Genomic DNA, 72,089 nt, shown 5'->3' with positions numbered 1-72,089 from the left:
GTCTATTCTGGTTCTTCTCAGACATGTCTATTTTGAAGTGATTGTTTATTTATAGGGGTTTCTGATGTTATCAATTTTACAAATTGAAAAAGTGTAGTGAAAATTTTCAAGCTGTCATTATTTGAGATATGGAAAAATAAAGAGGGTATTGAATGCTCAGCCAGATAATTTTGCAACAGGGCTGGTACTGTAGATCCTGAATAATTTTCCAAGATTTTTATGAAATAAGTCTCTTCCTAGTTTGATTTCCTACTATTTGTTACTTGAAATGTTTGTCTAAAAGACAAACAGTTTTGTCCTGGCTTTTCATCAGTGTATCAGTGCTCTAGGGGACAAATAATCAAAATGAACTGTAGCTTTTCTTAAAATATACTTTATTTATAGGCCAGTATAAAAGTAAGTCAAGGAGAGATACATGAAGATAATAATTATAAATAGCCACATTTTTCAAATAGTTAAATTACTATATTTAATTTCATTTAATATTAAAATAAATTCAAATTTCACATGTACATAGTCACAGTCACAAATAATTTACTAATGGCAGAAAAATATCTGTTATTCATAATAGTCAAGTGGTATTCTATCTTCACCCAGGATGCTGAAAACTGACAAATGCTGTTCTACCACAACAAAGAGGTAAAGAAGATAACTCTAACAAACAACTGTTCTTGTTTTCTTTTTTTTTAAACAAATAATCTGAGGCTTCAGGACAGCTAGGATTCCTAATATTCAAGAGGGGACAGATGTTGCTAAAGAGAGATGAAAGGTGGTAGGGCACTGAAACAGAAAAGGGAAGTCAAAAAAGACACTGTGTGGGAAAACAGCAATCAGGAGCAGACAGAGGATTTCAGCACAGAGACGGGAACTGTAAGAAAGCAGAAATAAAAGACAGCAAACTTAAAAAAATACACACATCAGATATGAAGAATCCCCTTAATGGACTCATCAACTGAGGAAATTTACATCCAAGGAGAAGATCAGTGAATGGAACCTCAGTAAGCAATTACCAAAATGAAAACTCATAAAGGAGAAACAAGCAAAACCAAAACAGAACATCTTAGGACTATGTGACAGACTTTACATACACACACACACACACACACACACACACACATCTATGTATACACACACATATATACATCTATACATCTATATATATATATAGTTGAAGCCTCAAAATATAAAAAAAAAGAATGAGGAAATTTATTTTAAAAGATGTTGGGTAATCAACAATTTTCTGAAAATGTAGAAAGACATTGGCCACAGACTGCCAAAATTTAAAGAACTCCAAATGAGACTAAAACAAATGCAAAAGCAAAGCAAAACACATGTATATAAACACACCTCCATACATCATGATCAAATGATCACATCAATTTAGAAAAACTGAAGATAAAGAGAAAATCTTAAAGGTAATCATGCAAGGGAGAGAATGCACATTACATGCAGAGAAAAAGAAACTGCAACAATTACTATGCAAGCAGGAAGGCAACAGAGGGTTATTATTAAAGTTTTAAATGGTAAAAACAAACAAACAAAAAAAGAGGAGGAATTTATACCCAGGGAATCTATTTTTCAAAAAATTACACAAAACAAAACATTTTTGCACAAATAAATGCTAAGTAAACTCATTGCCTGAAGAATTATGTCACAAAATTGATAAATGGAATTATTTAGGAAGATATCTGATATCCATCAGACAGAAACTTGGATTTACACAAAGAAATGAAGAGATTTGAATATAGTGAAAATGATTTAAATGTAATAGCCGCTTACTAAATCCACTGTCAGTAACTGAATTAAACTCATTCTTGGCAAATGAGATTAAAGCAATGGGAGAAACAGTATCAAAATAAAATCCACATTGATGGTTATGAGTTATTTAAAAATATAAATAGCTTTATTTTAGATCTCATGTTCAATTTTAATCTTGTGTTTTCTTAAACTTTTTTTCAGGTTTAAAAAGTTAATGTGGAATTTCATAAGATTAGATTGGTAAGTCTACATTAATGCTGTTGAATGTGTGCATGTGATCAGTAACGTCTGACTCTTTGTGACCCCATGAACTGTAGCCCACCAGGCTCCTCTGTCCATGGGATTTTTCAGTCATGAATACTGGAGTGGGTTGACATTTCCTTCACCAGGGAATCTTCCTGACTCAGAAATAGAACCAGTGTCTCCTATGTCTCCTGCATTGGCAGGATTATTCTTTACCACTGTGTCACTATATTGGAATTCAGTTCCATAAAGTTTGAAAACCAAAATTTTACTCAAAGTAAAATTAGAAAATATAAAAATATGCATTCAGTTTATAAACATATATAAACATCTTTGAGCTATAAAATACATCCTATTAAAATTGAAGTAGATTATACATTGCCTTAGATTAATTTATTATTCTTAATCATTAATGCACTGATTTTCAAAGCTCTATATTTTAGTTTTTCTTTCAAGAAAAATACAGTATGCAGAATTTTATTTGAAATTAAAAAAAAACAAATTAATTTGTTGGTAGGGAAGTTGTTTTGTTCCCCAATGCACTGTAACATTATATATTCAATAAACATGATATAGTTTTTAAAAGCTTTGGGAAACACTATAATATTCTTTGTTTCTTTTTTTTACATTACGCATTGTACTAGAACCTAAAGCAATAGGTTTGCTCTGAGTATTGAGAAATAAAAATATGTATTTTAATAAACTGTTCAAATGCACATAATTATGTAAGTATCACACTGTGTTTTTTAATTGATTGAGTTTGACTGTTGTTGAAATTATTTGATAATTCACAATGCTATCAACTACAAATAAAATATCTTTTGTTTTTATTTGTCAACAAGCATTGACTGACCTTTTCAATATCTCTGTCATTTCCACCCACAAAAGAATTTCAAAATTCCATCTTCTCTTCTCTTTTCTCAACTGATATCTACTTTAAAAGTGCTGGTTTAGAGCATTTTATTCAGCATGCTTCATTAAACCCTCAAATCCAAACATTACTTCCTACTTTAAAACTCTGAGTTTCTAATTTCAGGAAATTAGGAGAATACTCACATGAATAACATCTACAAAGTTTAAACTGATTCCAGGAATTCCTTTGACCAATCTGTCTTAATAACATCAACAACAAAATACGTGAAAAGGATGATAACAGAGGGTAGAGATGGCTGAGCAAATTCTAGCTGTCAGCTCAGGGCTGGGAGCTAATCTACACTGATTTTTATTGGGTCTGCACTTTGCTTGCCCAGAAGCTGATTTAGAGAAAGTAGTGGCCTTTCTGAATGTTTGTATTAAGACATCTGAAGATGAAGACTATACACGTCAGGATAGATTCTCTGATTTGGTCAAGGACTTCCCTGGTGGCTCAGATGGTAAAGCGTCTGCCTACAATGCAGGAATCCAGGTTCAATCCCTGGGTCAGGAAGATCCTCTGGAGAAGGAAATGGCAACCCACTCCAGTACTCTTGCCTGGAGAATCCCATGGATGGAGGAGGGTGGTAGGCTATAGCCCATGGAGTCGCAAACAGTCAGATATGACTGAGCGACTTCACTCACTCACTCACTCACTATATGGGAAGGGCCTCCCTGATAGCTCAATTGGTAAAGAATCTGCTTGCAAAGCAGGAGAGCCAGGTTTGATTCCTGGGTTGGGAAGATCCCCTGGAGAAGGGAAAGGCTACCCACTCCAGTATTCTAGCCTGGAGAATTCCATGGACTATGCAGTCCATGGGGTTGCAAAGAGTTGGACATGACTGGGTGACTTTCAATATATGTGAAAAGATATTTCAAATGATATTTCTTATAGCTTCTTATTGTGCAGACATTTAAAATATTTCAACATTATCAGATGAAAATATTTTAAAGAATAAAAGTTTAGTGCACAAACTTCTTCAATCAAATAATAAAATTATCCCAATATAAACAAAATTTATTGTAAGATATGTGAGAGGAGAAAAGCAAAACTATCAATCTAATTTTAAAGCCAAATCTTGACTTTCTTCATGCATAAGATATTTAAGTCAACCTTTAGAATTTAAAAGTGATTACACCTTAATTTATGTGAAATATTCTCCCTCCAAAAAAGTTCTTGGAGTGTAAACAACAGTTGAGAATACTGGATGCATTATAATGTGCAAAAACTTCATATTCTTTAACTGAAATCATAGTAATTAAATTATGATTTGAAACAGTAATAGCTAGACTTGTTTATTTATGATTAAAAAGTAACAACTGACCTCAAAGTAAGGTAACATATACCTCACTGACAGATTTTACTTAAGCTCATTTATATTTTTACTTGCAAATCAACCTACTATAAATGGGAACTCTCCAACAAAAGACTCTAGAATGAGTCAACTGGAATATGACAGGCACTCCCATTCGTGCCACACCTCCCCTCATCTCCCCCACACCCGCCCCCAAATTTCCTTCACTTTAGTTTCTGTAGAAGTTTTAGCAATCTTCTCTCATATCTCCCAGAGTCTCTGGACACCTCATGATGGCCTAAAGTTGGCCATAGACCACGTGATGCAGAAAACTGCTCTCTTCAGTCCCACGCTATATGCCATTAGACTGATAATTACAGTTTTAGAGTTCTCTGTTCTATGGCCTGCCTTTCCTTCTGTACAGAATATCTGATTTACTGTTCTGGATCTGGGAGTGGAGATACGGGCCTACTTCTTTCAAAAGTGATGCTTCTGTAAAAGTGAGACAAGGTGGTAGGCTCTTCTCTTCTTGGTTTCCCTCCTCTGGGGTGGAACCTCTGCCATGTGAGCAAGGTGGTGTGATGACAGTGAGGTCCCCGATATCCTTATCCTACCAAACCTAGGTAAAGACTTAGCTCAACAAGTAGGAACTGTCCGGTAGAGGGCATCCTACAAGCTTCTGACCACCCTCACCATACAATTATCTCCAGTGTTGAACTGGGTAAAATGAGAAATGTTAGCAGACTGCCCTTCGCATGGAGGTATCTTGCCTTCAACTGTAAGCTGGGTGGAGAAAGAGCTCTGTTCTTGGCTGCACCCACCTGGAGTGAAGTTTACATCCTGCTCGGTGGGAGAGGGAAGAAAGAGCATATTGAGTTTCAAATGGCACTCTTTTAGCTGAGTTTTAGTAAATGTTTTAAAAATAAAGTGGTTTTTTTTTTTTTAATGTATGTTCTTCAGTTCAGTTCAGTTGCTCAGTCCAACTCTTTGCCACCCATATGTTCTTCATTTCAATTCAGTTCAGTCTCTCAGTCGTGTCTGACTCTTTGCGACCCCATGAATCGCATATACTCTTAGGTCAAGTTAATTTCCAGAGATTTTCTATTATTGCATTTTAAAAATAATTTTCACTCATTATGCTCATTTCCCTATTCAGTTCAGTTCAGTTCAGTTGCTCAGTTGTGTCTGACTCTTTGCGACCCCATGGACTGCAGCACGCCAGGCTTCCTTGTCCATCACCAACTCCCAGAGCTTGCTCAAACTCATGTCCATCGATTCAGTGATGTCATTCAACCATTTCATCCTCTGTTGTGCAGTTCTCCTCCTGCCTTCAATCATTTCCCTATAGTTCACAAAACTTTCTTGAAAGCAAAAATTTCCCATGCAAACTTTTCATGATGACAAACTTATAATAAACATATAAAATCACATCATGCTTTCTTGATTAAAAAAATACACAGGTAAAAATGTTAAGTGCCTTTGAAAAATACTTTGCACATATCATTTTATTCAAATGTATTATTTTTAACTTGAGGTTTAAAATATTAATTTATTTCCTAGCCCAGTTTAATCCTTATTATTTCACTCCTTAACATACATCTGATTTTTTTTTTCCTTAATAAGTATCTTCAACTCAGGAAAATGAGGAAATATTCCCAAGTTCACAGATCATATGAGTGTCACAGCCAAGGCTCAATTCCCATGCTGTTAAGAGCTGAAATTGATTGTTCTTTGCTGTTATGCTCTAATGAGTTTATAAATCAAGTTGATGAAATTAGTAAGAAGTAACCAAACTAGTAATTCAAATGTGTGTTTGCCAGTATCCAATACAGATCATTTTCTCAATAAGTATGAGACGACACCTGTGATAGGACTGATTTGGACTCACTGATATGGTATGAAGTTCATTTTTTAAGGTGAAAAGATCAGAACAAACAGAAGCTACAAAAATGACACAAAACCAAAACAGAACACACTCACACACAAAGCCTCATCTGAATTTCTTTTGCTGACTTACGCAAAAGTGAAAGTGTTAATTGCTCAGTCTTTTCTGACTCTTTGAGACTCCATGATAGCCCACCAGCTCCTCTGTCCAAGGAATTTTCCAGGCAAGAATACTGGAGTGGGTTGTTTTCCCCTCTCCAGGTGATCTTCGCAGTTGGGGATTGAAGCTGGGTCTCCTGCATTGCAGGCAGATTCTTTATTGTCTGAGCCAGCAGGGAACTCCAAAGCCACCCAAACAAAGCCAGCACAATTTCCCTTTCCTGGTGGTTTACAGCCAAGAGAGACCATTCATACTTGGATGAGAATTTATATTAAGAAAAAAATACTTATCAAAAGTATCCTTACTTCCACTAGTTTCCAAGACTTGTTTCTCATTAGTTTCCTAGCATTTCCTTCTGGAGGTTCTAACTCCCTTTTTTCTTTTTTTTTTCCTTTTTATTTATTTATTTATTTTTATTAGTTGGAGGCTAATTACTTCACAATATTGTAGTGGTTTTTGTCATACATTGACATGAATCAGTCATGGATATACATGTATTCCCCATTCCGATCCCCCTTCCCACCTCCCTCTCCACCCAATCCCTTTGGGTCTTCCCAGTGCACCAGGCCCGAGCACTTGTCTCATGCATCCAACCTGGGCTGGTGATCTGTTTCACCCTAGATAATATACATGTTTTGATGCTGTTCTCTTGAAACATCCCACCCTCACCTTCTCCCACAGAGTCCACAAGTCTGTTCTATACATCTGAGTCTCTTTTTCTGTTTTGCATATAGGGTTATCATTACCATCTTTCTAAATCCCATATATATGTGTTGGTATACTGTAATGGTCTTTATCTTTCTGGCTTACTGCACTCTGTATAATGGGCTCCAGTTTCATCCATCTCATTAGAACTGATTCAAATGAATTTTTTTTTCCATTTATTTTTATTAGTTGGAGGCTAGTTACTTTACAACATTGCAGTGGTTTGTCATAAATTGACATGACTCACCCATGGATTTACATGTATTCCCCATCCCGGTCCCCCCTCCCACCTCCCTCTCCACCCTGATCCCTCTGGGTCTTCCCAGTGCACCAGGCCTGAGCACTTGTCTCATGCACCCAACCTGGGCTGGTGATCTGTTTCACCCTAGATAATATAGATGTTTCGATGCTGTTCTCTTGAAACATCCCACCCTCGCCTTCTCCCAGAGTCCACAAGTCTGTTCTATACATCTGAGTCTCTTTTTCTGTTTTGCATATAGGGTTATCATTACCATCTTTCTAAATCCCATATATATGTGTCAGTATGCTGTAATGGCCTTTATCTTTCTGGCTTACTGCACTCTGTATAATGGGCTCCAGTTTCATCCATCTCATTAGAACTGATTCAAATGAATTCTTTTTAATGGCTGAGTAATATTCCATTGTGTATATGTACCACAGCTTCCTCATCCATTCGTCTGCTGATGGGCATCTAGGTTGCTTCCATGTCCTGGCTATTATAAACAGTGCTGTGATGAACATTGGGGTGCATATGTCTCTTTCAGATCTGGTTTCTTCAATGTGTTTGCCCAGAAGTGGGATTGCTGGGTCATATGGCAGTTCTATTTCCAGCTTTTTAAGAAATCTCCACACTGTTCTCCATAACGGCTGTACTAGTTTGCATTCCCACCAACAGTGTAAGAGGGTTCCCTTTTCTCCACACCCTCTCCAGCATTTATTGCTTGTAGACTTTTGGATAGCAGCCATCCTGACTGGCATGGAATGGTACCTCATTGTGGTTTTGATTTGCATTTCTCTGATAATGAGTGATGTTGAGCATCTTTTCATGTGTTTTTTAGCCATCTGTATGTCTTCCTTGGAGAAATGTCTGTTTAGTTCTTTGGCCCATTTTTTGATTGGGTCATTTATTTTTCTGGAGTTGAGCTGGAGGAGTTGCTTGTATATTTTTGAGATTAATCCTTTGTCTGTTGCTTCATTTGCTATTATTTTCTCCCAATCTGAGGGCTGTCTTTTCACCTTGCTTATAGTTTCCTTTGTTGTGCAAAAGCTTTTAAGTTTCATTAGGTCCCATTTGTTTATTTTTGCTTTTGTTTCTAATATTCTGGGATGTGGGTCATAGAGGATCCTGCTGTGATTTATGTTAGAGAGTGTTTTGCCTATGTTCTCCTCTAGGAGTTTTACAGTTTCTGGTCTTATATGTAGATCTTTAATCCATTTTGAGTTTATTTTTGTGTATGGTGTGAACATAGATGCAAAAATCCTTAACAAAATTCTAGCAAACAGAATCCAACAACATATTCAAAAAATCATACACCATGACCAAGTGGGCTTTATCCCAGGAATGCAAGGATTCTTTAATATCCGCAAATCAATCAATGTAATACACCACATTAACAAATTGAAAGATAAAAACCATATGATTATCTCAATAGACACAGAAAAAGCCTTTGACAAAACTCAACATCCATTTATGATTAAAACTCTCCAGAAAGCAGGAATAGAAGGAACATACCTCAATATAATAAAAGCTATATATGACAAACCCACAGCAAGCATCACCCTCAATGGTGAAAAATTGAAAGCATTTCCCCTGAAATCAGGAACAAGACCAGGGTGCCCACTCTCACCACTACTATTCAACATAGTTTTGGAAGTGTTGGCCACAGCAATCAGGGCAGAAAAAGAAGTAAAAGGAATCCAGATAGGAAAAGAAGAAGTGAGACTCTCACTGTTTGCAGTTGACATGATCCTCTACATAGAAAACCCTAAAGACTCTACCAGAAAATTACTAGAGCTAATCAACGAATATAGTAAAGTTGCAGGGTATAAAATTAACACACAGAAATCTCTTGCATTCCTATACAGTAACAATGAGAAAACAGAAAGAGAAATTAAGGAAACAATACCATTCACCATTGCAACAAAAAGAATAAAATACTTAGGAGTATATCTACCTAAAGAAACAAAAGACTTATACATAGAAAACTATAAATCACTGATGAAAGAAATCAAAGAGGACACAAACAGATGGAGAAAAATATACTGTGTTCATGGATTGGAAGAATCAATATTGTCAAAATGGCTATACTACCCAAAGCAATCTATAGATTCAATGCAATCCCTACCAAGCTACCAACGGTATTTTTCACAGAACTAGAACAAATAATTTCACAATTTGTATGGAAATACAAAAAACCTCAAATAGCCAAAGCAATCTTGAGAAAGAAGAATGGAACTGGAGGAATCAACCTGCCTGACTTCAGACTCTACTACAAAGCCACAGTCATCAAGACAGTATGGTACTGGCACAAAGACAGAAATACAGATCAATGGAACAGAATAGAAAGCCCAGAGATAAATCCACGAACCTATGGTCACCTTATCTTCAACAAAGGAGGCAAGGATATACAATGGAAAAAAGACAACCTTTTCAACAAGTGGTGCTGGGAAAACTGGTCAACCACTTGTAAAAGAATGAAACTAACTCCCTTTTTTCTTATGAGGGTATATAAACCCTCAGATCCAGCTCTTCTGAAAGCCACTTCTTTATATGCTCCCAAGAATATAAATAAGCTCTGCCTTTTCTCCTATAAATCTATCTTTTGATTATTTGCAAGCCCTGAACCACTTAATCTATGCTGGTATAGTGTGCGTGTGTGTGTGTGTGTGTGTGTGCGTGTGTGCTGGCAGTGTGTGTGTGCATGTGTATGTGTGTGCACACTGATAGAGGGATAAGTTACTTTTCCTTCCAGCACTTGTTCTGAAAGCTAGGTAGCTAGACCAGTGGGATCATATTTCAATTTAGACTCTCTAGGTATAGGTTATCAAAATCTATTAGACAGCAATTGTTCAGACTGGAGAACTATGAGAAAAATAATTTGACCTGGGACTGAAAATTAGTCACTGAGAATAAGACCCTGATTTTATAGCAGTCAAATACACTTAGAGATGTCTCAGGATGCATTAAAAAAAAGAAAAAGAGTAAGAATAAAAAAGTAAACCCAAGTGCTAAGGAACAGACTAACGCTTTGAAAGGAAGCAAAACAGTGAAAAAACAAAAAGATAAAAGTTGTACTTCAAATGAAAGCTAAGTTAACCAAATGATGAAAAACAGAACCTCATTAAAATTTTATCAACGAAAATATAATGCACTTTTTTAAAATGCGGTAAATGAGTAGCTAAAGCTCCACTGAAAAATTTAGGGAATATTGCTGTCTTCCCCAGATTTCTGTGAATTCCCAGGATTTGGCAGTTTATGCTCTCATGAAAGAACTCTTTCTTGTGTTAGTTCAGTTTACAGATTATTATACAATTTCTTACATGCTGCCTCTATACTGTAACAAGGTCTAACAGGTACTGAATTCCTCTGTCTAACTTGAAACAATCACAAAATAACATCATGAGAGGAGCCATGAATGTGACATAAAATACAGCTTTCAAATGACAGAAGTTTATATTGCAATATTTCAAACAGTTTAAAGATGTATTAAGATTGCATGTGTGGGGAAAAAAAAAAAAAGATCATGTGTATGCCTGAAAGTCACCTAAAGAACCCATTCCTCCATTACCTGACATTTTCACAAGCCATTACACCATATATTATGCATCAATCTTTCACGGATTTATTATCTCTTTCTCCTCTCTCCACAAAAACAAAGTCCTCCCCAGTGGAAATAATACACATTTTACCATTATAATATGCAAAGAATTTGTTGTTGTTCAGTCGTTAAGTCATATCCGGCTCTTTGGGATCTCATGGCATGATAGGCTCCTCTTTTCTTCACTATCACCCAGAACTTGCTCAAATTCAGGTCCATTAAGTTGCTGATGCTATCTAACCATCTCATCCTCTACTGCCCCCTTCTTTTGCCTTCAATTTTTCCCAGCATCAGTCTTTTCCAGTGAGTTGGCTCTTCACATCAGGCGGCCAAAGTATTGGAGCTTCAGCTTCAGCGGTATTTCCATTAGGATTGACTGGTTTGATCTCCTTGCACTCCAAGGGACTCTCAAGAGTCTTCTGTATGTCCTTTATTTAACCTCTATAGCATATCACAGTATTGTTCTAAACCAAAATAAATTCTAATATTTTAAGAATAGTGTAATAAATGATCAGCTGTGTATGTCTGTGTGTGTATACATAGGTTTATATACTGAAAACATTTTTGTACAAAGTTAAAATAGATTAAGATTTTAAACTAACTCTGCATACACAACCTTCAAAGGTATTGGCTTTCTGATATGGCCAATACCTAGTTTACTGTATTATATCCTTGTTTATATATGTATTCCTCTTGTGCTCATCCTTCTTTATTATTGTACCAATTGCCTGAAAATAGTTCACCTAAAATACTTCACCATAAATCATTGTTTTCTGAGCTACAATATTTTTAACCCAATTCTATTTTTATCAAAATCAGCCTTATCTTTGACACCATGTTAAAAGGCCTAATAATTGAGTGCATCCTTGCTTTGTGTAATGCTTTTTTCAAAAGAAGGAATATCCTAGCAAAAAAGCCCTTATAAGTTGAAACAGTTTCTCTGGATCTAAAGATAAAATGAAGTGTTAGAAATCATTTCACTTTGAACTGATAAGGAAATAAAAGTTAAAACAATAGCCTTGATAGTCTAGTTAATCAAACTGAAGATAAGTGCATAGGGCCAGTTTTTGTTTTTGTTTTTTTTAACTACACTCGATCTGTATCACAGATGGCAGGCAGATTTCTGCTTTGAGACTCTCTCCTATTTGATTAAAGAAATAAGAATGATTAAAATATTAAATTATGTTTGGTTTGTCTAAAGTACTTGCAATGAAATAATATATTTGTTCATAAAATAACATTACTTTTTCAATTTTACTTCTGGTTTAAAAATACATATGAACATATATCTTGTTTCATAAAACTGTTTATATACTATGAACATTTTGAGAGAAATCAGTTTTACTTAATTTTATTCCATAAAAAATGGTTGATCCAATAAAGAAAGAACTCTGCTTTCTTTCTGGTCAAAACACAGTTTAAGTTTAGTCTCTCTACAACATTTTATTAGAAAGAGACATTTTCCTCTATCTAATGACCTGCTTCGGAGAAGGCAATGGCACCCCACTCCAGTTCTCTTGCCTGGAAAATCCTATGGATGGAGGAGCCTGGTAGGCTGTGGTCCAAGGGGTTGCTAAGAGTCGGACATGACTGAGCAACTTCACTTTCACTTTTCACTTTCACACATTGGAGAAGGAAATGGCAACCCACTCCAGTGTTCTTGCCTGGAGAATCCCAGGGATGGGGGAGCCTGGTGGGCTGCTGTCTATGGGATCACACGGAGTCGGACACGACTGAAGTGACTTAGCAGCAGCAGCAATCACTTGTATTAAAAGAACTATTCATGGTAACAATGCAGTTGTCAGTTTTTATCCCTTACCATGTGTCATTCAATATAAGTGAAATGCAACATCTGTTTAAAATTTTAAGTCAGGACTGGAGTTGAAAGGAAACATAAAAAGAAATTTTAAAAAATTTGAGGATTTGATGGTAGATATTTTCTTCTTAGAGCCTAAATAGGCTCCCTTTAAATTTTAATGAAGATCTGACCAGTATAGTTTTATATTTGTGTATAACAGAAATGTCAGTGATGAATTATTTGATTCCTAACAACTTTTCAATCTGAAGTTCTGATTAACTTTACAAATAGTTACCTATACATTTTATATTGTTTAAGCTTTATTTATTTTCTTTCCCAGTAAAACTGAAACACTTCAACAAAAAAAACTTTTTATTTTATAATCTTCTATATTTTATTAAAATAAATTCAACAATTTAACTCCTTGTGATTCGTGTAACACATACTAAAACAAAAAAAAAAAATCTGCCTTAATATCACCAAGACTTAAGTGAGTAAGCAAATTTTGTAGCTCAAGCTATCTTGGTAATGTTGTAAGCATAAATTAAGATAGCCAATATCAAAGGAAGAGTCCATAATATTTCACATCAAAGGGTTATATATAAATGAGAGAAAATATAAATTATTTTTTTGTGATCATAATGTGGTAATATATTATTGCCCTGGCACATACAAACACAGGTGTGAATATTATGTTTTTATATATTGTGAACCTATTTACTCATATTCCTTGCATTGATTAATTCATAACTCATTATTATTTTGAAGGTTCACCTTAACTCTCACTTTAATCTAAATCAGCCAGCCCATTAATCTCTAAATAAATCATCTATTTTCCTTAATATTTTATCAGAATTTTTTTCCTCAGGTATAGTTTGTTTTCCAACCAATATTTTAAGTTTCATGAAGCAGTGATTATATATATATGTCACCATGTTATAGAATCTCAAATATAGATGAATTGATATATATTGATCCTATGTAGGTGCTACACATTGATCCTATATAGATAAATAGGATGAATATTTAAATAACTGTATTTCTCAAATATTTAGTTTTCTTTTTTAATACAATATTCTTAAATTTAGGGTTTTCAGGGTTTAATATTTTCTCTTAGTCTTATGCAAGAGCTTATGAAATAAATGAAATTTTGCATTGCTTATTTGTTTTGTTTTACTTGTTTTCTCATTTGCTAAGTGTTACACATGTGTTTGTTTTGTGGCACTAAATTAATTTCCATAAAGTCGCTATATAAAATTGCATTCACATGCTATAATAAAAACTGTAATTAACTTTATTCTTTATTTATAAATCTAAAGAAAATATTAGTTATGAATAAAGCAGAAATTTGTTTACTCATTAATACATAAGGAAGAAACTTTGACTATTTAAGGTTACTATGTCATTGTAAACAACACATTTAGTGAAACATGTCCATTTCTTTCTCTTTTAAAAATTGTTTTCTATGCCCATTTTCCTCAAATTGCTTAAGATTTTAGTTTGCTCTATCTTAAAAATATAAACTCTGGGTACCATCTTAGGCCTATCAAATACAATTTCCACAGAAATGATCTGTGAAGCTAAATATATACACTTACATAAGGCAAATTTAATACAAAGTCTAACTTGTAACATTTTAAGTGCTTCCCCCAACACACACACACTCACATAGAAACATACATATGACAAATGTAAATAAAATCTAAAGGAGAAAATCAAACTAATTGTACATCCAACGACATCAGCACTATTTAATCTTTATCTATCACTGTACCTGAAAATATTTAATACTATTTTAGCTTAACTCTGTGAACTCCATTAAAGTCAAGTACAGAAGATGAAAGGAAAAGGAAGAAAGGAAGGGAGAGAAAAAGTAAGGGAGAGGAAAGGAGTACAGAGAGAGGGAGATAGAGAGGGAGAAAGAGAGAGAAGAAAAGTAAGTAAAGCTGAGGAAGACAATGTGTCTGCTCAGTTGCAAAAACACTGCAGTGGGTTGCCATTTCCCCCTTCAGGGCATCTTCCAAACCCCGACCCAGGGATCGAATTCACATCTCCTAATTTTCCTCCATTCTTTGCCAGATTCTTTGCCCTGGGAAACCAACACTGAGAGATGATTCTTTATGGATGCCTGAGATTTCCTGACATTTTGCAAAGACATTGACTGCCTTTGTTCTAGACTATGTTTTCAAAGGTATCCGTTTAACAATCAGCCAAAGAAGATAGATAAAGTGCCTTCATTTGGAGCAGACATGCTTAACTCCCTTCATAAAAAACTTCCGTTTCCTGAGGTTGGAATGTCTTTCCATAAAAGACAAATCATTGCATTTTCAGGCATCTATTTGGATCCAGTTGGGTAATTCCCATTGGCCTTAGTGGAAAAGTGGACTGAGGAAACATTCTGGTGTCCATGCTATTTGCACTGCCATTAGCCATAAAGTTTTATGTCTATGACTCATGTCTCCTGCATTCCGTCAGCATCTCTAAAATTGTGGCAAATTACTTGCCAGCTTTTAAGTAGAACATAGTCACAGAAACCTCACAGTTCTTGACAATTTTAGCAATAAGGATAGCAAACTGACATAGATCTACTTCTGGAAAAGGAAGAGTATAGGCTTTCTGTATGTTGATTAATGGGATCTGAAGAAATTTCAAGGGAACTGATAGTGAATATGTTGTCCAAAATATTATGCTCTACCCGGTAATAAATGATCTGCTTTATTTTGTGTTAATGTGGAAGAATTTGGGATAATGCTGCATGCTGTATGCCAGATAATACTTTCAAAGACAGGTGACCAAATGGTGTCCTGATTGTTTTCAACATTTTTCAAGGATTAGTTTTTGCCTATTTGGCAGTGAGCCTCAGGTCTGACTCATTGTAACAAGCAGTATTAATTTCCATTCTGAGTAGCCACAAGATTCCAACCCATTTCAGACATCAATTATACACTCACCCATAGCATGGCACTGCTGAGTGATAACTGTGGGAACGGGTGTGGGAGGGGATCTGGAAGCTTTCACAGGTGATTTCCATGAGAGATGCAGGAGTTGGGAGGGCCATCCCCTGCTGTTTTTAATAGCTATAATTAAGGTTATATAAAATGACAATGAAATCCTGGTCTAAATTGCCTCATGGCATGTCAGATGATAGATCCTACATTTAAATATGTTTCTTGCAAACTTTTGAAGAATTGTGACACATCATTTTGTTTTGAGAGAGAAGATATAGGAGTTTCTCTGTCTGCCTTCCCTCTCCAGTACTGAATGGTCTCTTTCATACTTGTAATTTTATACCCATTGAAAAGGCAATCTGTGGACTGAAAGAAGATATTTACAAACGATGTATCTGATAAGGGCTTAATTTCCAAAATACAATGAACTTCTAGAACTCAATAGAAAAACAAACCCAAATAACCCAAGTAAGAAAAAGGTAAAAGTCTTGAACAGACATTTCTCTAAAGACATATAAATGGCCAGCAGGTAAAAGGTAAAGGGAACTTCACTAATCATCGGGGAAATGCAAATCAAAACTACAATCTCACATTGTAATAGGATGAGTATTATCCTAGAAACAAACAAAAAATAACAAGCGTTGGTGAGGATGTGGAGAAATTGGAATCCTTGTATGCTGTTGGCAGAAATTTTTCATTTATATTATTCTAAAATTAAATTATATTAAAAGAATTTCTACCATCCTGATAGAAACTAGTTCATTTAATGTTTACCCCTTTCCCACTATCTATTATTATTAAAGTAAAGTCACTCAGTTTTGTACAACTCTTTGTGGCCCTCTGGACTGTAGCCTACTAGGCTCCTCCATCCATGGGATTTTCCAGTAAGAGTACTATAGTGGGTTTCCATTTCCTTCTCCACTGGATTTTCCCAACCCAGGGATCAAACCTGGGTCTTTGGCACTGTAGGCAGATGCTTTACCGTCTGAGCCACCAGGGAACTTCAAAATTGTAATGTGCTCAGTCGTCTCCAACTCTTTGCGAACCCCATGAACTGTAGCCAGCCAGGCTCCTCTGTCCACAGAACTTTCCAGGCAATAATACTGGAGTGGGTTGCCATTTCCTTCTCCAGGGAATCTTCCCGACCCAGGGATTGAACCTACATCCCTTACATCTCCTGCATTGGTAGGCAGGTTCTTTACCACTAGCCTCTGTCCTCCACACTACTTATAATTATGGAGTTCCCAAAAGGACACCTTATCTGTCCAAAGAAAACTGTCCATTAACAGAAGTTGCTCTACAAGGTCACTGCTCATTATCTGCAAATGCGCAGTTCAGTTCAGTCTCACAGTCATGTCCGACTCTTTGCGACCCCATGGACTACAGCATGCCAGGCCTCGCTATCCATCACCAACTCCCGGAGTTTACTCAAACTCATGTCCATTGAGTTGGTGATGCCATCAAACCATTTCATCCTCTGTCGACCCCTTTTCCTCCTGCCTTCAATCTTTCCCAGCATCAGGGTCTTTTCTAAAGAGTCAGTCTTCGCATCGAGTGGCCAAAGGATTGGCAGTTCAGCTTCAACATCAGTCCTTCCAAGGAACATTCAGGACTGATTTCCTTTAGGATGGACTGGTTGGATTTCCTTTGCAGTCCAAGGGACTCTCAAGAGTCTTCTCTAACACCACAGTTCAAAAGCATCAATTCTTTGGTGCTCATTTTTCTTTATAGACCAACTCTCTCACATCCATACATGACTACTAGAAAAACCATAGCCTTGACTAGATGAACCTTTGTTGGCAAAGTAATGTCTCTGCTTTTTAATATGCTGTCTAGGTTGGTCATAACATTCCTTCCAAGAAGCAAGCATCTTTTTATTTCATGGCTGCAGTCACCATCTGCAGTGGTCTTAGAACCCAAGAAAATAAAGTCAGCCACTGTTTCCCCATCTATTTGCCATGAAGTGATGGGACCGGATGCCATGATCTTTGTTTTCTGAATGTTGAGTTTTAAGCTGACTTTTTCACTCTCCTCTTTCTTGTTCATCAAGAGGCTCTTTAGTTCTTCTTCACTTTCTGCCATAAGGGTGGTATCATCTGCATAACTGAGGTTATTGATATTTCTCCCAGCAATCTTGATTCCAGCTTGTGCTTCATCAAGCCCAGCATTTCTCATGATGTACTATGCATATAAGTTAAATAAGCAGGGTGATAATATACAGTCTTTATGTACTCCTTTTTCTATTTGCAGCAGTCTGTTGTTCTATGTCCAGTTCTAACTGTGGCTTCCTGACCTGCATACACAGGGAAGGCAATGGCTACCCACTCCGGTACTCTTGCCTGGAAAATCCCATGGATGGAGGAGCCTGGTAGGCTGCAGTCCATGGGGTCGCTAAGAGTGGGACACAACTGAGCAACCTCACACTTTTCACTTTCACACATTGGAAAAGGAAATGGCAACTCACTCCAGTGTTCTTGCCTAGAGAAACACAGGGATGAGGGAGGCTGGCGGGCTGCCATCTATGGGGTTGCAGAGAGTCGGACACAACTGAAGCATCTTAGCAGCAGCAGGAGCAGTCCTGCATACAGATTTCTCAAGAGCCAGGTTAGGTGGTCTGGTATTCTCATCTCTTTCAGAATTTTTCACAGTTTATTGTGATCCACATAGTTAAAGGCTTTGACATAGCCAATAAGGCAGAAAGATGTTTTTCTGGAACTCTCTTGCTTTTTCAATGATCCAATGGATGTTGGCAAATTTGATCTCTGTTTCCTCTGCATTTTCTAAACCAGTTTGAATATCTGGAAGCTCACAGTTCGCGTACTGTTGAAGCCTGGCTTGGAGGATTTTGAGCATTACTTTGCTAGCATGTGAAATGAGTGCAATTGTGCAGAAGTTTGAGCATTCTTTGGCATTTCCTTTCTTAGGGACTGGAGTGAAAACTGACCTTTTCCAGTCCTGTGGCTACTGCTGTGTTTTCCAAATTTGCTGATATGTTGAGTGCAGCACTTTCACAGCATTATCTTTTAGGATTTGAAATAGCTCAACTGGAATTTTATCACTTCCACTAGCTTTGCACAGTGCCTGCCAAACTGCTGATGAACACCACAGTCATCTTCCACAACATGAAAATGCTGCATGGCTGCCTGCTAAGTCACTTTAGTCAAGTCCGACTCTCTGTGACCCCATGGACTGTAGCTTGCCAGGCTCCTCTGTCCATGGGATTCTCCAGGCAAGAATACAAGAGTGGGTTGCCATGCTCTTTTCCAATGAAATTGTGACATTCACCTAAAAACAGACATCTTACCCCTGGATATTCTCATCATGTGAAGTAGTAATTGCCGGACTGTTTTTGCAAGAGAGAAGGATTTTCTTTTTAAAATATAAACTATGAATTGGTAATGCCTGAATCAAAGTTTTATATCCCAAAGTCCTCCTTTCATCTATTTTAGAAAATTCCAAAACTTCTCCATCTACTAATTAGGAAAGTAAATTAAATTGTAAGACCTAACACTGATAGATGTCATATTATATGCAACCTTCTTGCCTATTCTCCCCCCATATATTCTATTTCATAACTTAAAGTCCCTTTACCATCAGTACAAAATTACATATGTCATGAATGTTAATTGATACAAACAGACGAAGTTGAAGTTGCAACAAGAGCAAAGGAAGTATATATACTAATCATCTGCTTCATATAATATGCTCAACCTCTCACAATGGAGAGCTTAAAGAGAAACATAAGGTACAATTTTATCATGTTACCACTTTAATTAGATTGACAGATACTACACTAAGAGGAGTGCTTTCCTGCTGGCTCACTGGTACAGAATTTGCTTGCCAGTGCAGGAGATGTGAGTGCGGTCTCTGGGTTAGGAAGATCCCCTGGAGAAGGCAATGGCAACCCACTCCAGTATTCTTGCCTGGAACATCCCATGGACAAAGAAGTCTGACGTGCTATAGTCCATGGAGTCACAAGAGTCAGCCACAAGATAGGAACAAAACCACCACCACCACCAGACTAAGAGGAAAAGCAAAGGAGAAATAGAGGTGTGATTACGGTGTGATTACTGTGATCCCTGCCACATGTAATTCTGGCTCCCACCGTAGTCAAGGATAGTTTTTCTTAATAATAAGTGATGTGAAAGATATGAACATAAAGGTGTTTTCTTTGCTTTGGCAAAAGCCCTTCTCTTTTAACTTTGATACAGAGCCAATTATTACTTCAATGTATAAAGTATAAAGACATATATTTACAATGTAGCTCCCATCATTAAGGCAGCAGTGATCAGGCCAAAAATGTGATCTATTTCAAAAAATAAATTAAACAGTGGCTGCTTTAAAATACTTTAGAGATGTTTTGAATGCAGTGTTTTTTCCTAAGAATTCCCAAGAAATTTAAATAATGGTCACTGTTGGTGCTGGTTTTGCATTTCACCAAATAATAGACAACTCAACTGCCCAAAATCAGATGAGAAATAAACTTAACTAAGAAAGAAAACAACTTTTATACCAAAAGTTATAAAATATTGATAAAATAAATTAGTCAAGACACACAAAAATGGAAACATATTTATATTCACAGCCTGGAAGACCGTATTGCTAAAATATCAATACTGCCCAAAGAAATCTATAAATTCAATGCTGCAGGCATCACGCTATCTGGTCTCAAAATGTAATACAAAGCTATAGTAATCAAAATGGTACAGTACCAGCATAAGAATAGATACATGAAACGTTGGAACTGGCCCATTCTCTAATGACAAACAGAAACACACCAAAAAATTTAAAACATGATTAAAGTCTTCAATGTAGACCTGAAACTGTAAAACAACTAGAAGAAAACAAAGCCAGCAGTGTATAAAAATAATTATACAATAAGACATTGTTGGATTCATCCAAGGTATATAATGCATCATATCAACCCACTGGAAAGAAAAATCATATGATAATATCAGAAGATACAGATCAGCATTTGACAAAATCTAATACTCATTAGTGATGAAAACTTTCAGTAAAACAGCAATAGAGAAAAATTTCCTCAACTTAATGAAAAATATCAACAAAGACATTACAATTTAATGGATCAAAGTTACTCTTCAACAAATATGTTGGGAAAACTCCACATGCACACATTGGTGTGCATTGGTGTGAATGCAACATGATAGAGCTTCTACAGAAAACATTAAAAATATTATGAAAAAGTTAAAAATAGAATTTAGTTCAGTTCAGTCACTCATTCATGTCTGACTCTTTGTGACCCCATGAATCGCAGCATGCCAGGCCTCCCTGTCCCTCACAAACTCCCGGAGGTTACTCAAACTCATGCCCATCGAGTCGGTGATGCCATCCAGCCATCTCAGCCTCTGTCGTCCCCTTCTCCTTCTGCCCCCAATCCCTCCCAGCATCAGGGTCTTTTCCAATGAGTCAGCTCTTCACATGAGGTGGCCAAAGTATTGGAGTTTGAGCTTCAGCATCAGTCCTTCCAGTGAACACCCAGGACTGATCTCCTTTAGGATGGACTGGCTGGATCTCCTTGCAGTCCAAGGGACTCTCAAGAGTCTTCTCTAACAACACAGTTCAAAAGCATCAATTCTTTGGCACTCAATTATCTTCACAGTCCAACTCTCACATCCATACATGACCACCGGAAAAACCATAGCCTTGACTAGACAGACCTTTGTTGGCAAAGTAATGTCTCTGCTTTTTAATATGCTGTCTAGGTTGGTCATAACTTTCCTTCCAAGGAGTAAGTGTCTTTTAATTTCATGTCTGCAGTCACCATCTGCACTGATCTTGGAGCCCAAAAAAGTAAAGTGTGACACTGTTTTCACTATTTCCCCATCTATTTCCCATGAAGTGATGGGACCAGATGCCATGATCTTAGTTTTCTGAATGCTGAGCTTTAAGCCAACTTTTTCACTCTCCTCTTTCACTTTCCTCAAGAGGCTTTTTAGTTTCTCTTCACTTTCTGCTAAGAGGGTGGTGTCATCTGCATATCTGAGGTTATTGATATTTCTCCCGGCAATCTTGATTCCAGCTTGTGCTTCTTCCAGCCCAGCGTTTCTCATGATGTACTCTATATATAAGTTAAATAAGCAGGGTGACAATATACAGCCTTGTCATATTCCTTTTCCTATTTGGAACCAGTCTGTTGAATTACTACTATGTAATCCAGTAATTACACATCTGGGTAATTTAAATCAGCTTCTCAAAGAGATATTAGCACTCTCATGTTCAGTGCAGTACTGTTAACAATTTTCAAGGTAAGAAAGAAACTTCAATGCTCACCAGTAGATGAATGAATAATGAAAATATAATATAAATATTCACACACACACACACAATGCAATATTATTTGGCTTTAAAAACAAAAGACCTTCTGTGACACATAACGTGTATGAAATTTGAAGGTACTATTGTAAGTGAAATAAACTACACACAGTAAGACAAAAACTGCATGATTCCACATATATGAGGTATCTCAAATAGTCAAATTCAAAGAATCAAAGAATGTTATGGTGATTGCTGGGGGTTGGAGAAAGGAAGAAACGAGGAGTTACTAATCAATGTGCAGAAAGTTTCAGATGATTAAATTCTAGAGATGAAAAAATTTCATCTATTTTACGACATTATACCAGTAGTCCACAACACTGTATTGTACACTTAAACATTTGTAAAGACAGCAGATGTGAGTCTAACTGTCCTACTCTAGGACACTTCTCATGGTCACCAGAGAAGTACTGCTTCACACTTGGAGGATTTGGTGGAACAAGACTTATAAAGCACTGTTCTAAGGTCAGTTGTGATTATCAGTGATTTTTGTAAACATTAATTCAGATGAGTACTTCTCATCATTTACTAGGATTCAGATCATTTGGGGATCCTGATAAAATGCACATTCAGATTAAGAATGAGTGGGTACTGAAATTCTACATTTACAATGAGCTCTTAGGGGACTAACGTGGACCACACTGTGAGAAGCAAGGTTTTATATCATTTAATTCAAATCTCCTTTGTTTCACATAAACACTGTAACATATATTTTGGGCCACCCCCATATATCAGTAAATACAATAAATTGTACTTTTACTCAAGTTACCTTCATACTTACTGTTTCTTAAGCACACTAAGAACTGAATATGGTGGTAAGGCAGCCAGGTTTGTATGTACTGGCAATCATTAGAGAACATTGCCTGTAATAAAAAGAAAGTTCTAGATAGTATCTAAAAAGAAGATTATTAATGGTCAACAAAAAACGTGCTGTAATAATCACACAGTTTATTTCTATGAGAATGAACTTAAATACTGACTTGTATTACTAATTTCAGAAAAAAAAAAAAGATACCCTGAGTCCATATTAAGTATTTCCCATCAACTGATGCATGTTGAAACTATGGTACTGCCACCTCTTGGTAAGAGGTATAGTAGCAAGACAAGTGCTGTCTAAATGATTACATTTTTTAAAAGTAATATAGTTTCACAGTTTTATGTACTCATAACTGATGGCATCAAATTTATGTCATTCCTCTAAAGATAAACCAAGTACGCAGACTCATTTGTGAATATCTTTCCTTGTATTGATGTATTTGGTAAGAAGTTCCTTAGTGTAAAATACTATTTTACTAATCTGTTCCTCTTTATTCTGGTGACACTAACACAAAAGATAATGGTAACTAATTTATTCAGTAAACAGTAGCATCAGTACTCATATTCACTATGAGCAAATTGAGACTTTTTCCTTCTATTCCCTCCACGTAAAACTGAGTCATATGGTGTCAATCTGGATAGCAACTGAAAGAAGGAAAAAGGAACCAGTCACATTTCTTGAAGGAAATTTTACTACTTGGCAACATCCCAGTACTGAATAATCTTTTAATACTACATATGACTTTATAGACTAATTCATCAATTTAGTTAGACAAAACAAAAATCAGTTTTTTGTTTGTTTGTTTTAGAACATGAATTGCAAATAAAATTGTCTACCAAAGTTGGAGAAGGCAGAGAATTGGACAATGTAGGAATGATGAGTGCATCATACTCAATAAAAAATTTGTTCAAATAGTGAATGAGAAAGAAAATGGAAAGATTTTACCCTTAATATAAACAGATACCATATGCAAATTTAGGGAGAAGTTGTTAGATTTTATTTCTTTGAGAAAAATACAGCCATTTAATTTTTATGTAAAACTTTGTTTTATAAATGATGCATTTCTAATTTTTTAAATACACAGGCTACAGATTTGCTACCTATCATATAGAATACAGAATCATAAAACAAGATGTTTTGTTAGAGATCATGTATTTTCTTCTAAAAATTTTACAAATGAACATCCTCAGATCAAATTTATTTGACCATGGTTTCGGTCAAAGCTCCTGGATTAGAGAGTAAATTTAACAGTTTTTAATCTGATATCAATTGATAAAATATACTTAAAAATACTTCAAAACTACCCTTACTGTACAAACTTTGAAATAAAATCTAACTAGGTTGTATCAGTTTTCGTCCTTTATCATATTTCATAATATTGTACCTACTTTAGCTTATAGAACACAAGGTATGTACACATCTATTCATGAATTATTCAAAAGATTTTACAGATTGTTTTTCTTCTTTTCCTTAGATGGTGTTCATTATTTATGTCATATAGTGGATGATATGGCCTCCACTGAATATATTAAAATATTATAACATATTGATAATGTTAACATTTTGATCATTTGTTTATTTCTTATAAGGAACTCAATGTGTATTATGAAACCAGCACTGTAATTCTGCATTACCATTTTTAAGGAATGGAAAGCAAGTGGTATTTGGCACATAACTTGACTTACAGATAAAAGAGAGAATCAAGCATATTTTCCAAATAACAAATAGGAATTACTGATTAAAAAAAGTGATTACACTGGACGACAGTTAATGTAGAAACTTCACTAGACCATGAGTTGTCCAAATATTTGGTCAAATATCATTTTGCTGTTTCTGTGATTGTGTTTTGGGATGTGATTAATGTTTAATTAGGTAGACTGAGTAAAACAGATTGCTATCTTTAATGTGAATGGGCTTCATCCAGTCAGGTGTAGGCCACACTAGAAAAGTCAGTTGACTCTCCCCCAAGTAAGAGTCAAGTATGCCTCAATGGTTTTATTCTATTGGTTATATTTCTCTGGAAAACTCTGAACAAGACCTACTTCTTACACACTGCACCTTTTAACTGAATGAGTGATTTCAATTATATTTTTATATAATTATAAAAATTATATATCCTGTGATTTTAATTATGTTTTTTTAAATAGATAGTTGTTAATACCACCTCGACCATTTATCCTTCCAATGAAAGTATGGTGAGTGGTTATGATCACAGATAATATAAGATAATGTTACCTGACTAATACACTTCAACTTTCAATTAAATATCAATGAACAATCAAAGGGTGTCTAAAATTCAAATAATTATAGGAAATTTGGAGTATGACAAGAAACACTGAGAAATTTCTACCTTTCTTAGACCTCAGCAAATTCTCTGGTAAAACACTGGACCACGATGGGAAAGACAGTAGATTATCATCTAATCACTTGAGCTTATTTCAACTATACTTCAAGTATACTTTAAACTTCTTAAGGAATTTAAACAATTGTTTCTCAATACAACCCCCTTACCTCTCTACATTTGACTATCGATTTTACAGAATTAAACCAGGTACTTTAACCAGGTACTTCAACTCATAACCAGGTATTTTAAAAATAATGTCATTTATTAAAAAAACAAAAAGATATATTCATCTGATGTCACAAACTTGGAAGGCAAAGAGGAAGTGCTTGAATCATCAGCTGGCCACCTACTCTATACCACAAAACATTTACAATCGGAGATTTTTCCCACTGGACATATTTGGCCAGTGACAGATAAAATGGTAGTGACTTCAGCTGTTTATTCTTAGGTGGGCAGTAATTATAACTGAATAGGGCCACAAAAGACCATACATACAGGAAACAAGCATTTTTCCAACATTTTAAAATCCTTGCTAGATTTTAGTCATGTCCATATCATCGGACACAAAATGTATTATTGAATAATGTTTCTATATGTTAAATCAAAACATATTTAGTATTTGTGCTATAGTTTGTCTTATTTCCTATGAAGCATTAATCATAATTATATTGAAAAGGGTCTCTAGAAAATTTTCCATATGTGTGATTGCTTTCCCTTTATCTCTAAGGTAAATATAACAAGAATTCACATACAATAGGCCCTATGTATGAATTGTATATCTCCTCAGAAGTGTCAGAGGAGGTTACCACTTCACTATTACTCTACTTTCACACTTTTAGCCCTGAGCTTCTTTCTAAAATAGCTAGAATCACTTCACTTCCATATTTATTCTGGAGCTGTTTCCACTGCACATTCATTACAGATTACTATGGATGACATGATATGGTGGGAGAGAGAAATGGAAAGCAGTGGTTCCTTACAAATGAACAGGTGCATCTATTACAAGAAAGTTAATAAACTCAATGTACTCTGAATGATGTTTTATATATATATATATATATATATATATATATATATTTTTTTTTTTTTTTTTTTTCATTCTCAGGAGAGAGAGAACCACTAATACCATTAGAATATTTAAAATAAGCTACATGCTTCTGTGTAAGATCACATACTGGGATCAAAGATCCTTACAGACACATGCACAGCTACAGATATATATTAGCAAATATTCAAATTTAAGATAAAGCTTGTGTACATCAATCAAAATGTCCTACAACTTAAGTTTTAAAAGGAGGAATTAATATTAAACAGAAAACGTGAGGAAGCAAAAGAAATTTGTAAATGTTCACAAGATAAAATACATTTCAAATCATTCAAAAACATATCAACAACAGTCTATGAAAAATGTATTCAACTTCAAAGATGCCAGTTTAACGTGTAAGACAGAAGATAAGGACTTTTCAAAAAATCCCGACTACGGACTTTGATTCAATAGCAAACTTAACTTAGATAACACTTATCCCATTCAAAAAGCCAATTTTAAACATTCAATTCAATAATAAAAATACTAAAGCAGTCTAATGACACACACATTGCAGAGTTGTCATTTGCATACCCAGTCATTTGAGGAAAAGTTTTGACAAACTGTGGAAAATTCTGAAAGAGATGGGAATACAAGACCACCTGACCTGCCTCCTGAGAAACCTGTATGAAGGTCAGGAAGCAACAGTTAGAACTGGACATGGAACAACAGACTGGTTCTAAATAGGAAAAGGAGTATGTCAAGGCTGTATATTGTCACCCTGCTTATTTAACTTATATGCAGAGTACATCATGAGAAACACTGGGCTAAATGAAGCACAAGCTGGATTCAAGATTGCCAGGAGAAATATCAATAACCTCAGATATGTAGACGACACAACTTTTATGGCAGAAAGTGAAGAATAACTAAAGAGCCTCTTGATGAAAGCGAAAGAGGAGAGTGAAAAAGTTGGCTTAAACCTCAACATCCAGAAAACTGAGATCATAGCATCCGGTCCCATTACATCATGGCAAATAGATGGGGAAACATTGGCTGACTTTATTTTTCTGGGCTCCAAAATCACTGCAGATGGTGATTGTAGCCATGAAATTAAAAGACGCTTACTCCTTGGAAGGAAGGTTATGACCAACCTAGACAGCATATTAAAAACCAGAGACATTACTTTGTCAACAAAGGTCTGTCTAGTCAAGGCTATGGTTTTCCCAGTGGTCATGTATGGATGTGAGATTTGGACTGTGAAGATAATTGAGTGCCGAAGAATTGATGCTTTTGAACTGTGTTGTTAGAGAAGACTCTTGAGAGTCCCTTGGACTGCAAGGAGATCCAGCCAGTCCATCCTAAAGGAGATCAGTCCTGGGTGTTCACTGGATGGACTGATGCTGAAGCTGAAACTCCAATGCTTTGGCCACCTCATGCGAAGAGCTGACTCATTGGAAAAGACCCTGATGCTGGGAGGGATTGGGGGCAGGAGGAGAAGGGGACAACAGAGGATGAAATGGTTGGATGGTATCACCGACTAAATGGACATGGGTTCTGGTGGACTCCGGGAGTTGGTGATGGACAGGGAGGCCTGGCGTGCTGCGATTCATGGGGTCGCAAAGAGTCAGACACGAATCAGCGACTGAACTGAAGTCACAAAAGTTAAGAATAAAAACAAACTAATAAAATAGGGAAAGAGAAGCCCAAAGGGAAGAAAAAGACTCAAAGAGCAACAAATGGAAAGCTGTAGGTTTCCCCCGAAGCTAAATTAATACGAAATAGAAGAAAAGATGGGTTGTTGGTGTTAAAAGCACATCTCAATCCTATGTGAGTGCAGTGGTGATTGGCCACAGTACATCCCAGGGTATTCTGCAGTAACAAGCTTAAAATCTCATGGATTAGCACTGCAAAAGCTTATTTCTCACACTAGGAATATACAATGTTGGTAGAATTTTTAGCTTATTATGGTTATTCTTGGATTTTAGCTGATAGTAGCTTTGTCTTAACATTTGCTTCTAAGATCACCTTGGCAGAAGAAAGAGAATATTAGGAACTATTCTTAGGCTTTGAAAAACTCCAGTGGAAGTGCCACATATCACTTGTGCTAACATTTATTGAACAAAATAATCATACTATTGTGCTCTATTTTATATCCTATGCTATTCTTTTTTTTTCCTTTCTGTATTCCACCTTAGTTTGGCATTAAGTTTCCCAACACACTTGTAGAACAGACCCTACAGTAGGGGTCAGAGTGCTTGCTGAGCATAAAAATTGTCTCAGAGTATTTTAAGACATCTTTCAAAACCTGTTTGAAAAAGTCTGAGTATTGCCTGCAGTCTGTTTGTTGCTGAGTTGTGTCAACTCTTTGCGACCCCACGGACTGTAGCCCACCAGGCTCCTCAGGCAAGAATCCTGGAGAGAGTAGCCATTCCCTTCTCCAGGGGATCTTCCCGACCCAGGGATCAAACCTGAGTTTTCTGCATTGCAGGTGGATTCTTTACTGGTTGCCTGCCAACTGCACTTCTAAAAAGCATCACCTGTGGTATTTATATAGGTGGTCTGGGTATCTAAATTTGAGCAGACTGAAAAACAAACAACTAATCTTTAATGGTATCTCAAAGAGCCAATCTCCTTTGTCTCTCTTCCCTTGCTCCACTCCCTGGGAGAAAACCAGATCAGAATCAAGGCAGAAAATCTCTATGTGGTAATGTCAGTTGAAGCTTTTAAGCAAAGGGGCTAAGAGAGAAAACATTCTGTTAATGGACTTCTAAAACTTCTGTGAGTATTGCTAGATGACTTCTTCTCTTTCTAGAAATTATTTTCTCTCTTTACTCTAAAAAGCTTTCAAGAAAATGGAATGCTATCCATCAAAAGTAGTCTTCTCTTCCACATGTGAAGACTAAATGTTAACAGGATGGAACATAAGATGTAGTTCCTACTAGGAAGATCAGTTAGCATGATTCCAGTATAGGCAAAATATGTTTTTAAAACTTTTTGATGTTCTACATTATTTCACAAGACATCTTTCAGGGATGAGGCTCAAACTGCAAGCTCAGTATATTAAATAGCATTGGCTCACCGATTATATTTTTTTCTTCATAACAAATCCAAATAACCTCAGAAAAGTCTAAACTGGTATTTTAGTCTGTTCAGGTTGGTATAACAAACACAGCAGACTGGATAGGCTGTAAATAACAGAAGTTTATTTCTCACAGTTCCAGAGCCTGGAAGTCCAAGATCAAGGCACTGGCAGATTTACTGCTGTGATTCCTAGTTCATAGACTGCTCTATTTTCACAATATCTTCACAAGTGAGGAAGAGATGAGTGAGCTCTCTGTGATCTCTTTATAAGGGCACTAATCTCACTCTTAAAAGAGATCCACTCTCATGACCTATCACCTTCCAAAGGCCTGACCTCTTGATACCATCCCATTGGGTTTAGGATTAACATGGATTTGAGGGGAACAGAAACATTCCATTCACAGCACCTGGTAGGGGTCTGACCCTACCAGATTCCTGAATGAAAATTCTTGGCTCTGAGACTATAGTTATACTCATCTTAACTAACATGCCTTCTTGCATGCATGTATGCTCAACCACTCAGTTGTGTCCAGCTCTTTGTGACCCCATGGACTGTAGCCCTCCAAGCTCCTCCATCCATGGGATTATTCAGGCAAGAATACTGGAATTGGTTGTCATTTCCTTTTTCAGTGTATCTTCCCAACCCACAGATCGAATCCACGGCTCCTGTGGCGCCTGCATTGGCAGGCAAATTCTTTTACCACTGAGCCACCTGGGAAGTTCCAAAATGACCTTCTTGCTGATTTATAATTTAAGAGGTTCCAGTATATTTTGATTCTTGTTTCCTTCACTTCTTAAAAAATCACCTATTTTAAATTCTCTGCAAGAGAGTGATATTTCTGTCCATTCTCCAGCTTTCTATAATGTTCTCTAGCTTTCCACATTATTAAATCAACTGTCTTTACATATTTTATTTCCATTTCTCCATATAGCAATCTATATGGAGTAGTTCTACATCTCCTAGACTTATCAAGCTCTCTGTCCTTAGCTGGTTAATTGTTTTCCTACTGAACTGTTAATTTTTCTTTTTTTCTTTTTTTAAGCATTTAAAGCATTCTCATTGTACTGCTATCTTAATGAGTGATTTTGAATTTTTACATATGCATATTTTATACCAAACTTATATAAAATTATATTTACATGAGCATCCCGTTCTGTACTGAATAAATCTACGATGCATATTTTACTCTGCAATAATGTATGAAATTAGTCATCTCCAAATATCAAGTATGAGTGAGTGTTCTTCACACAACTGAATGAAAAGAAACTGCTGGTCTGTTTGTTCCTTCATTCATTCTTCTCTAACCCGCTTTATTCATACATATATTTGCTTGTCTAACAATCATTCATTGACCATTCATAATGCTAGGTGATAAATAAAAGTAAAATAATATGAGTTATGCAAGCATTTCAGAATTACTAAAGTTTAGCTTTCTCTTGTAAACTTTTTTTTTAATAGAAGTGTATTTGATTTACAACATCACAGTTTCAGGTGTCCAACATATTTATAGGCTATCCTCCATTTAAAATCATCACAAAATAATGGTGATTTTAAATAAAATAATAATGGTTATTATATTTCACTATAATATACAATATATACTGACAGCCAATGCATTTTATATATAGTAGTTTGTACCTCTGATTAAATTTAAATATTGTACAGTACTGTTTAAATATGAATAGCACACAGAGTTTTGGAGATGAAATGAAAAGTGACTGAAAAGTAGTTGAGCCTAGAAAAGAAACATTCTTAACTTCTCAGTAATGAGCTTGATTATTATCCCCAAAGTATTTTAACATTGAACTATTTCCAACAAAGGGACACCATGATCATATCTGAATTTTAATAAAAATCACCCTAGTAGCTAAATGAAAAAATGGCTTTAAGGGGATTAAATCAAGATAGAAAATAATCTGAGAAAAATATTAATTAACCATGATAGAAATTATGAGTTCCTGAACAAAGAAGTAGAAATTATTCAAGTACATTTATAAATATGAAGGGAGTAAGAAAGGACCCAAATTGAATGAGGAATGAAGAAAGAATAAAGATTCTTACTGACATGCCTCTCAATCTCTACTTCTCTAGACTCCATAACTTGTTAAGTCATCATGTGACAAGGCAAGAAGAAAGAGAACTGAATATACATATTTCAGCCTGTGTGAGATAATGTACTAGGAACCCTGCGTGTACATGCAGGCAGGTATATGTATGTTATCATATCTATTGCCCGCAGAGTTGTGACTGCTATCTGAAGAGCCTTTCTTCCTCCCCTGACCACAGATGGCGTGGGGTGGGGAAGGTGAGGGCATGTTTATGGCTCACTATATGGTGAAAAGTGGCACTACTGAAAATAGATTCTCCATGGTGTTGGGGGAAACCACCCACAGAGAGGATGGTCACCTCAGGATGCACAACAGTCGCCTAAGAGAGAGCCAGGTGAGGAGCCTCGCGTGCGGCGACCTTTTGTGGAGCCATCAGAGGAAGTGTTGGGGGCAGTGCAGAAATTCAAGTGGTTCTGGAACTATGAGCTGGCAAAACCATCTTTTGTCAACAGCTGGGACTGGAAGCCGCCATATCCTACTGCAGTCCAGCACTGAAGAAACCTCAACCAGCAGGAATTAGCACAGAATTCACTCTACTATGGTGCAGTCCAGCACTGGAGAAAGTTTTGCCCTTGGGGAGACTTGTGACTGAGACAAAATGGACAGAACTGTATCGCACTAGTTGCACATTTAGCTGTAGACCATGCTTACCCAACAAGACACTGCTTTGATTTGCAGTAATTAGAGAAACGTTGACCCACTAGAAACTATTCTGTGCTCCATCTAAATGTTAATAATATATATTCTTACTTCTACACCCTTCCCAGATATCACAGTACACTGTCTTCCCAACTGAATGTCTGGAGAAATTCAGTAACTATGAAACATGTTCTTTCATATTATAGAATAATACATAGTGTACACTGGCTGAAGCTAATTGCTGGCAGGACATATATGAGGGAAAGTCATTACTTGTTCATGAAACTGAAATCAAAACATCACTTTTAGATTTTTTTTTTCTGTAGGTCACAGTTGTTAAAGAGCGGATGGTCAACCAGTCCTTGAGATGATAAAGGACACTGGATAGCAACTGAAGATATTAGCAGGGGCTTTTGTCTGCTAACTCTACTCTGGGCCACCTTCACTGACATAATCTATTGAAACTGGATCACCCACCATAAACCAGCTTAATGAGAGATTCTACATATTCCATTGATTTAGGTGGCTTTCCCATATACATTTAACATTCATCAAGCTAAACTGGAATCTTGAGTTTGCAGTTAACTAATTTAACCCATGTGAAATATTACTGTAGCCTATTTTTGTAGCCCATTTAAAGTTCGGCCTACAACCCAGGTTTCTCCGATTCCAAAGTCTAAACTCTTTCTGCTATATTTCATATGTAAATTAAGATTTGAAAGTAAAACAGTGCGGGTGGAATTAAAAAATGCATAAAAGTCTTTACCCAGGAAGGGGCAGAAAAGAGGAAAGAGAGTACACAGATGAGGTGGAAGTAGAGAGATGTGTATGGAGAGGTTCTAACACTTGTATGTGTAAAGTGCATTCAGTCCTTGAAAGCTCAAGATTGAATCAGACATATTCAGAATGCACAAGATTCTCTAGCCATGGGATCTAGAGAATGTTATTTGACTTCTTTAAATAGAATTAGTAAACTTATTTCAGCTCAAATTTATGTAAAGCAAGGATAATTACAATACATATTTAATATGACCATTGTAAGAATTATACCACTGCTTTCTAACTTTCACTTTACTGTACACAGAGAAGATGATATGTTTATGTCCCAATGAGTCAAACACGGAACTCTGCTCAGGCTCCTTCAGATTGCTACCTGACACATCAACAGCCGAAAGTATCATTAACATAGAATATCTGGAACTTTCCGTGACACCTTAATTGTGAAGGCATTATTTAGATAAAGAATGCATAAGGCATATTACTTGAAACACAGTAGGTTATCAGTGAATAGTAGCTATTATTATAGAAGATTTTTCCTGTGATTAAATGGGTCAAATTTTTCTGCTTCATGTTATTATTTAGGGTACCATAAAGTATATTTATCTTTCCTCATAGATCAGTCGTTAAGGAATCTGCCTGCAATGCGGGAGAACTGGATTTGATTCCTGGGTCAGGAAGATCCCCTGGAGAAGGAAATGGCAACCCACTCCAGTATTCTTGCCTGGAGAAACCCATGGACGGAGGAGCCTGGCAAGTTACAGTTTATGGGGGTGCCAGAGTTGGACACGACTTAGTGACTAAACCACCAAAGTATATTTAATAAAATGAAAAATCCCTCTCTATTTGGAAGATCACATCAAACCCCATATTTATTGTTAGGAATAAACACATCCCTCAGGTACATTCATTTTTCAATCATAATATGTCCCAATTATTAGGAATTGGCATGTTACCTGAATTCATCTTTAGGACATCTGGCCCTAGAAAAATTTTTTACTATAAACATTTTCTTATCTTATTCCTTCATGTTGCCTCCTATAATGATTTTTGATGATGAAACAACCAGAGCAACAATACCTGTCTTCTTTCTTACTTAAACTTCTTAAAAATATTTTTTCTTTATGCTTTTTTTTATTCCTAGAGGAGTTCAAGATTTCTTCATGTTTTTAAAGAATTTTGTCCCTCCCTTATGCAACTGATGAAAGCTGTGAGTATGTGTGTTTGTATGTGTTTATTCTCTTCACTTTCTCAAATTTTCTTCTTTATAAAATGTTGACTACATTAAGTAGACACCATGGTAACATAGTTGTCTGAAACTTCTTGTTCTTAAAATTTAACAAGCTATAATATTTCCCTCAGTAAATCTTCTCTTCATCTTTATGTTCACCATTTAAAGTGATATTAAATATGATTCTATGATTCTCACACATTACACACGGGATGATTATGGTTTACAAAATTTATAAGGCATGTAAGAAAACTGAGGGACATATAAGTAATATGCTTTTCCTTAGATCACTAAATGTTGACTATAACATACAAGATTAATCCTTGGATGAATAACCTTTCAATTCACGTATGGTCTCCCAAAATAAATATTCTACTTAGTTCAAGCTCATCTCAAAACTGCATTGAGATGAATATTATAATTCTCATGCGATTCTCACAACTACTTTATATAGTTTGAATTTATCTCATATGTTTCTTGTCTGTTCATTGCAACATAAATTTAATATTCTCTTTCTTCCAAAAATGACACTTAAATAACGCCAGTAGAGCGAAGTAAGCCAGAAAGATAAAGACCATTACAGTATACTAACACATATATATGGAATTTAGAAAGATGGTAACGATAACCTTATATGCAAAAAAAAGAAAAAGAGACTCAGATGTATAGAACAGACTTGTGGACTCTGTGGGAGAAGGCGAGGGCGGGATGTTTCAAGAGAACAGCATCGAAACATGTATATCTAGGGTGAAACAGATCACCAGCCCAGGTTGGATGCTTGAGACAAGTGCTCAGGCCTGGTGCACTGGGAAGGCCCAGAGGGATGGGGTGGAGAGGGAGGTGGGAGGGGGGACCGGGATGGGGAATACATGTAAATCCATGGCTAATTCATTTCAATGTATGACAAAAACCACTGCAATGTTGTAAAGTAATTAGCCTCCAACAAATAAAAATAAATGGAAGAAAAAAAAAATAAAAAAATAAAATACCATCACTCAATGTATTATAACACCTATAGTAATTCACATTTCATTTATCTTCAACTATAATGACTAATGAATCTGTGAATTTCTTTTCTTTCCTCAATAAGAACAAGAAATTCTTAATGTTTGAGACTGCTATTTATTAATTTTTTCAATAGTGTCAGGCTCCCTCTTGGGCATTTTGGTAAATCACCTTTGTGAAATAAAAAAATCTTCATCATGAAAAAAATGTATAGAGATATATATTATCAGCATTTTAAAATTAATCTAATAATAGCCACTAGTAATTTCTGTTTTAAAAAAGATTGAATACAGTAAATCAAAATATTGATTACAAAGTAAATCTCTATATTGGAGAAATTAGTAGAGCAAATGCTTAAACTTGCTTTCAAAAGAAGATAAGGAAATGGAATGCTGGCACATGAATACAGACTTTTGCAACAAGGTAAATCTTTTTTTTTCTTTCCCCAATCTAATTGGTGTATCTTGAAAGCATCAGAAAACAGAAAACTCTACAAGTTAGAACTACTGACTAAAAAATGCTTCCAGTTCTTTTTCTTTTTCTTCAGTGTGAAGTTGTTATATATGAATAATTTCTACAAGGAAATCTCTACAAAATTATTATCTGAGTGTTAATTTTTTTCTTAAATGAATGTTTACATATTTTCTTCAAAAAGGTATATGTACTTGCCTTAGTAAAAATCAAATAATTTGAAACTTGTAAAAATCTAGAAGTATTGACTTTTTCTTCATGATTGTAATTCAGTTGTAAATATAAATATCAAATCCTCCTAAATTAATACTAAATGCCTTTTTGTAGGCATTGACTGTTGTGAAACCTGGAGAGAATAGACCTTATCTAGGGAATGTCTGAAAAAGCTACCTTTGCAATTGATGTGCACTTTGGTTTAGCAGATGTCCTTTGCTGATTTAGTCACAAGTGACTTAAATCCTAGCACTGCCTTTCATTCTTCTTTCTTTTAGTCACTCTTTTCACAACCTGGGTCAATCTACTAATGGTTGCTTCAGAAGAAGCAAATAGATGGATGGACACTGATTAATATTTAAAAATAGGAATGCATGAGGCCCTCATTATTTTATGTACAAACTAAAACATACTAGCAAATGTATATAAAATAAACTATGAATCCAAATAGTTTAAGTTAAAAATTCAAAATAAATTAATCCAAGTCAGTTTTTATTAGATATGAGAGACTTTAGTTATACAATTTTTGACCACCAAGTGATAAGGAGGTGTTAAGTCATTTCCAAAGGACACAGTTATAAAATTATATTCAAAATAGAGAAAGAAAAAATAGCAACAATATATGTAAACTTTATATAGAATAAACATATGGTAGGGGCCATGATATTACAACTACTCAATAATAACTACTATGAACTTAATTCTGTCTCCTCAGATTCATATGTTGAAATCCTACCTATCAGCCCATGTTACTGTACCTGGAGACAGGACTTTTGGAAGTAATTACATAAGATTAAATGAGGTCCTAAGGTTGGATCCCTAGCTTGATAGGAGTGTGTCCTTTTATAAGAAGAGGACAAGAGTCAGCTCTCCCGCTCTGTGCCATGAGAAGCCACAGCGAGAAGTTAGTCTTCGGCAAACCAGGAACAGAGGTCCTAGCAGAATCTGACTATGCTGCCTCCATAGTTTAGACTTACAGCCTCTGTAACTGAGAAAAAACAAATTTCCACTGGTTAAGGCACCTCGTCTATAGTCTTTTCTTATGGCATTCAGAGCTAATATAATGACAAATAAATTATGTAAATATTAATCAAGTGCAGCACATATTAAAATCTTATGTAAAATAAATATCACATTAAGGTTGATATTTTTAATACACCACATCATGTGAAAAATAAAAGAAATATTACCTTTTGAAAATAATTCCTGCATATTATCTACAAAGATGTATTTAAATTATGGTTTTTCTGAAATATATATAAAGGTGCTATTTAACTACAAGTATTAAAAAAAAGTTGCTTCTTACAACGTGAATTTTTTTTTTTCATTAAATATGGGGAAGGAGTAAAGGAAGTTGAATTTCCCTAAATAATAAAAGAAGAAAATCTGAATCCCCAGGAAGCAAATTAAACAAAGATTCACTATGGAATGAACCTGAGATGCCAAGGGAGACCAAAGTATTAGCAAAATAAATGGCAGATATATGTTCTCTGTATAGTTGTCAAGGAATTACCTAAGGTTTTTGTTTGATTTTAAATAAAGTGAGGAATATAATGGTAGGTCAAGAAGAAATACTAACAAACTCACCAATAACAGTACTACTGGGGAACATGAGAAATTAAGTTCCTATGAATATTTAAGAAGAAAAAATCATGGAAGACAGTCAACTTTCATAATCCTCAGAGTTTGAGATGTGATACAAAATTATATTTATCTCCAAAACATAGGAAAGCCCAAATGCTATCTAAGACACATGTTAAGTTATCCATTAAACATTCAAGGTATACATATATTTTTGCATCCAATAAAAAATCCTGTCTTTGTTGGCTGAGTAAATAAAGCATGTGCACTCACAGACACACATTGAATCATAAGGTTTTGACTGTCAACAGAACTTACATTTTCTCAATAGTATGCCTTGAATAATTTATACAACTTAAGAAGATCAGAGAAATCACCTAAATAAATAAATTATACGGTTCTCTCCTATAGTGGTTAAGGGGATTGCGAGAAGATTAATACCGTGGCTGTGGTAGTTCATGTCAGTCAGTAAGCAGAAAATTCTCATTTGAATATCACCTCTATTACCTCTCATTTAGTAAAACCCCAGCAGTGAACATGGAAAAAAATCATAGTAATATATGCTGGGAGGCTAAGATTCAATTGGGAAGCATTAAACAGAATAGCAAAGTCATGAATATGTTCTATAAGTCATAAACTAAGCAGTCAAAATTTGATAGTTGGAGTGTTTTAAACATAATACTATAATAAATTAACACATTTTTCACTGAGAATACTCACTTCATAATCTACACTAAAATATGTATATTTTATATTTGCATAAACAATTAATCTAGGAAATAGTGATAAAGCATTAATTATAACATTGTTTTTGATCCAAAAAGTTAACACTTATTAAACTAATTTAATCTATCATACCCATGATAGCAAGGAAGCAATGAAGTTGCATGAACCATCCTTCCCTACAGACAGCAATTATAAAAACTGAGTACAATATGAAAAATAATTAAATACAAAGTAGAGTAAATAAGACAGTAACTGGAGCTTCTCATAAAACTGCTCAATCTACATAGAGTTTAATATTTAATATATACTTCACATTTAATTTTTTAAATTTTTTATTGGAGTATAGTTGATTAACAATGTTGTATTAGTTTCAGGTATATAGCAGTGATTCAGATATACATATATATATTCAGATATACATATATAAGCTTCCCTAGTGGCCGCAATGGTAAAGAGTCTGCCTGCAATGTGGGGGACCTGGATTGGATCCCTGGGTTGGGAAGATCCCCTGGAGAAGGAAATGGCAACCCACGCCAGTATTCTTGCCTAGAAAAATTCGGTGGATGGAGGAGCCGGGCAGGCTACAGTCCACGGGGTAGCAAAGAGTCAGACACGACTGAGCGACTAACCACACCACAACAGTTAATATGAAATGAAAAAGTTACTGGGAAGTTGCAAATTAGTGAAAAGTGACAAAATAAAATGTAGAGACCGTTAGAAGAAGAGGCCAGATAGCATGCTCTTTTTCTGCCATATAAGGACACATAGAGAAGGCTGCCTTCTACAAACCAGAAAGAGGGCCCTCATCAAGAACCGACCCCAGGGGCCAGATCTTGGACTTCCCTCCTGCCTCTACAACTTTGATAAATATTTCTTGTTTAAGCTACACAGTTCAATTCAGTTCAGTTCAGTCGCTAAGTCGTGTCCAACTCTTTATGATCCCATGAATCGCAGCACGCCAGGCTTCCCTGTCCATCACAAACTCCCGGAGTTTACTCAAACTCATGCCCATCGAGTCGGTGATGCCATCTGGCCATCTCATCCTCTGTCGTCCCCGTCTCCTCCTGTCCCAATCCCTCCCAGCATCAGGGTCTTTTCCAATGAGTCAACACTTCGCATGAGGTGGCCGAAGTATTGGAGTTTCAGCTTCAGCATCAGTCCTTCCAATGAACACCCAAGATTGATTAAGCTACACAGTCTGTGTTAATTTGCTATGGCTGCCTAGACTACAATACTTACATTTCCATTATGATTGTTTAAACTTGTGGCTTCAGGGACTTGAAGTGTGGAGAGTAAGAGAACTGATTATTTTTAGCACTGTAGCTCCTTTCCATTTAAAATTAAACTCTATCAGGCATTACTGAGGTATACGGTTACAGGTGGAGTCTTTCAGCTGTGGCCCTTCTGCTGCAAGGCTCCAGAAGTGAGAGGTCCCTTCTGGCTCAAATTCCTCCATAGCTGCCAAGGTTTCCTCCAACTTAGAAGCCCTTTTTGGTAGGGTAACTACAAAACTGTTCAGGTCTCGCTAGCATTTTCTTCTTAACCTAAAATAAACTCACAGAAAATATGCCCTAGACTTGAAAACGGAAATGCAAGCTGCCACATTTGTATCTCTCTTCAAATCTATCTACCTACCTACCTATGTATCTGCCTATCTTTCTCTCTATGTACTGCTGAGGTAGACAGGGGAAAAGCCTGTGTGTTCAGTCACTCAGTTGTGCTGACTCTTTGCAACATCATGGACTTTAGCCTGCCAGGCTCCTTGTCCATGGAATTCTCCAGGCAAGAATACTGGGGTGGGTTGTCATGCCCTTCTCCAGGGGATCCTCCCAATCCAGGAATCGAACGCAGGTCTCCTGCATTGAAGGTAGATACTTTATCATCTGAACCACCATGGAGCAACCTAGCTATTCACTGTTCCAGCCATCATCCTCTCAGGGCCCTGGATGATCTTTTCCCATCTACGCAGGCATCTTCAAACCCACTCAGATTTCTGCAGACCATTTCATTTAACTTCGCTAAGCAACAGGGGTTGGGTAGACCATGCTGGATGTACACCATCCCTCTTCCTATGGCCTGAGGGCGAAATGATTTCATACCATGGCTACTAAACTTCCACCAGGTAGAAAAATTCTACTACTTCTGTGGCTTGTCTCTTGGGTAGAGAATAAGCTCAAGAAATAATAACTCATCCTCTTGTACCAATTCAATATTATTCTACAATTTATACATATATGGATATACTTGTTCATCTTTTTCCGATTATAGTAAACAAAATATGCATCAAGTTGCAGAGTCTAAAGTGTGTAAATACATGAGTATCACGTTATAATGTTTTTGCTTTGTGTTTTTTCATATTTTCATTTCCAGAATTTTATAAATTCTCATTGTCACATAACCTGGGCTTCTCAGGTGGCATGGTGGTAAAGAATCCACTTGTCAATTCAGCAGATGCAGGAGTTTGATCCCTGGGCCAGGAAGATCCCCTGGAAGAGGAAACGGCAACCCACTCCAGTATTCTTGCCTGGAAAATTCCGTGGACAGAGGAGCCTGGCGGGCTACAGTCCAGGGAGTCAGAAGAGAGTCAGAGACGACTGAGCACACACATGCGTTACATAATACCTTTCAGAATCAGAAAAACAAAAGTAAAATGCAAGCAAAGCTTATTACTCATTGTTAAATAAATGATGCAGTATATTGCCTCCCAATTATGATTTCAGTATCTTAGAATTATATAATAAAATTTATATAATAATTATATATAATTAATTATAACATATACTTTTTATTTTCCAAATGGAGACAAATAATGCTGGTGGTTTCACATCATTTAATTAAAAAGAATATGTCCACTAGTTTTATCAGAAAGAATTTCACAGTCTAAGTGGCTTTTACAGTAATTTATAGATGAAATTTTTACTTTAAAAGAAATAAATTTCACAGTTTAATGATAGATTAATACTTAGCAAATGTTTTATGTACACACCATATTAAACTATAACAATAATGAAATTTGACTTATTAGAAAATGAAGTACCTGTATACATACGGAAGAAAAAAACTAATGTTTAGGGTAATTTGAGACCAGAGATATAACCACCAACAAATTCTTAACTTTATTTTGCTGAAAGTCTTGTCATACCACATATTTCTCCTACACATTCAACATCCTAAGACACATATGACAGATAGGATTTTTGTTGATGTGTTTTGTTTAGGGAAATGGAGAAATTTAGTATCTCCATGGCTCTGGAAAGTGAAAACAGTTGTAAAAGAGTTCAAGCTGAGATAGGTTATTTAAAGAAAAGAGGAAATTAGAGCTAGATGTGACAGATTACAATATTCTTAAGAGATTTTGGTGTGCAGGAGACATATATATTTTACAACACAAGTGGAATTTAAGTTGAAGTCAAGATATTCAAGAGAAACTGAGGCTATCTGTGCTGCAGACTCAAAAACTCAGTGGCCCTAAAATAAGTAAAAAAGAATAAAGGTAATGAAATGATAATAATAAACTAGAATACAGATGCATGCATTCAGAGTGAACAATTTCAATATATGTGGAAAACAAACATAAAAGCATATGGTCTCAAATGAGTCAGACACGACTTAGAGACTTAAAAAAAAAAATACACACGGTGACAAGCACTCAGACAAGTGTGAGTTCATGCACACACACACACCCCCTTTTCCCTTTTTTAGTAATAGTACAACATGTCAAAAACACTAGCTTAATAATGTTCTGTTTCTTTAAAATTTTAATTTGGCTGTTGCCCAAACTGCTCTTCTCAAGGACAACTGGTCTATGCACATTTAATTTGACAGAGTACCATTTAGATTCAAGACCAAAACATCTTTCTGAGAGACTATTAAGTATATTTTTAATACTTCTAATCAATACTAGCCAAGAGAGATCCAGACACCATCCATCATTTAGTAAATGCAAAAGAACAGTTTTGAGTGACCCCTAAATATTCATTGTCCAGGTTACACAGCCAACAATGGTACTGAAATGAGAAATAATGCTTCTTTTGGTTCAGAATTGCTTATATTTCAAGTTTAATTCAATACCAAGTTGAGGGAAGTTATGACAAAAGTCTCTTCTACTTGGGGCCATATGCTTCATTGTCATTTTCCATAAATTTTTAAGTCACATTGATCTTATTCAGTGTATAAGAAGAGACTGTCCAAGAGGCATCTTTGAATAGCTTTCTCTTCTTGCAGTTTGTCTTCAGTGTTGCTTATTAGGTTTTAGAAAACTCTTCTCATATGCAAATATCCTTGCCTTTAATTTGTGGATAATTCTTTAAATCTGCTTTATTCTCCTCTATCTGGTATTATGTGTTAGTGTGTAGTCAAAAAACTGAGTGATTAACTTTCATCAGAAAATAAAGTAAGCTTTGACACGAAGTTCCACACGTGAACTGAAAAATATCTCCGGTGTGCTTGAACAAATAATAAGCCTTATGCCCACAATATACCTTGAATGATTTGTTTTCTGAAGTAGCTGTGAACATTTTATTTGCGTAGCTAAGCTTTTCTGGCTCTACTGTAAATTGTCGTTTCTATTTTATTATTTATATTGGAAATACTTTTGATTTAGTTCATAATCTTCCTGCAAAAGAAACACTGTACATTGGTGCTTCTTCATACATTATACATAACAATAAGCAAAACTTACAGCTGTGTAAGCAAAAGAATAGTTAGCTCTACTGCAGTATACAAGATTCAGCCAATTCAGCAAAAGCCTTAAAATTCTAGTAGAAACATTTTCACAGGCTGCACATGTGTTAAAATAAGATCTTCAAATACGTGTGCATATACTTTTTTTTTTTCCCTTCAGAGAAAATTGAATAGTACAATAAATCGAAAGCGGCAAGTAGAAACACGAAGTGCTTGTATTTTGCAGTCATGGTGTTTAGCATGGCAGATCCAAGTCTAAGCTTCCACAGAGCTTTTTTTTTTTTTTTTTCCTTTAAAGGAAAGCACTACTAATTTCAGAGTTCCATACAGGACTGAAACTCTTTCAGTTGAGTATATAGTTGTCATATAAGGGAATTATTGAATAACAGACAAGTCTAAGGAAGTCTGTTTCCCTCAGCTTGTCCAAACTTTAGACAGGTTTATTCCTGACTATAGGCCTCCGACCTTCATTTCTTAGATTATACATTTTAGAAAACCTGAAATTGTAAATGATTTGTCCACTATTTTTAGATGTAAATCTTATATTCTCTTGCAAGCTTTATAAATCCAGGTATACTTTTCTCAAGGATCTGGGAACTCTCTTTGAAATGTAATCATCAAGAAAGGATCTCTGCTTTTCAGTTTCTAAGGGAGAGTAGGGGGCTTCCCTTGTGGCTCAGGTGGTAAGGAATCCACCTGCAATGTGGGAGACCTGGGTTCGATCCCTGGTTTGGGAAGATCCCTTAGAGAAGGGAAAGGCTACCCATTGCAGTATCCTGGCTAGAGAATTGCAGGGACTATACAGTCCATGAGGTCACAAATAAACATGACTGAGCGACACTTACACACACAGGGGGCAGTAGGAGTCAAATTTAGGTAAGTACCAGTTACCAAATACAGATATCCTAAGCAGAGCGATCAACCTCCCTCTCCCCCAACATCCTCTTGTCCTTCTCCATTGGTGTGCTGTTGCTGAGTCGTGTCTGACTCTTTGTAACGCCATGGACTGCAGCACACAAGGCTTCCCTGTGCTTCACCATCTCCCTGAGTTTGCTTAAACTCATGTCCATTGAGTCAGTTATGCCATCCAACCATCTCATCCTCTTTTGCCCTCTTCTCCTTTTGCCTTCAATCTTTCCCAACATCAGGGTCTTTTTCAATTAGGCCGTTCCAGTATAAAAATTCTCCTGCTTTTTCTGTTAGTAGAGTTAAATTCAATCCCTCTGCCCTATTGCAACAGTCTTGACCCATACTGCAACAGGCAAATAAATTCTGCATTGTCTATTTTCCATTCAGCAAAAATTTTTTTCTTTAACAAGTCTTTGTCTAATATCACTATGTGTAATAATCTGTGAGGCATCTATTTCAATAAAACCATAACTTCATGAGTGGTCTAGTAGGACTATATCTGAGTATGTTAATCTGGAGCTTTCCTAAATGCCTAAGTACTTACTAATGATTAGGAACTGGTTTTTTTTATTTAAATATTTATTTTCAACCAGTATAGCCAGTTATTCCTTGGTTTTATTCTCTGGTCAGAACAACAAAAAACATCTATAGAAGAGTCAGCACTAACATTCTACAATATCATTCCACATGTTAACAACTGTCTTGGGCTTCCTTCTTGGGAAATTTATGAAAAGGGATAGATTTCTGTAAATTTTCAGCACACAATTCCCATTCAGATATCCTTGGTCCTCTTTGTTCTTGAAGGGAGAAAAGAGTCTCTAAAAAGTGTAATTTAGTTTTAACTGGATTTTAGACGTTGTACTTATTTTGGATCATATATCCTAATGAGAATTTTATGTAAGCTCTAAAAATTATTTGCTGAAAAATGCACTTCTACATAGACAACTGAAATTCTGTTTAAAATTCAGACCATTGATGGAGGCCCTGGGCTGGGAGATACATATTGCCTAACATGATTCTGCTTCCAATAGGGTCTCCTCTTCACCCTGAATTAATAGGAGTAGCTGCTTTCTGCCACAACACCGGTTCTTCTCCTCTCTGTTGTTACTGCTTCATAAGTCTCAACTTCCTATGTAACCAAAGCTGTTATTTCTATGCTAATCTGGTATTACTACTTAAAAACCCTCCTATAAATTCAGAGATAGCTTACCTACAATATTGTATTTCCCAGGTCAATGACTTTTTCAATCAAAAATGAGTTAAAATTATACTTGAAATTACTAGGATGGTTGCTCTGAAAATCTTCACCAGATTTTCATCTCTGCTTTAACAGGGTTCATTCTTAAATGGTCATTAAGTATTTTTCAAAATATTTTCTATGATTATCTTCTCCATTAAATATTTTTTGCTCATATTCACTGCCTCTTAAAGAATCTGCCTAGAGTTGCTTTATTCACATAGCTAGAATATTATCATTCCATCCATAATAGCTGTTTTGTCTTTACATTCTGCACTTAGTAAATTACTATCAACATAACCAAAAGATCCTCACCAGAGTCCCACAAACTGTATGGTCTGACAAAGTTTCTGTTATCATCAAACCTAACAGAGAGTTTGCTGAATTCTTGCGTATTATATTTCAACCTAGTTAATCTTCACCAAGTGGTTACCTTTCACCCATAGATTTGTTTCTATGGATTTGAGACAGATTGCCAGAGAACTGACTGACAACACTGATCTCAGCATTGAGACCCTGGACTCATGAAGAGAAGATGTGTTCAGTGGATCCACTGGCTCACAACTGACACCTGTCTTATTCCCCTTGTTCTTGTTTTGTTAGTGCATATTTCTGCAGTTTAAAAAATATCTCTAGGCATGTTTCCTGAAGAGTAGTTTTAAAACTCCACAGCCCGATTGATATGTGGGAAAATTTCTCTCCTTACTTGTATCGTATCAAAAAGCCAACTGTTATTATTTCGAAATCAGATATTGACATCGTTTTGTTTTCTTTTATATTCCAGAAATTTCACAGTGTCAACAGGTATTAGCATGCTGTTTAACTATCTGTAGCCTTAACTCATCATAAATCATGCATCTTCTACCGCACACTTGACAGAGCACAGGGAAGATTCACATATCCAGGGCAACTTGATTTCTATACTATGGAGAACAAACTTGAAGGTAATCCACATCTCCTGCTCTTCTCATTACTGTACAGATCTTCCCCTTGAGTGTGGGAAAACATATGATTCACTTGAACCAATGAGAAATGTGATGAGATGAATATGATTATATTTGGTGGCTCAGATGCTCAGATGCCTGCAGTGCGAGAGGCCTGGGTTTGATCCCTGGGTTGGAAAGAATCTCCTGGAGAAGGGAATGGCAACCCACTCCAGTATTCTTGCCTGGAGAATTCCATGGACAGACGAGCCTGAAAGGACAGCCCATGGGGTCGCAAAGAGTCGGACACGACATGACTGAGCGACTTTTACTTCACTACATACTATTATAGAAGATTGCTAAGACTGTGGTAACCATCTGGATAGCATCTTTCTCCCTCTCCTCTCTTTTTCATTTGCTTCCATCTCCCTCTTCCTCTTTCGCTTACTGGATTTGAAGTAGGAAGCTACCACATGTCTTACAGTTACAAGGAAATCAATTATGCCAACAACATGGGAGAGCTCAGAAGTGGACTTTTCAGCACTATAGCCTTGAAATGAGAATTAAACCTAGCTATGCCTTGATTTTAGCCTGTGAGTCTTGAAGAAGATAACACAGTTAAGTTTCTTCTGGGGTCCTGAACTACAGAAATTGTGGAATAATAAACATGTGTTGTTTTAAGCAGCTACATTTACCACAATTTATTATACAGAAATAGAAAATGAATACCCCTATAAATTCTACTTTTTTGTTGCTGCTGTTTTTTGATTTCACTTACTAACATCATCTTTCCACTCTCCCTAGTGGCTCAGATGGTAAAGCGTCTGCCTGCAATGTGGGAGACCCAGGTTCGATCCCTGGGTCAGGAAGATCCCCTGGAGATGGAAATGGCAACCCAATCCAGTATTCTTGCCTGGAAAATCCCATTGATGAGGAGCTTGGTGGGCTACAGTCCACGGGGTCCCAAAGAGTTGGACATGACTCAGCAATTTCACTTTGACTTTCTTCCTTCATGTGGGCTTAAAACATGTCACCCTAATTCTTTCCTTTTTACCATTACAACCAATACTGAGTCATTCTATAGATACTATTTCTTACGCCTTAGTAAGATTACTTCCTTGACTATCCAATCAAGTAATATAAGACTTCCTGAACCCAGAAATTTTCCTCATGCAGATTTCTATTCTAGATAAACAATAATGAGATTTCACATCACAGACTACCTTTGCTTCCAGAACTCCAAAACAATGGAGTTCTGTGTTAAGCCATAATGGAAAAGAATATGGAAAATCATGTATACAGATATAACTGAATCACTTTGCTGTATAGCAGAAATTAATACATCATAAATCAACTATATTTTAATAAAAAATTCTTTTTTCCCATCACTATTTGAAAATCCCTTTCAAAGGTGCATAATCTTAACAGAGTTCTGAATTATTACAGCTATCACGCTATTGACACCTCCCATTACAGGAAAATGTCACAGAGAACAATCAGGTCTTCGATTTTTTTAATGTATATGCTGTAAATAAGCAGTAGTCATAACAGCTTTTAAGGTAATTCAATCATTTTCTCCTCACACTCCATTTCAGTTCAGCACTACATTAGTAAGCAAGTAGTTCCTATTAGTATTTCTGCACATAAACCCATACAACATAAATTTATTGACTTTTCCAATGTTTTCTTCCAGTTGAGGTTAATTTATTTTAAATGAAAATAAGAAAAAAATAGTTTTGTAACAGATGATGCCTATGAACTGCTGTGATGAAAGAATCTAATTTACTTCTGAGGAATCATTTTTAATCAGTAGAAAAATATACATATGTGATTCACTGTATTCAAGTTCTTATTCTGACCAGAAAAAGAGATTAGGGCCAAATCTGACATCTCACTGAAGGTTGAAATAAGCCATCTAAGGTTAATGATGCTATAACTGAGTGGCATTAAACGTTGGTATGCACCAGAAGCACGGGATACAAGATGGCCCGACTTACTGAGTCAGTATCTAAGTAGCTAACACTGCTACAAACAAGAAAATTGATAATGAAATCAATATGTGCTGTAACAAAAATTACTGATCCAAATCTACCAACCCAGTATTTGTTTGTACCGCATTTGACACTGTTGCAATTTGAGTATGTATGATCTAGCAGAATTACTGTGTTACTGTGATGGACTAACTTTTTAAGGTTTACATTATCTATATCATAGATATAATACATATATTTATGTATATATACATGTGTCTCATGTGCTTAGTCCTGGCTGAATCTTTGCAACACCATGGACTTTAGCCTGCCAGGGTCCTCTGTCCATGGAAATTTCCAGACAGGAATACTGGAATGGGTTGCTATTTCTTTCTCCAGTATATATGTGCATATACATATATGTATATATGTGTATATATACATAAAGACACACACACACACACATATATATACACATATATATATTTGTTGATGCACTCTGACTTAATCATAATGTTAACAATCCATTGGTTAGCTAAAATAAGTTTCATGGTAACCAGTACCCAACAAATATGACAAGCAGTATTTCAACAAGTTTATGTCAATCATTCAATGTTAGAAAATCAATCAACCATTTTTGGTAATTTTAATATTTTAAAGTACTGCTCAATAACCATTTCTTAGGTGTGCTTTGGGAAGCACTAAGGAACATTACTTGTCCTAGATCTCAAGTATTTACCCTTTGTCTTGGAGGTTCTAATGGATGGAAACAAAGTAACAAAAGTCAATATATTTCAAATCCTAAGGCAACTGAATCAGAATGGAAAATGTGATGACAACAGATTAAGTTAGTTTCCAGTCCTCAATAAAACTATAAATTCTATTACAACAAGTAATAGAATTTTAGAAACCACAATAAAATATGGTAGAGTATATCAGTGTTATTCTTTATGTGTACTTTATATTCATTCTTTAAACATATTATTTATTAAGTGGCTACTTGTGTGAAGCATTATTTTACTTGTCATGTGGACATGAAATTTGGATATTGGGGTTTTGAGTGATGGATACAGATAGTGAATTCATGAATGCACATTCATTTATGATAATCATAACTATTTAAAAGAAAATAAATAAGTAGGAAGTAATAAACAGGGTATGAAATGTGTATTTATTCTAATTTTGATGCTGAAACATGGACAACAGAAAAGTTATTAAAAAAAACTTTGATATTAATCAAATTTAAAGCCTTGGGTCAGGACAAAGCTTGATATGTTCAAGAAACTGAACATGAACCATATATAAGGATCACATAGAACAAGCAGGTGGCAGTAAAAAAGGCTGAACAAAGCCATCCAAGCAATGAAAAAATGGTCATATTTTCTTCTAACTGCAGTAAGAACCTTTTTGAGGGCTTAAGGAAGGGGGTGATACTATTTGATTTGTATTATAAAGAAGGGTGGTCCTGAAGAAATTCTGCAGTGTCTTGCTAGGCAGCTACGTCACACGAGGTCACTCTGGATTATTCAGGCAAAAGTGAGTTAACAAATAGGGTTCAAAGAGCTGTTTCTACTAAAAAGGAGACTCAAAAGAATGTAGGGGTCCAGGGCTCCCAGCTTCACCTGAATCTTCCAGTCTCTATTTTGACTTTCAGAACCCCATTGCTTCCCAACCGATGCCCTCACCTTAACATAAGATATCCTGTTATGTTTCAGTCAGTCAGTTCAGTCGCTCAGTCATGTCGGACTCTTTGTGACCCCATGAATCGCAGCATGCCAGGCCTCCCTGTCTGTCAGCAATTCCTGGGGTTTACTCAAACTCATGTCCATCGAGTTGGTGATGCCATCCAGCCATCTCATCCTCTGTCATCCCCTTCTCCTCCTACCCCCAACCCCTCCCAGCATCAGGGTCTTTTCCAGTGAGTCAACTCTTCGCAAGAGGTGGCCAGAGTATTGGAGTTTCAGCTTCAGCATCAGTCCTTCCAATGAACACCAAGGACTGATCTCCTTTAGGATGGACGGGTTGGATCTCCTTGAAGTCTAAGGGACTCTCAAGAGTCTTCTCCAACACCATGATTCAAAAGCAGCAATTCTTCATTGCTCAGTTTTCTTCACAGTCCAACCCTCCCATCCATACATGACCACAAGAAAAACCATAACCTTGACCAGATGGACCTTTGTTGGCAAAGTAATGTCTCTGCTTTTTAATATGCTGTCTAGGTTGGTCATAACCTTCCTTCCAAGGAGTAAGCGTCTTTTAATTTCATGACTGCAGTCACCATCTGCATTGATTTTGGAGTCCAAAAATATAAAGTCTGACACTGTTTCCAATGTTTCCCCATCTATTTCCCATGAGGTGATGGGACCAAATGCCATGATCTTAGTTTTCTGAATGTTAAGCTTTAAGTCAACTTTTCACTCTCCTCTTTCACTTTCATCAAGAGGCGTTTTAGTTCCTCTTCACTTTCTGCCATAAAAGTGGTGTCATCTGCATATCTGAGGTTATTGATATTTCTCTCGTTAACTTGATTCCAGCTTGTGCTTCCTCCAGCCCAGCGTTTCTCATGATGTAGTCTGCATATAAGTTAAGTAAGCAGGGTGACAATATACAGCCTTGATGCACTCCTTTTTGTATTTGGAATCAGTCTGTTGTTCCATGTCCAGCTCTAACTGTTGCTTCCTGACCTGCATAGAGGCAGATCAGGTGGTCTGGTATTCCCATCTCTTGAAGAATTTTCCACACTTTATTGTGATCCGCACAGTCAAAGTCTTTGGCATAGTCAATAAAGCAAAAGTAGATGTTCTTCTTTGTGACCCCATGGAGCCCTACCAGGCTCCTCCATCCATGCGATTTTCCAGGCAAGAATACTGGAGTGGGTTGCCATTTCCTTCTCCAGGAGATCTTCCCAACCCAGGGATTGAACCTGCGTCTCCTGCATTGTAGGCAGAGGCTTTACCATTCTTTGCAACCAAAGATGGAGAAGCTCTATATAGTCAGCAAAAACAAGACTGGGAGCTGACTGTGGCTCAGATCATGAACTCTTTATTGCCAAATTCAGACTTAAACTGAAGAAAGTAGGGATAACCACTAGACCATTCAGGTATGACCTAAGTCAAATCCCTTATGAATATACAGTGGAAGTGAGAAATAGATTTAAGGGGCTATATCTGATAGACAGAGAGCCTGATGAACTATGGATGGAGGTTCCTGACATTGTACGGGAGACAGGGATCAAGACCATCCCCATGGAAAAGAAATGCAAAAAGGCAAGTTGTCTGAGGAGGCTTTACAAATAGCTGTGAAACAAAGAGAAGCAAAATGCAATGGAGAAAAGAAAGACACTCCCATTTGAATGCAGAGTTCCAAAGAATAGCAAGGAGAGATAAGGAAGCCTTCCTCAGTGATCAATGCAAAGAAATAGAGGAAAACAACAGAATGGGAAAGACTAGACAGCTCTTCAAGAAAATTAGAGATGCCAAGGGAACATTTCATGCAAAAATGGGCTCAATAAAGAACAGAAATGGTATGGACCTAACATAAGTAGAAGATATTAAGAAGAGGTGCCAAGAATACACAGAAGAACTGTACAAAAAAGATCTTCACGACCCAGATAATCACAATGGTGTGATCACTCACCTAGAGCCAGACATCCTGGAATGTGAAGTCAAGTGGGCCTTAGAAAGCATCACTAAGAACAAAGCTAGTGGAATTCCAGTTGAGCTATTTCAAATCCTGAAAGATGATGCTGCGAAAGTGCTGCACTCACTAGGCCAGAAAATTTGGAAAACTCAGCAGTGGCCATGGGACTGGAAAACGTCACTTTTCATTCTAATCCCTAAGAAAGGCAATTCCAAAGAATGCTCAACCTACCACACAATTGCAGTCATCTTAAATGCTAGTAAAGTAATGCTCAAAATTCTCCAAGCCAGGCTGCAGCAATACGTGAAGTGAGAACTTCCAGATATTCAAGCTGGTTTTAGAAAAGGCAAAGGAACCAAAGATCAAATTGCCAATATCTGCTGGATCATTGAAAAAGCAAGAGTTCCAGAAAAACATCTATTTCTGCTTTATTGACTACGCCAAAGCCTTCGACTGTGTGGATCACAATAAACTGCGGAAAATTCTGAAAGAGATGGGAATACCAGACCACCTAACCTGCCTCTTGAGAAATCTGTATGCAGGTCAGGAAGCAACAGTTAGAGCTGGACATGGAACAACAACTGGTTCCAAATAGGAAAAGGAGTACTTCAAGGCTGTATATTGTCACCCTGCTTATTTAACTTATATATAGAGTACATCATGAGAAACGCTGGGCTGGAAGAAGCACAAGCTGGAATCAAAATTGCTGGGAGAAATATCAATAACCTCAGATATGCAGATGACACCATCCTTATGGCAGAAAGTGAAGAGGAACTAAAACGCCTCTCGATGAAAGTGAAAGAGGAGAGTGAAAAAGTTGGCTTAAAGCTTAACATTGGGTGTCTTTGGAAGGACTGATGCTGAAGCTGAAACTCCAATACTTTGGCCACCTCATGCGAAGAGTTGACTCACTGGAAAAGACCCTGATGCTGGGAGGGGTTGGGGGTAGGAGGAGAAGGGGTGACGGAGGATGAGATGGCTGGATGGCATCACCGACTCGATGGACATGAGTTTGAGTAAACTCCGGGAGTTTGTGATGGACAGGGAGGCCTGGCGTGCTGCGATTCATGGGGTCACAAAGAGTCCGACATGACTGAGCAACTGAACTGAACTGAACTGAAGATGTTCTTCTGGAATGCTCTTGTTTTTTCAATGATCCAGCAAATTAGACAGAGGTATGCTGCATATTAAAACCACAGTGAGAAAGTTTTACAAGACCAGAAGGTCTAAAATTGAGAGAAGCTCCAAAATGCTAAAACAAAAGAAAACTGACAATATGAAGTATTGTAAAAGATCCAATTTTCATAGAGTGCTCTTGAGAGTGTAAATTAGTACAATCTCCATTAAAACACTTTCACATACTCTACTAAAGATAAACATACATTTATTTTATGAGCCAGAAAATTCATCATAAGAATGTGTTCATCAGAAAAGCAGTCACTCTTTCTCTACAAAGATATGCACATGGATGTACTTGAAATATTTTTCAGAATAGCACCAAAACACGCGTCTCATGTCCATCTGTATAATGTATAAACAAATTGTTTCTTTTAATATAAGGGAATGTTGTAAAGCAATGAAAATAAATCAATTATACCTATGTATAACAACATAACCCCTTTCACAAACATAATGTTTACCCAAGAAGGTGTAAAAAATACATACTGCATGATTCCTTTTGTATTTAATTCAAAACAGGCTTTAGCAATCAGGATGGTGATTATTTTAGGGGAAGAATAACATAGTGGAAATGAGAGAGCGCAGAAAAGGAAGAATTTGACATACTGTAATACCCTTGACCCAAGTAATATTTACATAAGTGTGCTTACTTTTTTTACAATTCAACGTATATATGCTTTTTATCTTTTTCTGGATGTGCCTTGCACTTCAAAGTAAAAAGTTAAATTAAAATACTCATACTATGTAAAAGAAATAGGCCTTAAAGCTTTAAAAGATAGTTCAGTGAAAACAATCAAGATTATATTTGCATGTACTTTTCCAAAAGAAAAAGGGAAGATTTTGAAGAACACCTCAAATTGTATTTTTCAAAAAAAAAAAAAAAAAGGAAGAGACGGACAGTACTCAGTGATGAAATTTTGCCTACCTTTGTTGCTGCTTCACATCAGATTTTCAATGCCTTCTTCACCACTGGAAATAGAATCATGAATGCCTCTGAATCCAATCAGACTAGAGAACCAATTCCAGAAATCTTGGAACCAATTCAGAAAGCCCATCCTTATTCTGTTCTCCATAACCACTCTCAGTGTCAAAGTACCTGGCATTCAGGGCTCCATAGAGAGAACCAGAAGGGTCTGTGCCTGTGTGTATATATGTGTGATAGATACATACTTATATATTCAATTATGTATTTTAAATGTTTACATTTTATACATTAAAGTAGTATATACATGGTGTGTCAATCACTCAGTCGTGTCCGACTTTTTAATATCCCATGGACTGTAGCCGCCAGGCTCCTCTGTCATGGAATTCTCCAGGCAAGAATACTAGAGTGGGTTGCCATGCCCCTCCAGGGGATCGTCCTAACTCAGGGATCAAACCCAAGACTCCCGCATTGCAGGCAGTCTTTACCTTCTGAGTCACTAGGGAAGCTCATATAACACATTAAATGTTACAAGACACACAAAAATATATGTTACAAACTTACATATATCACAATTAAAAATCGCACCTTTTCACAAAAGGTGCACAAGCTGGCTGACCTCGGGCGCGCAGAGGCCGGAGCTCCGCCCACGAGGAGACGCAGACGCTGTGTGACGTGGGGTCACGTCGTCGGGCTGTGACCCCGGCCCGGCCTCAGCCTCGAGGCACGGCTGTGAACCCTCCTCAGACAGCAGAGGGGACATGCAGTCTGGCCCTGCAGCAGCTGCCGCAGCCATTCCTGGAGCATGAGCTGCAGGCCCTGGCCGAGGCCGAAGCCCGCCAGACGCAGACAGTGCGAAGCCCCAGGAGCCCAGGTATACAATTCTAAACGAGTGTAATGCAAGAATTAAAAAAAAAAAAAAACAAAAACAAAAAGGTAGGGAGTGAGGGAAAAAAATATATATATATATATATATACACACATACACATAAATATGCGTCTTTATATATGAATGTCTGCTTCTACTTTGGTTTTTGATAATATACGATGCTGTATAGTCTCTGAGGTGTGTCAGACTCTGTGACCCCATGGACTATAGCCGACTATAGCCGGCTCCTCTGTCCGTGGTGTTTCTGAGACAAGAATCCTGAAGTGGGTTGCCATTTCCCTCTCCAGGGGATCTTCCCGACTCAGGGATCAAACCCACGTCTCCTGCTTGGTAGGTGGATTCTTTACCGCTGAGCCACCTGGGAAGCCTTGATAAAATAGATATTGAGGCTTTTTGTCATGGCACCATGTACCAAGTGAAAAAGTTAGTCAAGGACTCTGCCCTTTAAATGCTACAGCGAGCAACTGATTGCATAAGTGATTAGGTAAAGTGCATCAGTTTGTATGGGGGTGGGGTGGGGTGGGCGGGATGTAGTATGCTCTAAAATCTCAGTGGACTGTCACGGGACAGACCAAAGATGCCAGGATAGTGAGATAAATACATTGATAGCTGCTTTTCCTAGACTCCTACAGCCTGCTTGTACCTAAGGGCATCCTTCCTCTGGTGGTTCTATCATCTTGGAAACTGCTTCCCTAAATAATTGTGTAATTCACTACCTTAGTTCATGCAGGTCTCTGCTGAGATAGTCATCTCACCAGCGTGGTTTCCCTCCCCACTCTTAACACTTCATGATTCTGTACTCTCCTTTCCCTAATTTATCAATTTTTTTTTGCATATACAGACCATATTTATTTAACAAAAATATAAAGATAGCGATTGTAAAAATTAGAGGATAATATTCATCACAGTTACTAAGAAGTAGACAATTTGATATTTTCCATCTTTCTCCTTTTTGTTATTCTTATAGATACATGGTAGTAGCTCAATGTGGTTTTAAGCTTAATTTCTCTGAAATCTTGATCCCTTTTCATTCAGATGTCCTTTTTAAAATCTCCATTTATTTACTTATCAAGCTGGATCTTTTTCTTGTGGAGTCTGCGTTCTGGAGTATGCTGATTATGTCCCTGTTGTGCTGTGGTTCTATTCTTCTGACTCATCCTATTTCCTTTAAATTAATTATAACTGTTCATATAGAGGCTTGCTCAGATTCAAATTTGTGGAAAGAGTACCTGAGATGTGGTGGTGTACTTCCTATAGCCCTGTTTCAGGAGTCTCTTCATTTCTGATTGTCTTTCCTCCTGTGTCCTTGAGACGGATCACAGAGGGGAAGGGGGGTCTTGTCAGTCTGATCCATCCATATGACATTTCCCATCTGCCTTTTAACTCATGTTTTCTTAGCCTCTTAGAGATTATGGCCTAGATCTATATTTCATTAATGGTTGTAAATGGTAATGTTTTAATTCTATAATTCCTTTTGCATTTATTAGCTGGAATTCTTCTAAAATAAACTTTCCCTCATCAACTGTGAGGTTACACTGATGTCTGGTTGACACAGAAGAGAAAAATTAACACTTAAATCTTTTGCAGTAATTCTGATTTTCAAGATAGTGAGTTGTTTCTGTGGGATTCTCCAAAGGTGAAATTTGTTGCTGTTTTTTTTTCTTTTAGAGTGTTATCATATGCTATAGATGTTTATATACTTGATGTTTTAATCCGTTGCAGGTATTAACATTTTTGATATTCAAACTGTTCTATTTTTGGGCTGTGAGAGCCTTTTGGTTGGCTTCTGAATCTTTAGGTTGGCTATTGTCTCTCTAACATGTGTTCTGATATGAGAGTTTGGTTCAGACTCATCTGCTACAATACCCACCATTTACTCCTTTGTACACTTTTGTGTGAAATCCAGGAGACCATGAACTCTATTTGTATTATTCACTGATGTATTTATTCTTAGTCTGTACAATGAAATTTGATACAAGGTTAACCTTTAAATGCTTGTTGAACAGATGAATTGATATGTATAATTTAAAATTTGGAATATAAGTATAAATTAAACTGAAGTGGAGAAAAGGGGATAATAAATTTGAGGCAAACAAAAAACATGAGCCTATAGTCAGACATTTTAGAAAATGTACTTTCAAATAACTGAACAATATTGAGTGGCTGGAGTAGTGAATATAAAGCTAAGGATGGGGAAAGAGGCAACCTGAAAGGCTGAAATAATCATTGGCTGTTAGTTTGGGCTAGTTTACCCAGCTGGCACAATGGTAAAAAAATCCACCTATCAATGCAGGAGAAGCAGAAGACACGAGTCGCATTCTGGGATCTGGAAGCTCCCCTGGAGAAGAAAATGGAATGTCATAACACATTCATCTAAAACACGATAATTTAAACCCAGATGTTTAATGTAAACTTGTTATTGAAAATTATGTGACTAAGGACCAGCATCCCTGCGGAGTTGTATCTTGGTTTGGCTTTTCCCAAATTTAGATCCAGAGAAGGGAAAATGTGTGAAAGTACTTGATTTGAGGGTTGTAGATGACATCAGTATGGGAGTGGAAAGGTTGGTAAGCAGAGAGGCCTCAGTAGTAATGGGTGCACTGTCCATCCTGTTACCATTATCCCTCTCTGAAACTTAATTTCAAGGGGGAAATTCTGAAAAGTGGTGTAAAACACATACCTCAAAATACAGTCTTCAGGGAGTAATTGTATGTACATAGAAATTTCCATCAGACATTGGTTGAGAGATAACTCTGGAGGTGCTCATTTCTTCATTACCAACAGTCTGCAGTGCGCATGGGCAGAGGACGTAAGGCTATGGAGAATACCATACCAAAGAGATGCTGACATTGGCACAACACAAGCAAATGACAAGGCCTGAGCTGTTGGACAGCGGGCTGAAAGGCTACTGAAGGTTCAGACTGGTTCAGCATTTTTTCATTCATAAGTAAAACCATTCTACGAGTCTGTCATAAATATTTTGCATGTAATTGGTTGAATACTTTCAAAATTAAATTTAGATTCAGTAATTATTAAGGCCAGTTTTACACTTTTCTTATGCCTTTAGTCATGCAAGAGTGACTATGTGTTATATAACCATTCTCCAGAATGCATATTACCCTTTAAAATTTAGTTTAAACATTAGTGAAATAATATCAAATCTTATGGTAATTATTCTAAAGATACACATTTTGCAGCAACAGCCTGTATATAAACTCTCTTATACTTGAATTGTTTTGACTACTTTCAAATTACTAAAATGAAATGGCATTTAGAATAAATTTACTTGTTCCATAGTTGCTTTATTCCGAGTATGCTCCATTAGTCTAATTTTCTACCCTTCTCAAATCTTTGAATTTGACTAATTACAAATCAAGTTATTTAATGTATTTTCAATTAATTATATAAAATGAATCTCATACAATGCCTGTATATTTTATATTTGTCTTATAGTGCTGCATTCCTTTATCAGTTCTATTTTTAAAATACATTTTTATTATATTTATTAAATTTTGTTTCCTAAAAGCATCTAGCCACATGGTTTGTTTTGTTTACTTTGTTATATCTTACTTGATTAACCTCATGTTATAATGAAATATAAAAGTTTTTGGAAAATATGGAAACAAATCTTTAAACAGTGATTTTATTTAAAAAAAAAGTTTTTCACCTGCAACCTATGTGTAATTAAGCATTGTATGTTTTATACACTTAAAGATATATATTGCTGTTTAAAAAGTATGTGTTTGAACATAGCTTTGAAAAAGATGCATCTCCTAAAATATGAAATATTTTTATATTTATTAATTTTTCTAATATGCAATAATATTTTGTAAGACATTTATAGAGATGATCAGAATTTTTATATTTACTTAGGTGCCAAGTATTAATGATGATTTTCTTTAAATTATTTATATTTTGAATCTTTAGAATTATATGATTCAGAAAGTGACAGTGAAATGTGCTCACTTGTCCGACTGTGACCCCATGGGCTATGTAGCCCATGGAATTCTCTAGGCAGAATACTGGAATGAATAGCCTTCCCCTTCTCCAGGGAATCTCCCCAACCCAGGGATCAAACCCAGAAAAGATTATTAAGTTTATACAATTTTGTGTGTATTAACAAAACTTTGCTAAGGGATATTACTTTGAAAAAACCTAATTGATATACCAAAACCTGTACATATTTAATACATGCAGTTTAACGAGTTTGGACATTCATGTGGCCATCATTACAGTCAAGGTACTAAGCGTACCCAATACCTCCAAGTGTTTCCTTTTGTCCTCTGTGTGTGTGTATGTTTTAAAGAATACTTACTTACTAATACTTAATACTGTCTATTAAGAATACTTGCTTGTTATACTTACCTAATAGTACTTTCATAATAAGTACTGTTTTCATAGTATTTCATAGTAATAGATCACTGTTACCTGTAGGCCCAACATTGTGCAGTGTATCTCCAGAATCATTCATTTACACAGTTAACACTTTATACCAGTTAGCAGTAACTCCCTCTTTCCTCCTACCCCATCTCCTGGCAACCAGCATTCTACTGTATGCTTCTATGAGTTTGGTTACTTTAGATTCTTCATATAAATGAAATCATGCACCATTTGTCCTTTCTTCTATTACTGGCTTGTTTCACTTAGCATAATGCCCTCTAAGTTTAACCATGTTGTTTCAAATGGCAGGGTTTCCTTCTCTTTTAAGGATAAACAATACTACGCTATGCATGTATACCACATTTACTTTATCCATTCATCCATAGATGGACTTTTAGGTCATTTCCTAAATTTGATTATTGTGAACAATCCTCCCAGTGAACATGGTGTGTAAATATCTCTTTAAGATCCTAATTTGAATTATTTTGGATATGTAATGTTATTTCAGAAATGTTATTTCTGGATCTTGTGATGATTCTATTTTATTTTTTTGAGAGATGTCTATGCTCCATAGCAACTGCACACATTACGTTCCCACCAACAGCACACAAAAGTTGTAATTTCACCATCTCTTTGTCAAGATTTCTCATCGTCTGTCTTTTTGATAAAAGCCATTCTGATAGATGTGAGGTCATCTCTCATTGTGGTTTACATTTGCATTTCCCTGATTATTACTGATGTTGAATACTTTTTCATATACCATACATATGTCTTCTTTAGTGAAATATCTGTTCAGGTGCTTTGCCCATTTTTCATTCAGTTTATTTGCTTTTTGTTAGTTTTTGCTATTGAATTGTCTAAGTTCTATATATTTTTTATATAAACCTTTTATAAGATAATATGATTTGCAAATACTAGCTTCCATTCCATAAGTTGCTTTTTCATTTTGTTGATTATTTCATTTATGATGGAGAATCTTTTTAGTTGATGCAGTTCCACTTACTAATTTTTGCTTTTGTTGCCTATGCTATCTTATTCAAGGAATCATTGCCAAGATTAATGTCAAAAAGTTTTTCCTCTATGTTTCCTTCTAGGAATTTTAGAGTTTCAGGTCTTACATACAAGTTTTTAATGCAAATTGAACTGATTTTTGTGTATAATAAATAATGTGTAAAATAATGCTCATTTTTTTCTTTTGTATGTGGGCACCCAATTTTCCCAACACTATTTGTTGAGGAGACTATTCATTTCCTGTTGTGTATTCCTGGCACCCTTGTTGAAGATCAGTTGACTGTATATATTGTTTTATTCCTTTGATCTCTATTCTATTCCGTTAGCCTCTATGTCTGTCTTAATGTCAGTACCATACTTCAGCTATGTATTACTTTCTCAATATTCCTTTGGCTGAGTTCTTTTGTGGTTCTGTATGAATTTTAGAATTTTTTTTTCTACTTTTGTAAAAAATTTCCTTGGGATTTTGATCGATTTAGCATTGAACCTATAAAGTCACTATGATAAGCGCAATAACAAACTGAAGGATAAAAATTACATGATCATCTCAGTAGGTACAGAAAAAGTATTTGACAAAATTCAGTGTCAATTCATGATAAAGATTCAATAAATTATGTACAGAAGAAATTTACCTCAACATAATTGACTCATAAATGACAGGTCCACAGCTAACAGAATATTCCACCATGAAAAATCTTTGAAAATTTGAAATCTTTTCATCTAAGATCTGGAGCAACTTGTAGAAGCATATTCTGCAGCTTCTAATCAGTATAGTACATGTATCTCCTAGGTAGAGTAAGAAAAAAAAGGCATATAGATTGGAGAGTAAGAAGTAGAATGTTGTGTTGTTTTCATATAACATGATCTTATGTATAGAAAACCCTTAAGACTACACACATACATGCACAAACTAGTAGAATTAACAAATGAATGCAAGGAAAACGTCAACATAGAAAAATTGTGTGAGTTTCTAATACTGTAACAATGAACTATCTGTAAACATTTTAAACAATGATTTCGAAATATGATCACACTAATAAGAAGTCTATAAACTAATAAACTGTAAACTGAATTTTTAAAAATATCTTTGAGTGTATTCATTAATTAATATTATGTTGGCCAATTTTTGCTATGATTATATTATAGCAAAATGCTGTTGCCTTCAGAAAGTCATAATCAAGGAACAAACCATACAACTGAGTGAATCACATGAATCATCTTATATAATCAAGCATGTTTTTTGTGGTTAAGTGTCAGTTTTTTAGTTCAGTCTCTGTTCTTAGCCTGTAGTTCCACTGCAGACTTCTTAAACATGTTTTTGATGATTTAGAAATTCCTTGTGATTTTTATTTCATTGGATTTGACTCATGACTATTAGTGTAGATGCTCAGGTTGGAAATGAAATATAATGAAATACAGAGAACTTTCATAATAGAGATTACAATTCTATATATTAATAATTCAAGTATAGAATATAATTAAAGTATCAAATTATATTTAAACTATTGAGCTGGATAAGACATAAGAAAGTGTTTTTCCAGTAATCATCAGAATATGATATGTCTTTGTTATTAATTTTAGAGTGGTTTTTGCCATGTTGGACATAGATTGAATGGATATAAATAGTAGCACTGTTCATAAATAGGTTAATAAAAAAGACTTGTGCTGAACACAGAGCATTAAAAAAAGCATACGTATAAGACATGGAATCTTCAATTTAGGTTATAGTTAGAAGTGTTAACAATTTCCATATATCTGGATAGTTTATATAGAATGTGAATTCACACTGCCTGAGATATTTCCTCAAATATTTCCTTAGCTCTATACCGGCTCCTTTTAAAATTAAAACATTAAACATGTCTCTCAGGTTTGTCATGAGTCTCCTTCTCTTACTTCTCACTCCTAGGGGCTGTGGCAGGTAGCTTTTGACATTACTTCCAATGACGCCACCTCTTAGAACTCATGCTCTAGTATCATGTAAACTTGGCCCATTATATGTGAGTTGTGCCTAGTGATTTGGTCCTAATGAATAGAGTATGGAAGTTAATGGGTTTCCATTTCTGGTATGAGCTTAATTGTGACTTTCATGTTGGTTGCACATATTCTTTTTCTCTTGCTGGTAGTCTCTCTTATCTCACTGGATTATTCTGATAAAGTCATGTTGTAAGATACTGTATGTAGACAAAAATGTGTCAAGAACCTAAGAGACCGTTATATTCGACATCTCGTGAAGAACTCAGGTCTCAGTTTAACTTCCTGTGAGTAACTGAAGGCCACCAACAACCTCATGAGTGAGTGAGGAGGTGAATCCTTCTCAGTGGATACTTGAGGTAAAGGTACTTTGTGAGAGACCCAGAGCCCAGTGTATCACCTATACCTTTTCAGTTTCCTAAATTACAAACATTGTGAGACAGTAAATGTGTCATGCCACTAAGCTTTGGGATAATTTGTGATTGTAGCAATCAACATTCAATATAATATTGGCTGTGAGCTTATTTATTCTCGTGGATTCATCTCTCATTAACTTACTGACAAGCTAACATTCAAGTTACATGACACTGATGTCTATTGAAATTCACACCCATATTTCAAAATTCTATTTTTATGTCTACATTTGCTATCTCTTAATAGACACAATAACAGTCTGAATGAAATTAAACTCATCTTTTTTCCTAAAATTTATTTTCTCTCTTAAATCTTATTTCATGAAATGATACTTTAACCAAACCAGTTTCCCATAATAGTGTTTCAGATTTAGAAGTTATTCTTAGTCCTCTACCACCCTCTCATGAATCTACCATATGATTTTAAATATATATATATTAAAATTATTTTATTCTACTTTTAAATGCTTCTGAAGTAGTTTTTATAACTCCTGTTTATACCTGAGTTTAAAATGCTGTCAATTTTCAAGTGAATTGCTATACCAGCTCCTTGAGGAATATACATTTTGGGTATGGCAATGAAAATTATATTTTAAAGATAGACATCTGCTCACAATTTTTTCGTAACACTTTTAAAGGAAACTCTTAATTTCTTTCAGGTAAAAGTCAGACCTTTAATTTGAGTTTAAAAAGATATAATAAAAATGTCCTTTTTAACTCTCATATGTCATTTTTTTCTGTTTGTTTTAATCATAAGCTCATTGAAGCAGTCACATTTTTCTATATTATTTTTCCCCTCAGGCATAGTTCTGTTTCTTTTCAATGAATTCATGAAAGAATGAACAGATGAATGATTAAATATAGTGTTGCAAATTATAGCCTTCTTAATATTAAGATTATGTTAAGAAACACTCTACTCTGTTAAATATATTGGCTTGCAAAGACAGAAATGTGTGAATTTTAGTCCCAGCTTTGTGATTAGTTTTTTGTTTTTGAAATTCAGAAAAATACTCTATAGATAATCACACTGGTTCACTACGTTGATATTTCACTATAATTTAACCTGGTGAGCTAAAATAATAAGCATTCCAGATGCAATAGTAAGATACATAAAGGCAAGAGGATGGAGAAACACAGAAATGAAAAATAACATGAAAGGGGTTAGAAACAAAGAATACATAGTAAGAAAGTCTAGCATATGTTAACATTGAGGCAGAGGCAATATCTGACTACATGCTTCAGGCAGCTGGCCACAGGACAAACTAGTATTCTAAAATGTAACAGTCTCGCCAGTTAACTATGTGTATCAGTGGTCGACATTACTTAATGAGCCAAACATCATTTGGGTACTACTGCTAAGAGAAAATTCTGTTGTCTCAATGCCCCACTAATGCTTGGAAATGCTATTGTTTGACAGGAGGAGAAAAAAGTAAACTAATTCACTTACTGGGTTAGCTTTCCTGCACTGTTATGTCAAATTCAAAGTGGAAGGAGGTCCTGTCACCTTTCCCATCTACTCTTGTGATACGTTGCACGAGAAGAGCCATAGAGATAGGTCTATATTCTTCCCTTCAGTATATTCCTGAACGAACCCAACTACAACACATTTGAGGGCTTTTAGATTGTGAATAAGCACAAAGTATTTTTACCAGCAGATTATCTGTGTTAAAGGAAATAAGATGAGTGATATGTAAAGTGGAGATTAATTTGTCACCTCTAGTTTGCTTAGATTTACATTTTATCTACTGTACTTTTACATATCACCAAGGTACCTACCGGAGAGGACAGTGGCACCCCACTCCAGTGCTCTTGCCTAGAAAATCCCATGGACAGAGGAACCTGTTGGGCTGCAGTTCGTGGGGACGCGGAGAGTCGGACACGACTGACCGACGTCACTTTCACTTTTCACTTTCATGCATTGGAGAAGGAAATGGCAACCCACTCCAGTGTTCTTGCCTGGAGAATCCCAGGGACGGGGGAGCCTGGTGGGCTGATGTCAGTGGGGTCGCACAGAGTCGGACACGACTGAAGTGACTTAGCAGCAGCAGCAGCAAGGGACCTACCCTGACATATATAAAGATAATTAAAAATCATTAATATAGATTATACTGACTTATTTGAAAAAATCTTTGCATTCAAAATATGAAAAGAAAAATTGTACAGTGTCAACTTCTAAATTTAGATTTGGCAGTGTTGTCTTTAAATGTATGAATTACCAGCTCCATTAATTTTCTGCCATTGTTAATTAAATTCCTTTAAAAATGTAACAGAGAAAGATTCAACTTTTCATGCTCCTTGGAGTCTTACACATTTGAAAGCTATAGTAGAGGAAACACACAGCTAGAAGCTACAGGTGTAGCCATTTTCTTAGACTTATCTTGTAATAATTATGGCAATAGTTTTTAAATTGGATGGTGTCAAGAATTATAAAGGGCTTGAAATTGACCTGATTCTCAGACTAGCAAATAAACCTGCCATAGTTCTACATTTGCTGACAGAAAACATGAGACAACCATAACAGAGAATAAAGGTCTTTATTACTCAGGTATAGCAAGATGCATAAACTTCGTAATTACATCAGTTCCTCTGCATCCCCAATCCATGTCCCCAGCACATAATGCAGGTGGGCAGGGCAGGATGCAGCAGTGGGTTTGTGTCACAGATGGAAACCCCAAGATTATGAAACCTCAGTCTTTTATAATGATCTGCAAGCAAACCTGCTCAATCTATTACCCAAATGGAGAGCATGTCTTTATTAAAGAGCAAACAGTTCTGCCCATATTATCTCTATATTTCAAAGCTGTTCCCTATGCAGCACCCTTAAAAGTAATCCAGAAAAAAAAAAATTCAAAAGCTGTCAGCGTCCCTACTTTTCAAGGTCTCTACTTGTAGATTTTGATGAAATAAGAGACACCATGAACAGTAACATCAAAAAGGCAGCCGACTGTATTATATGAATGAATGGTGAGAGTTAGGGATAGAAGTAGGGCTTGATAAAAAATGTGTCTGTATTTTCAACTGTTAAACTTTGAATTTATCTCAATAACTAATCAGTTATTAAACATTTACTGATCACACCCTATGTACAGTTGCCATAAATTATAATCTCTTGTTTAAAATAAGGCGCATTTTGTTAAAACTTAACAAAAGTCGACAAACTAGTGCTTAATAACATACTCACATGGTTTAGTCATCATTTTATCTTCTAACGTGGTTCTAAACTGAGAACAAGTTTTAAAAACCAGCATAATGTAAGGAGAGATTCTGACAGAGGAGAGTTCTTAGTCCAAGTGTCTCCAAGGAGTAGTGAGACATCAGAAAGCAAGCATTATACCTGAGTGAATGTGTTGTATGAACTCAGAACACTCGAATGAGGATAGGAAAATGTTTCAAATTAAACTCCAAATTAAAACAGCTCTTTTAATTTGAATTGTCCTGTGGTTTGCCCTCATCACTTAAGCTGGTGACTTTCTTAAGAAAACCGTTTCATAGGCTAACAAATCACTTCAATTGCATTTTAGTTGAAATTACATTATTGTAACTTCACATATGTAATTGAGAATGTCATCTAAGAAGACTACCCTCACTAAGAATCAAATGAACAATTTATCCAGGCAACAACGATAATGTCTTTATAGTGTAGTAATTCAGACCTCAGTCCCTGAGATTAGATATTCTTGACTTTACCCATTACTGCTTTCTAGCTCTGAACTTAGACAAGTAGCCTAATTTTTCTGAGTCTCATTTTGTCACCTAAAACAGGAATTTTTACTTAGTGTGAAAATTTGTTGTGAATATTTAACAAGTTTATGCATGCAAAGAACATAGTGTTATACTGGAATGAGTCTGATTCTAGTCTCTTAATAAATAAGCAGTACTACCATAATTAGCATTACTAGTGTTTTAAAGAGCCGAGGGGCAACCCTGGGTAAACTAATTCTGTGAAAAATAGAACAAATACTATAAAATAAAAATAATACTTACAGAAACTAGAGAGAAACCTGAAAGGATGAAATATATATGGTACAGATAATTTTATACATATAGAGGAAAGGATAGTAAAATTTCTGAGAATAAAAAAAGTAAGATGTTGTTTCAGTTACCTAACTGAAATAAGTTGTAGCAAAAGACCTCCACAAGAAAGTATAGCAGGAAACTGGAGATGTGTTATTCAGAATGGCAAAGTTTTTGAAACATGTCAGGCTTAGGACCTTAAGGAAATAAATATTAAAAGATGAAAAAAAAAGAAAAAGTAAAAAAACAAACAAAAATAAATAAAAGAAAGATGAAGGTTATATCTCCCAAAATAAAAATATCTCTCCTTTGCTGTTACTTATGAGGCCATATTTTGACTTCGCACATAGCACAGTTGGTAAAAAAAATCCACTTGCCAATACAAGAGACACAAGTTTGATCCCTGGGTGGAGAAGAACCCCTGGAGAAGAAAATGGCAACCCATTCCAGTATTCTTGTCTGGGAAAGCTCATTGACAGAAGGCCCTGATGGGAAAGAGCCCATGGATCGCAGTGTCAGACACAACGGATAATGCACACACTGTACTGTACTGTACTAATCTGATCTTCACATAGTTCCAGTGTCCATTCCATTTCAAAACTGATGCAAATCCATAGGGTTTAGATTAAAGGAGGACACTGAAAAACACTCTACTTTTCTTCCCTCAGCTGTCTAAATTTTAGGCACAATTTGAGTAACAATGTTGAGGATTAGATGGCTGGAGCTGTTATGTGCCTTAATACATATAATCAACATCAGAAAAACTTTGGATTACGTTGCTTTGTGGTCTTAAAGATAAGTAATATTCATTCTTTGGTCTTAAAGACAAGTAATATTAATTCTCCAGTTTACAGCTTTAGAAAATTCAATTCAGAAATCACAAACATTGCATGTGTGAACCCTAGATCTAAAAGGACTATGCTTGCGTGCTGGAGTCCTTTCATTATTCCATAATTGACCTTCATCAGAATACTTAAAATAATGTGGTCAGGTGTACCAATGATGGAGAAGGTTTTGAGGGAATCAATGAGTAACAAAAAAGAGCCACAATAAGTACATGTGCTTTATTCACCTTTGTGCCTCCAAACATATTGCCACAGGACTTTGCCTACTAGGTGTTCAATAAAATGCTCACTGATTTGATTTGCTCTGTTTTAAATTCTAATTAAGTTGTCAACACCCCTTGTATTTGTTTATCCCAGAACCTCCATAGGTTCCTCTGAATCAAATAGCAATGAACCTGATACTGGTGGGAAGGGAGGTTATTTGCCTTGCTTTAAAATGTTTTTTCTCATATCTGTTCATCCTTGTCTCATGAAATCAAACAAAAAACTGTATTCCCTGTTACTAGTATTCTACATTAGTGCTCTCAGGAAAATAGTACTGAATGAAGATACAGCTTTTAAATGATGATAATTATAATGAAGGTTGCTGGAGGGACTCTGTATATTTCCATTTTGTAAAATTTTTATTAATTTACAATTTCACTTTTGCTCTCCACTAATCTATGGTTAACTGGATGATTGACACATTTATTCCACAGACAGTATTGAGTATTTACTCAATACTAGGTAGTCAGCTTGGGAGTTGGTATTAAGTAATTAATAAATAGACTTTTGCTTCAAGAACCTGTTAAGTTCAGTCATATACAGCTCTTTGTGACCCCGTGTACTACAGCATGCCAGACTTTCCTGTCCATCACCAACTCTGGGAGCTTACTTAAACTCATATCCATCAAGTCGGTGATGCCATCCAACCATCTCATCCTCTGTCATCCCCTTCTCCCATCTTCAATCTTTCCCAGCATCAGTGACTTTTCAAATGAGTCAGCTCTTCGCATCAAGTGGTCAAAGGATTGGAGCTTCAGATTGAGTATCAGTCCTTCCAATGAATATTCAGGACTGATTTCCTTTAGGATGGACTGGCTGGATCTCCTTGCAGTCCAAGGGACTCTCAAGAGGCCCAGAATCACAGCTCAAAAGCATCAATTCTTCAGCACTCAGCTTTCTCTGTAGTCCAACTCTGACATCCATACATGACTACTGGAAAAACCTTAGCTTTGACTAGGTGGACCATTGTTGGCAAAGTAATTTCTCTGCTCTTTAATATGCTGTCTAGGTTGGTCATAACTTTTCTTCCAAGGAGCAAGTGTCCTTTAATATCATGGTTGCAGTCATCTGCAGTGATTTTGGAGCCCCCAAAAATAAAGTTTCTGTTTCCATTGTTCCCCATCTATTTGCCATGAAGTGACGGGACAGATGCCATTGATGTTAATTTTCTGAATGTTGAGATTTAGGCCAACTTTTTCACTCTCCTCTTTCACTTTCATCAACAAGCTCTTTAGTTCTTTTTTGCTTTCTGCCATAAGGGTGGTGTCATCTGCATACCTGAGGTTATTGATATTTCTCACGTCAGTCTTGATTCCAGCTTGTGTTTCATCCAGCCCGGCATTTCGCATGATGTACTCTGCATATAAGTTAAATATGCAGGGTGACAATATACAGCCTTGTTGTATTCCTTTCCCAATTTTGAACCAGTCTTTTGCTCCATGTCCAGTTCTAAATGTTGCCACTTTACCTGCATACAGATTTTTCAGGAGGCAGGTCAGGTAGTGTGATATTCCCATCTCTTTAAGAATTTGCCACAGTTTGTTGTGATGCACAATCAAAGACTTTGGTTTAGTCAATAAAGCAGAAGTAGATGTTTTTCTGGAACTTTGCATTTTTGATGATCCAACGGATGTTCTCAATTTGACCTCTGGTTCCTTTGCCTTTTTTAAATCCAGCTTGAACATCTGGAAGTTCACAGTTCATGTACTGTTGAAGCCTGGCGTGGAGGATTTTGAGCATCAGTTTTCTAGCATGTGAGATGAGTGCAACTGTGCAGTAATTTGATCATTCTTTGCCATTCCCTTTCTTTGGGATTGGAATGAACACTGACCTTTTTCAGTCCTGTCACCACTGCTGAGTTTTTCTTATTTGCTGGCATGTTGAGTGCAGCACTTTCATAGCATCATCTTTTAGGATTTGAAATAGATTAACTGGAATTCTTTCACTTCCACTAGCTTTTTTCGTATTCATGCTTGCTAAGGTCCACTTGACTTTGTATTCCAGGATTTCTGGCTCTAGGTGAGTGGTCACACCATCATGATTATCTGGGTCGTGAAGATCTTTTTTTGTATAGTTCTTCTATGTATTCTTGACATCTCTTCTTAATATCCTCTGCTTCTTTTAGGTCTAAAACATTTCTGTCCTTTATTGTACGCATTTTTGCCTGAAGTGTTCCCTTGGTATCTCTAATTTCCTTGAAGAGCTCTCTAGTCTTTCCCATTTTTATTGTTTTCCTCTGTTTCTTTGCATTAATCACTGAGGAAGGCTTTCTTATCTCTCCTTACTATTCTTTGGAACTCTGCATTCAAATGAGTATATCTTTCCTTTTCTCCTTTGCCTTTTACTTCTCTTCTTTTCTCAGCTATTTGTAAGGCCTCCTCAGACAGCCATTATGCTTTTTTGCATTTCTTTTTCTTGGGGATGGTCTTGATCTCTGCCTCCTGTACAATGTCATGAACCTCCATCCATAGTTCATCAGGCACTCTATCAGATCTAGTCCCTTGAATCTATTTCTCACTTCCACTGTATAATTGTAAGAGATTTGATTTAGGTCATACCTGAATGATCTAGTGGTTTCCCCTACTTTCTTCAATTTAAGTCTGAATTTGGCAATAAGAAGTTCATGATCTGAGCCACAGTCAGCTCCTGTGACTGCGGCTTTTTGCTGATTGTATAGAGCTTCTCCATCTTTGGCTGTAAAGAATATAATAAGTCGAATTTCAGTACTGACCATCTGGTGATGTCCATGTATTCATTCTTCTCTTTTGTTGTTTGAAGAACCTGAGGGTCTCATAAAAGAGATATTCTTTAAAATTTGGAGATACAATTTTATATTAACTTTGTGTCCTTAGATTATAGCTATAACAAGGAGACTTACCTAGTGTGGGGTTTATAGAAGAATTTCTAGGAAAACAAATTTAAGAAGTTAAGATGAGGAGGAATTAATCCGTGAACAAAGAGAAAGCATGCTTGGTAGAGGAGGACTTGAAACCCCGAGACTATGAAGACTATTTAGTATTTGTTAGGAAAAGATAACAGTTGTCTGTGAGAAGAATGAAGTAAATTTGCAGATAGATTGTGTATCCAGTTGATGCAACGTTTTGTCATCTAAAAGAGAAGGCATTGCAATGGCATTTAAGCAGGTAAGCATCCTTATGCAAGTCATATTTTACAGTATTTTTGTGATAGTACTGATGAATCAAATAAAAGGCTGAAAGAGAGAACAGAGTAGATGAGTTAACAGGGTACTGCAGACATTTTTGTTGTCTTTTATTGAAATATTTCTGATATATAACATTCTGTAAGCTATGACACACAGCATTTTAATTTATACATTTATAGATTGCAGTATGATTGCCATTGTAGTATATTTTTAAATAGCACCTCTGTTGAGTTATATAATTATAATTTCTTTTTTGTGGTGGGAATAACTAAGATCTAATTTCTTATTCTTTAATTTTTATAATGCAATATTATTATCTATAATTATTATACTGTGCATTAGATTACCAGTTTCTTATATATCTACTAGTTGTCAGTTTGTACCCTTAAACAACATCTCTCTTATTTCTCCACCTGTTGACCACCTTGTTATTCTGTTTTTAGGAGTTCAGATTTTTTTTAATTCACATAAAAGTCCTATCCTGCAGTATTTGTCTCTCTCTCTCTGACTTACCTCACTTAGCATAGTGTCTGTCCTCAAGTTCCATCCATGTTGTCGCATATAGCAAGGTGTCCTTTTGTTCTCATGGCTGAATAATATTTCATTATGTGCACATGTACACCATCCTCTTTATCCATTTATCCATTGACAGATACTTAGGTTGTTCCCATATTGTGGATAATAATAATAATACTGCAGTAAACATGGGAATGCATTTGTCTCTTCAATACCCCATCTTTATTTCTTCTGAGTATAAACCCAGAAGTAAAATTGTTGGGCCATATGGTAGTTCTATTCATAGTTGTTTTTTTTTAAGCAAACTTCACATTGTTTTCCATAGTGACCAAGGTTTAAGCTGAAGAGAATGGTGACTGTCAGTAATGTCATGACACTGGATGAATAAGAGAGATTTGGTCAGTATTTCAGAAATGGAATCAAACAACTGGTGTTTGCTTTTGAGGAGAGAGAGACAGACACACAAAGAAAATCACTCTCAGATTGTAGGTACAAATATCTGAGTGGAGAATGCTCTTGGCTGAGATTTGGTGATTTTTCACATATATGTGTGTGTGGCAGGGGGAAATCAGGGGTGGCCCATGAATTGATTTAAGCATTCTGCCTTTATATCACTGTTGGGAACAAAGAAGCTGATAGTAAGTGAATAATTTCATATATGAGAGAGGAATTGAGACGAGCAGGCAGGATAGTTTAAAATTGAGCATTTCTTGAAAAAAAATAAGTCAATGCATGTTCCAGGTCATCTGAAATTTTGAAATACTTCTCTTTTATCTTTAGTTATTAACTTTGGTTCCACATATTAAGTGTGTTAAATTGCTCAATTTCCAAATTTCTTTGAGAAATTAATCATTTAAATACCTATTTAAATTACTTAAAAATATGTATAACAAGAACAGAGTAAAATTCAAAGATAAAGAAGTTATTCTTTCTGATTTCCTGAATATATATATGGGTGTGGATGTGGGTGTGGGTTTATGATATTTATATCTATCTATTTTTATAACTATTTTTGTGTATCAAGGTATCCAATCTGTATATTTCTATCTATAAAGATATAGATGAATCCCAGTGTGTACAAAATATGGTTAATTAAAGCTTTTCACATTTAATATGTAGAATTTCAGATGAAAGAAATTGAGTGGGTTGATTTCAACTGTAAAGCTTGAATGTTTTCTATGATATGGCTTATCGCTGTGAAATTGGTTACAGAAAAAGGTGCTCAAGTTGTTTTTAAAAAGCCATTTTTATCCTGTATGTTCTTTTGA

At 35.9% G+C, this 72,089-nt stretch overlaps 2 long non-coding RNA genes across 2 annotated transcripts; both read right to left on the bottom strand.

The window, feature by feature from the left end:
• Positions 1–22,656: 22,656 nt before the first annotated feature.
• On the bottom strand, positions 22,657–53,975 carry LOC110150050 (uncharacterized). Its single transcript, XR_002317629.2, has 3 exons — positions 53,920–53,975; positions 53,359–53,402; positions 22,657–22,738 (listed from the first exon to the last, which is right to left on the bottom strand). It is a non-coding gene; the product is annotated as an uncharacterized lncRNA (long non-coding RNA).
• Positions 53,976–56,230: 2,255 nt separating this feature from the next.
• On the bottom strand, positions 56,231–58,762 carry LOC110150054 (uncharacterized). Its single transcript, XR_002317635.2, has 3 exons — positions 58,673–58,762; positions 56,925–57,059; positions 56,231–56,582 (listed from the first exon to the last, which is right to left on the bottom strand). It is a non-coding gene; the product is annotated as an uncharacterized lncRNA (long non-coding RNA).
• Between the last annotated feature and the right edge of the window lie 13,327 nt (positions 58,763–72,089).

The sequence above is a fragment of the Odocoileus virginianus genome, chromosome 8 (genome assembly GCF_023699985.2).
Source record: "Odocoileus virginianus isolate 20LAN1187 ecotype Illinois chromosome 8, Ovbor_1.2, whole genome shotgun sequence".
In the NCBI taxonomy this organism is placed as follows: Eukaryota; Metazoa; Chordata; class Mammalia; order Artiodactyla; family Cervidae; genus Odocoileus; species Odocoileus virginianus.
The sequence above is the reverse complement of the archived record's forward strand: the minus strand, read 5'-3'. Positions and strand labels throughout refer to the sequence as shown.